General features: G+C 34.8%; 1 protein-coding gene across 1 annotated transcript; it reads right to left on the bottom strand.

Annotated features, from left to right (window-relative positions):
- Window positions 1-2,637: 2,637 nt before the first annotated feature.
- Window positions 2,638-45,197, bottom strand: LOC147398438 (protein MICRORCHIDIA 7-like). The gene is made up of 21 exons (XM_086447630.1): window positions 44,683-45,197; window positions 40,714-40,788; window positions 40,566-40,600; window positions 40,398-40,476; window positions 32,450-32,542; window positions 32,259-32,343; window positions 23,239-23,314; window positions 21,692-21,820; window positions 14,306-14,404; window positions 12,440-12,541; window positions 11,871-12,032; window positions 11,678-11,773; window positions 11,474-11,525; window positions 11,275-11,386; window positions 8,518-8,585; window positions 7,978-8,381; window positions 7,467-7,564; window positions 7,229-7,381; window positions 7,057-7,132; window positions 3,273-3,395; window positions 2,638-3,165 (listed from the first exon to the last, which is right to left on the bottom strand). Exons 1-21 carry the CDS (start codon window positions 45,098-45,100, stop codon window positions 3,082-3,084), a joined length of 2,619 nt encoding a protein of 872 aa, XP_086303756.1. The 5' UTR covers window positions 45,101-45,197; the 3' UTR covers window positions 2,638-3,081.
- Between the last annotated feature and the right edge of the window lie 26,892 nt (window positions 45,198-72,089).

Raw genomic sequence — 72,089 nt, forward strand, 5'->3', positions numbered from 1 at the left:
TGGTATGTCTTAATTACCCCAAAACCCGGAACACATTGCATGAAAGGGAGGGGGTTGTTTAGTCATTTACAAAAAGCAACTATAACTTATCGGGAAATGTGTTGTTGACCTATGAAAATAGAGTGTTAGACGCTTTCCCACGTGTGAATGTGTGTCCAATCAAAACCGTCATCTTTTATATCGTATGGGTAGGTACAAACATGATTTGACAGGAAAATAGCTGAAAGTTGTGTGGACCCACCTTCCATGACCAGACGATAATTTTGTTACAAACATTAACAGCGAAAAACACTATTACGGCCTGTAAAGCAGACACGTGTCTTGTCTACTGTGGGTCCAACACGGAATTTACTCCCCTTGTGCATATTAATAAAAAAAAAAAAAAATGTCTTGCCTTGTCCATTGAGTCAACTCTTATGACACTAAGGATAAAAATATTGGCCTGATTAGTGACTTTAGTGGTTTTAAAACTCTTTTAACGTCACGTCTCGTTTCATTCATGTCAAATATCGAGTTGTTTCAGATAAGTTTTACGATACGTTTGAAATGTTTTGTCCCAAATTTTTAAAAAATAAACTCGTTCTAAAAGTTAAATTGTACGCCCATCTTGTTCATGCCTGATATCGAGATGACTCGGGCGATATCTCTCGATCTCGAACGAGTTTTGAAACCATGATTGCTACTCGTTAGATTTGAATACCTCCTTTCATTTAAGTTCATTTTCATAAAAAGAAAGAATTGGTGTTGGTACCCAATTTTTACTTAGTACATGACAATTTCTTAAATTATTGAGTACACCTTATTTAAAGATTAAAATACACCATTTCTAGCATTACAAAAGTTAGATTCAAGTTATATTTCCTCAATGTTACAAAGAACTATTAAGTCTATAACACATTCAAACAACACTTGTTTACAATTAGGATTAGTCTAATTTAAAATCTTAAATCTAACAAATATAAATCTAAGAGAGTTTTTATTGGCGGCACTAGAACTTCTATTATTTCTCAATTATTGACTCTTTTTTTTGTTTGTTTAATGGAGGTGTAATGACTAAAAGTTGGGGTGCCAATAGCAGCTATAAAAAAAGCCAATTGTCATGTTGTCGTCAACCGATCCAATTTTGTGATTTTATACAGACTACAATTTTAAATTATAAAAGAAGAAAATCAAGGTGGGTTTGAAAGTGCTTTGCATCGGAAGATACATTTGAACTTCGCACTTTATTGTTTACATTTCGCACCCACTCTAGTCCCTAAATTTTTGAAGGGCGTGCTACTTGCACTCATTTTTTTTTGCTCGTCTCACCCACTTAAAAACTATTTTCTAACAAGTAGTACTTACCAGACCCACATAAAATTTTTTGTTAAGAAGATACTGATAATTTTCATTGAGACTCAATAGATTTCTACTTAATTATTTGAAAGGACTCGATAGAAACCTATCAATTGAGATAATGTAGGACCTTACTGAGTCCTGTAAGGTAGTTTTGATAGAATCCTACTGAATCTATGTTGGATAATTTGATACTCAATTGGTATCAATTTTTATTTTCCTCAACCGAAATTTTCTAACAACTCTGAAATTTGGAATTGAGCTTTTCTCGATCATTGCTAACTTATTATGCAACCTCTAAGGGTATTACTTCTTGTCCCACAGATTCTTCATTGAAATCATAGTTGAAATTTACGTAGATGTGAAGAAGAACGAGAACAAAGGAGAGGGGAATGAGAAAGAGTGGGAGAAGAAGAATAGTAGGAAGAGACAATGACATTCGGTTGCACTGGTGGGTGTATGAGTAAAAGTGGTATTGTAGACAACAATTACTTTTTTATGGGTGAAAGCAATAAAATGGGTGAGCTGAGCAAAATGGTGGGTACAAATAACGCCCCCCCTCCCCTCCCCTTTTCTAAACATGTTTTGGTCAATATTTGACATACTACGTGTGTTCAAATTGATCCTTTTCAGTTTAGTAATCTCTTCCACAAATTAACAAATGACCTAAATACCCTCAACTTCAAACTCTAAACTAGAAACCTTTCTTTTTTTTTCTTTAAAAATAAATAAATAAACAAAACAAAAAAATCTATCATCGTCAAACTCTACGATAACTTAATAAATCTATTTGACTCAAAATTCAACCCCTTGCCAAAAACCCTTGATTTTCATAAGTCAAAAATTCGATCTCATTCTTGAGGATGGAGGGGTTGATGGAGACAAAATCTTTGATGTTTACTAAAGATGATTTTTTTACTGGAGATTGAATAAGTGATTACAGATAAACTTTAAAAGTAGGGACCAAAGGGTGAAACATTGAAAGGAACCGACTACCTGCAGATGACAAGTAATTGCCAATTGCATCCTTACCTTAAAAAAATACATTTCTTTTTTTCCTTATAAAATCTCAATCTTAATCCTACTAAATACTCCTCATGGGAGCAATCTTAAAGATCTCTTTCAACAAGATAAGTCTTACAATTTCAACTCACTTCATCTTTCCTCTCTAATTCTCTTGATGATCATATGAAGTGCGAATTAGTTGAACATGATGAAAAAGAAAAACAAAGAAGATGGGAGTGTAATCCTCTCTTCTTTAATGGAGATGGGAAAGGCGACAACCACAAACAATCACAGGGCTTTGGTAAAAGAAGATTAAAGTGAGTACAATCTTTTAATTTTTGGAATGCAACGATACATAACAGACTACAAGTGCTCCTGAATAATATTAAGATTGAAATTTTTTCCTAAAGGGCCTGGAGACATGGAATGTGTAATCTAGTGTTCTGATACAAGAACAATAAAGCAAAACAATAGTCATCTTACATAATACAAAGATATAAACAACTCAGCTAAAGCTTCCACTGCTTCTAGATAATATCTCCATCACTTCCAAGATATTAATAAACAGGTGGGGGTAAACAGAGGTAAGTGTTGACTGAGCATTCAAAGAACGAGATTTCCCAATTTGGAGATTCTGAGATTGGGTCGAATCATCGCCAAATTGAATCAGTAACAAAAGCATCTCCGAGGGTTACGAAACCAACCATCATCATAGAAAGCTACATTGAGACTAAAAAGTCATCATTCTAGTTTGCCATTAAGGGACTTCATATTCTCCAGTAGCCTCAGCTTATCTAGCAACTCTTGTATGGTGTTAGAAGCAACCTTCAAGAAAAACAAAAGATTTTCCTGATGAACTTAAACCACAGAGAAATAGAGTGAACAGCAGAAGAAAAATGAGACTTAACAAATGGATTAAACTGCTTCCACACCTTCAACTTCTTCCTTAGATTCTCCTCCTCAGTGCATCGCCGGTCCCTTTCCTCCGAAAATATATCAATCAGTGCTTCTTGTTCTTTGTTCATCACTTCAATCTTTAGCTCTAATTCCTTAAGCTATTAATACAGAGAGAAACAGAAAACACCACATTAATTGACATTGGTTGGGCAAAGGCCACTCACAAAATAAATCCTATCAAAGGACATGATCATCTTCAAATAAAAAGGACTACAAGTGTCCTCGGGACTCCAATCCATGCCCATGTACGAGACATGCCTCTAACCACCCTACCGAAATGGTATTGACCAGATAAAATCATGTTAGTCTGCAGTATCCATTGTGGGACTAATTCAATTAAGGGGATGGGTGGCTCCCATGTGACAGTGAAATGAAATCATCCACAAACTACATTCTGCCCCACGACCCCCTTTTTATTTAGATAGAAGAGCAACTGCAGTTGCCGATATAACCTGAAGGTTTAAAAAATTCAAACTGCAAACCAAGTGGATGGAGCAACTTCGAGTGCCACTGAAGCCCATCTACATTTTCAATCCACAGATTGAATGAGAGAACAAGTCTATTATTTCCCATTAATCATCATTTCTAACTCCAACTCTTAACCCTATAGAAGACATCCCTAGCTACCTTTATTTATAGGATTCTCTCCTAAACCTAAATCACACATTTACTTAATTACATTCAACAAAAATAAATACCCTACCTACCCATACTTATTATAAAGCTTAACAACTAAGAAAACTAAAAGAAAAATTAATCTAAGCCTAAAGTGACTAGAAAATTGTAATCATAATTGTGGGACATAATTATCATGTCTACCCAACCTCCAAGTACTCATCTCCAAGGTGTGGGACAACCCCCCCTATTTATCTCTCTATCTTATCTAAAAGATCAATGAAACTTAGATTTTTTGTCAAGTAAAGCAAGTGCCAAAAATCCTTGATTTATTCAACAATGATAACAACAAAGCCTTAACACAAAAAAAGATTTGGAAAGGATCGAGATGGACACACATGGCATTATTTGAATCGGGAGCTGATGAACCAACATGGTAGGAAGGTCAGGGAGCAATCTCAACTGGGGTTATACATTGTTCTGACTTGTTAAGGACACTCTGAGCTTAGAGGTTTGAGGAGGTCAGCATAGAGCTCGAGGTAAAGGAAGGATGGAAACAAGAAGACAAAATCGAGAGAATTAAGAGCTTGGTACTAGAAGACATGAGGTTGGGACCAGAAGATGCAAGGTCAGGGATGGTACTAGAAGACATAAGGTCGAGGGGATTCTCTCTCGAATGGTGTACCATGACAGATCACGCCAAATCTCTTATTTAGCGGAATTTCATTATTAGAATGTTACCAAAGCAAGATTTCTTAATGGGGATAGGGAAAAATGTGGAAAGGGTATTCTAATTACGGTCAATTATTATTATTTTTACCTATTTAAAATGCTAAAGGCAATTGCAAAAGGGGAGGAGAGAAGAGAATATGTAATGGAGAGATTCATTATAGTGGAATGACTCTCCGAGGCCATAAACGTAGGCATGTTTGCCAAACCATGTAAAAACCTCTCGTGTTCTCTATTTTCTTTGCCTTTTCTATTATTTTGTGGGTTTAATGGTGTGATCTTGACCCAAATTATGACCTCGAGGTGTAATACAAAAAAACACCTCTACAATTGGTGTCATCCGTGGGAAACGAATATAGAAGCACTAGAAACCATGCAGAATGGTCGAGGTTAGGGACTACACAAAGATCAACCCTCGACAAGTTTAGGGTTTCGATCTAGTTTCATCCAAGGATGACAGTTTGTTAGTCAGATTCTATTAGCAAGTTGGGTGAGTACTGCGATAAAATAATCAGATTTGTTCTTTGATGAACAAGATTTTTGGTGAGGAGACCCAGATCTGAAGAAAAGGACAATACGTTATTTTTCAAGGAAAGAAAAAACTGATTTCGATACGTTAAGAAGTCAATGGCCGCGATTGAATCAATGTCTTCTGTAATGGTTGCTGCAGAAAAAATAAAGAAGAGTGAGACATGGTAACGCGTGGGTTACACTGTCACGTGGTGTGTGGTAGCATATAGAAGAAGGAACATGTGTGGGTATGCACATGCCGTAGCATGAAGAAAAAGTTGTTACTGTCAACAACACTATCATCTTCAAGGTTTTCTCCACACAACAAGGGTATACCACATGAATATGGTAGGAGTACAACACCATAAGGAGTGCATCATAGGCTCAGTTAGGAACACGTCAAAAAGCTCATGTCACAACATTCCCCAATTCCTATAGACGGCGCCAATTCTAAAGGTGCTTTTTGTGACAGACCTCGAAATTATGATTTGGATTAAGATCACACCATTAAACTCACATAATAATAGAAAAAAACAAAGAAAATAGAGAACACGGAAGGTTTTTACGTCATTCAAAAAATGTGACTATGTCCATGGGCTCGGAGAACCATTCCACTATGATGAATCTCCTCATTACATGATTTCTTCTCCTCCCTCTTTTTTCCTCTCCTCTCCTTTTACAATGGTCTTTAGAACTTTAAACAGAAAAAACCCTAACCCTAGAAAAGAAACTCTAATTAAATTACCCTTTCCACATTTTTCCTATCCTCGTTAAGAAACCTTGCTTAATTAGAGCCATTTCTGATTTGGTGACATTCTAACAATGAAATCCTTCCAAAATCACACTCATATCCTGCCAAATAAGAGATTTGGCATGGTATGTCATGGCATACCATTTGAGAGAGAATCCCCCTGACCTTATGCCTTTTGGTACCGACTTTGACCTTGTGTCTTCTGCTCCCGACCTCAACAAATCTTGCTCTTATATTCCACCATGTCTAGAGTCAAGTCTTTTGTTATCAAAAGTGAATTCATATACGCTTTCACCAATTCCACCCATGTTCTTTTGGGTTCTCTGCAACTCGAATATTTCTTCTAATTGTAGTCATAATTGGTCTTCGTCGAACACGCCCCAATCGTTTCAATCGACTTTCTCTTAGTTTCAATTGTTTCAACGCATTTTGTCAAATGCATTCATTTCTAATATTTTCACTCATCCATCTCAACATCCTCTCTACAATGCTTTGATTAACAGATGCTACATATATTGATCACAAAAACTTAAATTCTTAAACATAGTTTATATTTGTATATCGATTACAAAATTTCATTTTATATTGATAACAAACAATTAATATTCATAAACATCGTAACAATCAACTCAGAAGAGTTTTTCAAAATGTACCCGAGTTAAACCGGTTTTTGACAAGTCATTAAGATGGTGAAATTCCCAAAGGCAAAAATCATTTAGAGGCCTCTGAGTCCAAGACGAATAGCTCAAGTCAACCTATACTCATCCGTTTTTTCGAAACAATGTCCAATGCCCAATGTCAACTTCAATGTCAACTTCAATTTGATCACAAGATGGTTACCACACTTGTTCTCTAGATCTTAGTCTAATATGTTCCACGAATGGCCAAAAGAATGCACAATATTGAATGATTATGATCATCCATATGGCCTCATGACTCTGGCCCAGATTTCTTAGTTGGAACTTATCAAATGGCCGTCTTTACTCTCCATGTGCATAGACAGATAACCCATGACTGTCTTCCGTGAAGCAGTGCAGGATCTTTGAAATTATGTTCAGACAAGTGAAATATAAAAAATGAAGCAAAAAATCTGAACAGATGGAAGGGGGAAATATTGGCCTAATATGTTGGTAAAGGGTACCAAGCACACTTACTTGAGCTTCTAGTGCTTTACACTTATCTTTTTCAAACTGTAAATCAGACAAGAACACCTCCTCCCTTTTCTTTAACCTACAAAACAGAGCATGTTTGGATGGTTGGGCTTGGAACTCAAAATATATGATCAAAGAAACATAAAATGAAAGAACATGGAGACAGAATAACCACCTCTCCTTAAGTTCATGGTTCTCAATTTTCAACTGATCTAGACTATGCGCATCTGAGTTAGAAGGATGTCCATTTAATAGGGACTCCAGTGATTTTCTCCGATCTCTTTCAAACTCTAACTCACGCTTGAATGACTCCTCCATTTTCTTTAGTCTATGGAGTGTAAACATTGTAAGAATTAGGTCCGGAGGTATTATAGCAAGCAAACAGAAGTTCAATAAGGGAGGAACATATCCACCTGTCCTTTAATTTGCGATTCTCTACATTCAACTGATTTAGACCAGGTGCATCCGAGTTAGGAACACATCCATCTCCAATATGTGTAACAACAGATGCCTGTGGAACAAAGAAACAATTAAAAAATGTTAATGTGCAAACCCTGAAACATAATGAATTATGGCCACTTCACATTAGGACTCGGTCAACAATCGGTCAAATTTCCGATAGAGTAGAATACTATTCAAACACTAAAGCCCGTTGCCTCACTTCCATGGCAGTACTCAGAATATACAATCAAATTCATCAGAAAGATAACAGGGATGCTTAGACTCGCTTTTTGAGGCCCAAAAGATTAATATTGTGATATTGCTGACAAAAGCCGTTAATATCGAAGAGAATACTGTAAATGGAAAAATCATGGCATAGTAACAAGAAATGAAAGCTCAAAAAATTAGGTTATCAATTGGCAATATGGCTTTACCTGAAACATAACTCATGTACAATAACAGGCACTAAAGAGTCGAAATTACCATTGGCTGCAAACATGTAGCAGTTTGAACATTTCTTCCACTTGATGCATGATCTAACTCCATTCCACTATTTTCTGAATTCTGAGAAAAGGATCGAGTAAAACGAGAGCTCTCTTTCTTTAAAGATTTCTGAGTATCAGTTGGTTCTCTGCTGGGAGGGATGGTTTGCATCTCACAATCACTATCATTGTCTGCAAAAGGTGATGCTGGTTCAGAAGAACTTGAATTGCCTCCATCTTTAGTGTTTCCATGTTTGGGATCCCATGTTTTAGTAGATTCTATGGGATGTTTTCTTCCTATCTTCTTGTGATTTAGACTGGCATGACACTTGTCTCTATTTGGAAGGGAATTAGATTTCTTTGAATGTCTAGATGATTGTCGCAGAAGATACTCAGGTGAATTCTCTGTAGTATTATCATATATCAAATTATCAAAAAAAAGTTTATCATATATCAACTAAAAAAGGCAAGGATATGATGAAAACAAGATTATCTTCACAATCCAAATTTGAACAAAATAAATAAGTACTGCATAAGATACCTGCAGACTCATTTAGAAGCTTTTTATTACGCCGGGGAGCATAGCCAATTTTATGGCATAAAGTGGACCTGAATAAAACAGTGGACATAAATTAATACACTGATGAAACCTCTGATGCAGTGCATAAGGTTTTCGTCTTCTACACTTAGTGTTGTGTGTTAGTTTTCATTTGTTTGTTATTTCTGTTATAGTTGGTTGTTGGAGCGAGTTAGTTAATTTTTTGTTACTTTTGTTAGTAACAACCTGAAATAGTTAGTTGTTTGTTGGAATTTAGTATTGTTAGTTTCTCTTTAGTTTTACTTTGTTGGTTTAAGTGTTCGTGTAAGGGTAGTGTAGTCATTTCACTTGGGCTGTTATGTTTCTGTTTTACTTATGAATAGGCTATCAAATGTAGTTGTAAATCAGTTTTTAGTTGAATGAAATATATTCAGGAGAGAGTTTTTTCTTTCAACTTAACTTCTCTTGAAGTTTTCACACAAATTAGTCCAAATTTCCAGATCTAATTGCATCATTTGGTATCAGAGAGAAGGGAATTCAATCTAATTTCAGATCTGCTGACGATTGTAGATTTTCAGATCTTTTTCCAATTTCAAAGTTGTTGAACATTGAAGATTTTCACAACTGTTTTCAATTTCACATATGTAGAAGTTGTAGATTTTTCAGATCAGTTTCAAATTACAGACTTGTTGAAATTGCAAATTTTCAGATCTGTTTCCAATTTCAGATATGTTGAAATTGCAGATTTTCAGATCTGTTGAAGTTGGTGATTCGATTCAGAAGTTGTGTCATCAGATGTTCAAAATGAATCGACAACCACGAGGATGAAATCAACGTGGTCGGGGACGCGCCAATGTCGCCATTAATTGGGAAGGAAACATGGCAGCACAACATCTTAATCCACAAGATGAGATGGAACACCTTCGAAGACAAGTTGAGGCTTTAACTAAAATGGTTCAGTGCCTTCAACCTCCAATGAAGCAACCTCGAAGGCTTCAAACTCCTCGTTCTACATCTGAAGACGATGATACTTCTAACTCAAGCTCCACCAGCTTCGAAGATCCTTTGGGGATGAATGAAAGTAGTAATTTCCAATTGGAGAATAGTAGATCTACCAGAATTTCAAGGTAGACTCAATCCGAAGGAATTGTTGCTTGAATTAATATTCTTGAATGAGTTTTGGAGTATATTGAGGTTTCTAAGCAACGAAAGGTGAAATTAGTTTCCATCAAACTCAAGGGAAGAGCCTCCGCATGATAGAAACAATTGTGACTGAGTCAAGTTCAAAGAGTCAAATGGAATATCAAGGATTGGTGCAAGATGAACAAGAAGCTCAGGATCAATTTCTTCCTTGCAATTACATGCAAACCATGTATAAAGCCTTGCACAATCTTCGACAACATAGGAGTATGGCTGAATACATCGAGGAGTTCTATCAATTCTTAGAAAGAATTGATTTGAACGAAACCGAAAAACAAATGACTGCAATGTATCTTAATAGCTTGAGGCCTTCTATTCAAGATATCCTTACTCAGTCTACAAAATTTGTGGACAGTTTCGGAGGCTCATAATCGAACTTTGTTGGTGGAAAAGCAGCAAAGTAAAAGTATACCAAGGTATGGACAACAACCTCAAGGTAACTCTATGGCAAGACAACCATTTCGTGTTGATATCATGGTTGGCAACTCGTCGAGTATGAATAAAAGTGATATTGCCGGGGTTGGACAACAAGAACAATCTATTCCTATTGTCCCTAATTAGTCTAATAAAAATCGATTTGGGGCTGGAAATTAGTTCCAAGGTAGCAAACTTCAAGTGTTACAAATGTGGGGAGTCTGGGCACAAGTCTTCAGACTATAAGGAAGATAAATGGTCATCACAATAAAGCACTTTTATTGAAGGAAATAGTGGAATCAGAACCAAATGAAGAGCTACTCATCTATGATGAACCTCCCAGTGAGGACATTGGTAGAGATCTTGATTAAGAAGAGGGACTAGCACTCATGATAAGGAAAACTCTCATTGCTCATAAGCATCAAAGTGAGGAAATTGTGGAAACAAAACCAATAAAAGAGCTACTCATCTATGACCAGCCCCTAAATAAAGAAATTGAAGATTTTAAAGAAGAAGAAGCGTTAGCACTCAAGATGAGGAAAGCTCTCCTTGTTCCTAATCATCAAAGTGAGGGAGATTGGACTTAGCTACCAATGATTGGACATTTCAATATTTCTAATTTCTTTAATATGAAGCATCTTGTTGCTTATTATGCCGTTGACATGGGCGATATTGATGCTCCTCCAACTTGAGGACAGGTTTTTCTTTAGAGGGGGAGTCTGATGTAGTGCATAAGTTTGTTGTCTTCTACATATAGTGTTGTGTTTGTTCCCATTTGTTTGTTATTTCTGTTATAGTTAGTTAATTGTTTATTACTTCTGTTAGTAACAACCTGAAATAGTTAGTTATTGGAGTTACTTAGTATTTTTGTTTTCTCTTTAGTTTTCTTTTGTTGTTGCAAGTGTTCATGTAAAGGTAGTGTAGTCATTTCACTTGGGCTGTTATGTTTATGTTTTACCTATAAATAGGTCATCAAATGTAGTTGTAAATCAATTTTTAGTTGAATGAAATAGATTCAAGAGAGTTTTCTCTTCCAACTTAACTTTTCTACTTCTCTTGAAATTTTCACAAAAATTAGTCGAAATTTTCAGATCTGATTACATCAACTTCCTTGCATCCCAATCCAAAGTAAAGATGAAAACAAACCAATATGTCTTTTGCATCTGTATTAATCGTGCTTCAAGTCTTGAAAGCACTGTTGTACGCTCGAATCCTTGCTTATCATGAGCTGGCTCAACAAAATTAGCCTCTAATACACCTGGGGAATGGAAAGAAATTGCATTTGAAATGAGTATGACATTAGCTAGTCGATGTAAAATCAAGATTACAAACACAGAACTAATACCTATAACTCCACGTCCATCACTTCCTGCGGTATTCCAAACTCTCCAGAATGGCTAACAAAATAATAACACTTTCAGGTAAGAACAGTTCATGAAATGGCTCCCCATCCTCATAAGAATGTATGTGCTACCAAATAAAACAATGGGAACAAGCCAAATATTAATCATATTGACTAAGATCCTGATCAAGCATGGGAAAGACAAACCTTAATAAGCCGATTCTTGTGATAAACATTAAATCCTTGAACATCAAGATGATTTTTCGCATCCTTTACAAACCCAATTGTCACGACAGCAACCATCTAATATCCAGGAAGTACGCAATCAAGGTTTAGTTGGAATTAATGCCAAAAGCATTCAAGGAAATCAAATGAAATGTTCACTATGAAAATAAATTACATTTGGATTCTTTGGAACACCATCAGCACCCGCCTGCGGCTTGTATGTAATCTTTTGAATTATCATCATATCATTCACTAAGTTATGGTGCTCAACATCTTTTCCACGCAAAACAATCCGGAAGCCAGGTGGAAGTCTGAGATAGATAATTGATGCATAGCTCTGTAAACATTGAGATGAAAATATATGTTCAGAGAGAGAGAGAGAGAGACTGTAAACATTGGTATAAAAATATATGTTGAGCGAGAGAGAGAATAACCATGATTAGAGGACTAAACAGAAGCAAGAAAGATGCATGAAGGTACTCAATTATTAGCTATTCAAATCAGGTAAGAAGTTGAGAGAATTTCAACCACAGAGAATATTAAGAAGAATAATGATTTTCTGACGTCTCCCTCTGACATACGCCCCAATCACAAAACTGTAGATCATGTGCCTCGGGATACACAGAACCATAAATCTTTTTCTTATGTATCCCGAGGCAAATGATCTACGGTTCTGTGACGGGGGCATATGTCAAAGGGGGGCATCAGATTACCACAACTCTATTAAGAATAGCAGAAAGATACCCTCAATGAATTTCGATAAGTAAGGAAATGTCTGGAGTTGGGGAATTGCTTTGCCAATTCTATCTTCTTCTCATCTCGATTGACACCTCTAATTTGAATGTCCTGTCATTTCAATTACATCATTAATGTCATGAGTAACCTATGCCAGTTAAGAGTAATTCCATTCAAATATCATAAGTGCCAACTTTTATCGATAAAAAAAAAATAAGTGCCAACTTTCACTCAGAAGAACTGCCAATCAATTCACTAAAAAATAAAATAAAATAAAAGACCAATCATTATGTAATTCATGAAATTATCAAGGGTTTAAATCGGTAAGGGAAAACTTTGGAAAAAAACAGGAAAAAAAATGGGAAGAAACAAGAACAAAATGGGAAAAAATAATTATTATAAATTATAAAAAAAAAAACTATTATATATATATATAGAATAATGCTGAAGTGACCTCAAGATTGTACCTCATATCGCACATCCTAACGTGAAAGTGTATAGGAGCCATAGAAGCTTTTCATCAAGATATGAGTGAAAAAGTATCTAAGGTTCCCACACACTTTCACGGCAGGATGTGCCATATGAGGTACAATCCTGAGGTCACTCCAGCAAAACTCATATATATATATATATGGGAAATGTTCAGCACCAAACATTTTTCAAAACATGGGTTAGAAGTTTTGGAATGGGCTGATTTTTGGTGAGGATGATCTCTACGGTGAGGAGATCATCATCACCAAAAATCAGCCCATTCCAAAACTTCTAACCCCATCAAAAATGGTATACAAAAAATGGACAGTCCACGATTTTTCAACTTGTAAACATGGGGCTAGAAGTTTTGGAATGGGCTGATTTTTGGTGAGGATGATCTCCTCACCGTAGAGATCATCCTCACCAAAAATCAGCCCATTCCAAAACTTCTAACCCATGTAGGACAAAAATGGTTGGCCAAAATGTTTGGTGCTGAATGGGACCCTATATATATATATATGGGTCCCATTTGGCAGCCAACATTAGGGAGCCAGCACCTTTGCCCTATATGGGTTTGAAGTTTCGGAATAGGCTGATATTTTGTGAGTATGATCTCTATGGTGAGGAGATTATCCTCACAAAATATCGGCACAATCTGAAACTTCTAACCCCATCAAAAGTGGTTTACAAATTAATGGCAAAAAATTGATGGTCCACAATTCTAAACAGCTTTTGATGGGGTTAGAAGTTTCAGATTGGGCCGATTTTTTGTGAGGATCTCCTCACCATAAAAATCATCCTCACAAAAAATCAGCCCAATCAGAAACTTTTAAACCATGTGAGACAAATTTTGGCTCCCTAACGTTGGCTGTTGAACACTACCCTATATATATGTATATATATATATATATATTAGACATTTTTTCTAAGTTTTCAATATATTTTTTAGCATAATAATACTATTTAACACCTATGCATGTTTCCACACGCTTATACATATTATGATGCTAAAAAAGTCTAACCATGAACGCATCTTTTGAGAAAAATAACACACTATTGAAAAAGAAAAAACATAACATCAAGACCTTATCATCAATTCCCACACTAAACAACATTTATGAACTAAATCATGAACCACCATAAGGCCATAGAAATTAACCATATACCTAAAAAACATGGACTATTATTATTATTATTATTATTATTATCATTATTAAAAAAATTGTTTTTATAACATGTTTAAAACGTAAATAAAATGCATTTTTATTTTAAAGAAAATTAAGTTCCCTTTATTTATTGTTTTAACCGTTGAGGTACAAAACGTGTTCTAGACTTTTTCAAAAACAGAAAAAATGGAATTTTTTGTAACTAGGCAAATAAGTGCAAGGGGTAGAGAAGACATACATATCGATCAGTATCAAAATCAAGTTCCAGTTCTCCTTGATCATCCTCCCAGAGATTGTAAATGATTATACGTGTACCTTGATCATTCATCAAATTGAACTGCAAAAGTAATACAACAATTTAATTGAATATATTTTTTTAAAATAAAGTTAATTAAGATTGAAGATAATTTTTAACACAAGGATTAATTAAGCCACACTGGTATAATTCAATTTAGCTTATTTTACTCCCAGACAGTAATCTCATAAAATCATAGTTTCCCATGGTGTTAACAAATTCCACAATTGAGGAAGAGAAGGGGTGGGGACAAGTGCATCAAACAAGAAAAAGTAGAAGAATTGGTTTAAGAAGGCTAACATAAGATACGTTCTTGCATGAAAATAGCTGAGAAAATATGCCATCACACATAGACAAAAGGAAAATGCTGAAGTAACATTAGAAACCATAAATGCTTTTCCTCGAGATATGAGTGAAGAGCATCTATGGTTATGTGTGCACCACCACAACAGCAATGTGAGAATCGATGTACATTTCAATGTTACTCCAACACGACTCTAGAGAAAATTAGCATGATCTGAAAGCATACATGGTGAATAGAGTGTACATCGAAGACCAAATCATTTAGAATATCTCTGTTACAACTGGTGTGACTATGACAATCTTTTGCTTGAGTAGACAATGACAATCACGAGCATACCATTCAGAGTGTTCCAGAAGAGAAAAAGACATTCAAAGTCATTGTGAATGGATGGAGTGTGCACGTGAAATTTATGGATGAGCACCATTACATGGACCCTTCCCATTGGATCATTAGATTTCATGTTTTTTATTTAGTTTATGTTAAGAGAGTATTTTAATGTTTAGGATGAGTATTTGGGGTTATTTTCATATATTATTAACCTATGGTGTTAGTACAAGTATTTATGGGCAATTTGGTAATTTTATAATATTTCTTAGTGAGTTTTCATTGGCTGAAAATTCAAGGGAAATAAAGTTATGGGATTCGGACATAAATGGTATTTTTATTTTGTTTTATTTAAGTTGTTTAAATATTATTTACAACCATTGGATCTCATTATTTTAGTTGAATGGTTGAGATTAGATTTAGGGTCTAGAGAAAATTATAAGTACATAATTTTCTCTAATGATGAATAAAAATAGAATTTGAGCTTTGATCTTCCCAGCAATGGGTGTGATGTGAGGCCATTTTGGAATGAGTCGAAAATAATATTCGTTTTCTCTATCAAGATAGGTATTTACTGTTTTCTTAACATCTTTTTTCTTACATTCTTTTTAATTTTCTATTTTGACCACTTCAAAACCATTCATAAACCCTAACCAATCCATTCTATAACCCAAAACCCCATCAAAATTCCTTCATCCATTGAAACTTAAACCTAAAACCCATAAAAACCCAACCTAACCCTTCCCTACTCGAATCGAATCGTTCCGAACCACCTTAAGCCTTTATTTTTCAAGCCCTACTTGATGTCCAACACCATGACAACCAACCAAAACCTAACCACCTTCCGTTTTTTTAGCCTAAAACTTCTCCAAACCTTTTGAACTTCTTGTCCAAAATATCAGCACTACTTATTTGGTTATTTTTGCATTGAAATTGAACTTAGAAATCCAACTTTGAGGTCGTGGGTTCAAGTCCAGCTTCCCCATTTAAAAAAAAACTAAGAAATCTATTTTGAATCTAATTGAAATCCGAGGCTTGAATTGCTATTACTGTGGGATTGTGACCAACCTTGGATTCTCTTGCATATCTATGAATGTATGAGCTCACGATATGTTTACATTGCTTATAGTAATTAAGTCTGATCTCAAATTGATCATCCTAGGGTAACATCCACGGTCTTACATCAACTTTGATATCAAAGCCTAGCTTTAACTTAGGGTTATTGTTGTCACACATTTAGATTAGGATTCATACAGATTACCTTGTGCGTTGCATTAACTTTTAGGAAACCATAATATTAGGTTGCATATGTTCACTCATAGTGTTAAGGGTGACCACCCTGAGATGGATCTCGTTAAACTTACCCGAGTAGTGGCAGCACTTTCAAACTGTGTGGCTCAAAATACGACCGAGATCAATACCTGTTTGACAGCTTTGGAGTTTGCCTTACAAAAGAGCCCTAATGCCTTAAATGACACTGAGCTCCATATTGGAGGTCAAGGTAGAGGTCCAAGTTTAGGTCAAAGCGAAGGACGAGGTAGATTGACTCCACCACGGTGTGTTGAGGTTCGGTATCCTTATGATCCCAATGATAGAGTTACGCATAACGTCAAGATTGAGGCCCCAAACTTTGATGGACAACTTGACCTAAAGGCCTTTCTTGATTGGTTATCAGACATGTACCATTTTTTTTACTGGCATGAGATGTTTGAAGGTTGTATAGTGAGGTTTGCCAAGATGAAATTAGTGGGCCAAGCCAAACTCTATTGGACTAATGTTGAATGGAGAATTGAGAGAGTTGATGAATATCCCATTGTCAATTGGACTGAGATGAAAGAGAAGCTCAAGGAGAAATATCTTCCCTTATCCTATCAAGAGAGACTTCTAGACCAATGGAAAATCCATTGTTAGGGATCTATGACTACCAATGAATACATCACGAAATTTGATGAGTACATGATGCGATGTGATGTGATGCGATGTCAATGAAAATCCCCGTGTGACCTTAGATTTAGGATGGGTTACGTCCTGAGCTTTACAGAGAGCTCATTCCCCATGATGTTAACACCTTAGATCATGCATATCAGATGGTGCAAGAGTTAGAGAGGTATTTGAAACCGCAACTACTCAATCGATTTGATCCTTGTGGTCAAGAGTTTCAACCTATTGCTCCTGGAGCCAAACATAACCCAAGAAATCTGCCACCCAAGATTTAGATAGGCACTACTTCCAATGTCAATGATGACAAAGGAAAAGCCATAGTTGGTGAGCGTCAACAAGGGGACGACAAAGAAAAATGTTACAAGTACCATGGTTATGGATACCATGCATATCAATGCCCCTTTAGAGACCTCAACAAAACATTGTTGATAGATTAAGCAGAAAAGGGTGAAGATGATCAGATTAGACTTGATGAGGAAGTCTATAATCTTGAGGTTGGTGCTAGTGACAAGGAGGGTTATGATGACCCTGATAGTTACTTGGGTTGTGTTAGGCATGCCCCGTACCTTAATGAGGTCACAAGAGTCTAAGTAGTTAGGTGTGCCCTAGAACAGGAGAAGAAAACAGATGACTGGCGCAAGACTTCTATCTTCCATACTTATACTAAGTGTGGGGAGAAGAAATGTAAAGTCATTATAGATAGCGGGAGTTGCATGTACATTGTATCAACTCATACCATATCTTGCTTTTGGTGTAACTCATGTATCCCACCCCTAGCCTTACAGAGTCGCATGGGTAGATACATCATCTATCCCAATTTCCCAAAGGTGTCAGGTCCTCATTCAGTTTTCATCTTACAAAGAGACCTTGTGGTGTGATGTCTTACCCTTAGTAACCCAAACTATGATGGAGGGTAGGCATACTCGCTCTCAAGTTACGGTTTCACAGATTGTAAGTGGATATGTTTGAAATCTACACTTTACACATTTGAAAACGCATTTTCACTGGACGGTTTTAACACAAGTACTCATCCCCTGTTTACACGTCTACCTATTTACTATGCAGATTTATCTAGTGGGTCTTCCGATAGACATGGGGATCATTCAGACTTTCAATGTTGAGGACTTAGTTCATTTTCATGGCTCAATGATTGTACCTAGTAATCCTCACCCGAGTCGTACCCTTGATCCTATCCAAACAATCCCAATTTCACCTGATCATGTAGACCTACTACTGATTTAGCCATTAAGACCTCATCTGACCCACAATACATACCATCCTAGTTTTCTCAACCTTAACCTCCAGTACCTACTTTACCCACATTAGTGAAAAAATAAAGAATATCATGGATCACCCAGTGGTCTCCACTAGCATGGAGATTATCAAAAATATCTCGTGAAGTGAAGAAACAGACCAAATTCAAATAACACATGGATTATAGAGACAGTTACAGCGGATTGATCCAGACATATTGGAGAGGTAACACAATTTCATCTCACCAAAAGCGAGCTCTTCTCAGTCAAAGAGAGGTGATGAGGATGTCACGAGCATTCCCTTCAAAATATTCTAGAGGAAAAGACATTCAGAGTTGCAGATGGACGAAGTGTGGACATGAAATTTATGGACTAGCACCATTGGACCCTTCTCATTGGGTCATTATATTTCATATTTTTATTTAGTTTATGTTACGAAAATATTTTAGTGTTTTAAGGATGGGTATTGAGGGTTATTTTCAGGTATTATGAGCCTATGGTATTAGTATAGGTGTTTGGAGGCAATTTGATAACTTTATAATGATTTTTTAATGAGCTTTCATAGGCAGGAAATTCAAAAGAAATAAAATTACAGGATTGAGACATATATAGTATTTTTTTTTATTTTTTTTATTTAAGTTGTTTAAGTTTTATTTACAACCATTGGATCTTATTATATTAGTTGGATGGTCGAGATTAGATTTAGGGTTTAGAGAACATTATAAATACATGTTCATGGTTGTAATTTTCTAAAACAGGACGATGAGGGAAGAAAAGAAAATATGGGATTTAGGGAATTTGGTTTAGAATTTTGGGTAAGGATTTGGGCGACAATAAGAGAAGGGTTTCCAAAATCCCAATTGGCTATATGTTGAAATGTAAAATACAATTTTCCAATTACAACATTTTGAAATTACGAATAAAGAAGATTTAGGGTATTTAGTTGGAGTTAAGTGACATGGTATAGGATAGGTTAGAAAAAGAGATTAATAAAAAAGGATTAAAGAAAATGGAAAAATACTAAAGGATAAAATAAAATGGGTTTCAAGAATAAAAAATCAAGAATCAAGAATTCACGAGTCAAAAACCAAGAATTCAAGAAAGTTAAGAGAAAATAATAAAAAGAAAAAAAAAATAAAGATTAGAAGAGAAAAGAGAAGGGATAGAATAGAACCTTAGAATTACACTAAGGGTTTCTTAAAATCATATCAAGAATGATGGAGAACTCACTTCACTCAATGAAAGAAACTTGTTCTTTATTCATCAAAATCTTCATTAAAAAAAAAAAACCTAATACAATCTATATAAAGAAAATAAAGTCAAGAATCTTAATCAAACTAAAATACCAAATAAATAACCTATTTTTGTAATTCTTTCATAATTTTCAAATCTTAATAAACTTAAATAAAAAAAACAAACGAAAATTACTAAAATGCCCCTAAATATTATACTAAGGCCATAGCCAATAAAACATGAAAATAAGCCCAAAAAACATTATAAAAAAAAATCTTAAAACAATTCAAAACTAAAAAAAAAAACTAAATCTAAAATAATCCTGAATGATAAATCTAAGCCCAATTAAGTGAACCTAAATAATTACAAATTTTTTGTTGGAACCCTTGACCGTTGACTTGATTTGTGTTCCACATTATTTTCTCTAATGATGAATAAAAATAGAATTTGAATTTTGGTCTTCCCAACAATGGGTGTGGTGTGAGGCCATTTTGAAGTGAGTCCAAAATACCATTATTTTTCTCTATCAAGGTAGGTATCTACTGTTTTTTTAACTTCTTCTTTCTCACTTTCTTTTTAATTTTCTATTTTGACCCCTTTAAACCATCCATAAACCCTAGCAAATCCATTTTATAATCCAAGACCTCATCGTAATTCCTTCATCCATTGAAAGCTAACCCTAATACCCATAAAAACCCAACCTAACCTTCCTTACTCAAACCGAATTGTTCCAAACCACCTTAAACATTTATTTTTCAAGCCTTACTAGTTTTCCAATACCTTAACAACCAACCAAAATCTAATCACCTTATGTTTTTTATAGCCTACAACAACTCCAAATCTTTTTAACTTATTCTCCAATAAATCAACACCACTTATTTGGTTATATTTGCATTGAAATTGAATAGAAATCTATTTTGAGCATCTAATCGAAACCCTAGGCTAGAAGAAGACTTGTATTCCATTGAAACCCATTGTTAGTACTTGAATTGCTATTACTACAAGATTCTGACCAACTTTAGGAATTTTTTATTATCGCTTAGATTCTCTTGCATATCTATGAATGTTTGAACTCACAATTTATGTTTACATTGCTTATAGTAATTAAGTTTGATCTCAGATTCATCATCATAGGGTAACATTCACGGTCCTGCATCACATTCATGCTAAAAGAAGGTTGATAATGCCTTATGATCGACTCACGGGTATGTCATTCCCAATTTCCAACAACCTATTGGCAAGACCTGTGAGTCTTCTTCTAGAGGTTTCCACATCCATATAATTAGGCATGCAAAAGACCACAAGGTCCAGTCCCATAGACATATTCCTTTGTCTCGTGTGTTAAACTCAACATATAAAATCCTTTGAATACTTCTCGAACATATTTAATTCACCCTCCTTTCATGCTATTGTGAACATACTTCAATAACAACATCATGGTTAAATAATCTCTGTTTTGGTTAACGATCCACAACAAAAACTAAAAGATTCCATACTCCTAACAAGCAACAACACTAGACATTGAGTACAATACTATGTAAAAAAGAAAAAAGAAAAAAAAGTCTTCCCATTTCAAAGATGTTTGACATGAAAAAAGATGCATAAATGAAATGACTAATACACAAGGGACAGAGATTTAATCTCGCTTTGAATCTCAAGGAAAACTTTTAAATTTATTACCTTACCTCTTCTATTACTTTCCAAAAGTACCCTTTCAACTTATTTTCTTTCCTCTTCTAACCCCTTTCCAAGAATACTCCTCCAACTTTATTTTCTTTCTTTACTACTCATTTTTCAATATCACCCCTCCAAATTTATGTGTAACTTATAAATAAATAAAAAAACACGGTCCCGATCATATAAACACGAAATCCTGGTTGATATTTACTGATGTATTGATGGTACCATATGTCATTGATGCTAAACCTAAGGACATGTCTCGATCATGGGATTTTGTATTTACACAACTGGGATCATCTGTTTTTTGATGAGTTGCAGGTCATGATTCATAATATAATGACTATGCATATATCACACCATTTACTTAAGGTTGGACAATTTTGAGTAATCCCTTCAAGTTTTGGTGAAAATTGGATAAAACCATCATATTTTCAAGTTGATTACATACCTTGACTTCAGTCTAGTTTTATAGTGATTAACACAAAATGATTAAAATGATATCACCTTCAACATTCACCAAAAATATCGAGTTTTTCCTAAAAGCCTAAGCATTGCAAAAAGTAAATATTATCAAAGTAGAAAAAGAAGAATCACCTGGTGAAAAAGATCTGCTTCACTTGAATAAGGAGACCACTGCACTATCATTTCTACATTTCTATCCCAATCACCAGGAGATGACCTCACCAACTTGTTCCAGACTTTTCCTCCTTTCTCGTAGTCAAGCTTATGTGTTCAACATACATGGCAGCCACATGCAGAAAAAAATAAGACTTTAGAAGTAGGGCTACAGTAGCTTTATCCCACACACACACACAAAAATAATAATCAATTTTCTTGATTTACATTCTCAAATAAGACTTTTTGACTAGTGCAGGATGCAAGGAGATCAAGACAACAACCAATATTTTTTCTAAATTATTTTTATCTGTTCATTTTTTTCTATTTCGAAAAACTATTCCCTAAAACTTCATTATATAACTTTTTCTTTTTTTCCAGAAGTAACAGCCTGGCATTGACCCACAACCTTGTGGATTAGAGAAAATCATCATTAATCAAACTAGAGGATAAACCCAAAAGCAATCTCATTTAAGTTTCCGTGACACACAAATCACTTAAAACGTCAAAAGTTTTCTTAAACATAGAAAGTTTCTTCTTTAATTGAGCAGCCAAAGAATGACACAGAGCAAACACAGCATGAATCGAGAGAAACATTTTTATTTCTTTTGCTTCGGCTTAATTTATCAATCAGTGAGACCTAGCATATCATTATATTTTGTGCATCGATCTGCTGTATGTGGCGATATCTTGTGGAAATACATAGTGCATTGTGGGACCTTATAGATTGTGTTGTGATTGACAATTAGATCTCGTACAACACTTGATATTGTATTGCATGGTGAGAACATACCATTAGATATGATCAATCAAGCGTCTTAGTGCATTGGTCGTTTCTGCTAAAATGCCTTGAAAATCCTAACAAAAGTAATATTTAAGTGGAAATTCATTGAAAATTTTCCAGGTGACACATGCTGTGGGAAGAGATGGGTAGAAGAATAAGAAATAAAGATTAACAAATGGGATGCAATAACTAGACAAGTGAAAGATTATAGTGCTGCTAATGGTCTAAGGTTTGCACTTTAAAGCTACAGAAATATATAATCATTTGTCTTCACAAGAAAATATTTGAACAAAGAAATAAGGTAATACTCAAGGTCTAAAATCTCATCTCGAAGCACTGTTTCTATCAGGAAATAGACATAAGGTAGTGATCAATGTTTTGACCGAAATGAGTATGTCTCTATCGAATTGATCCAACACGGTACAAAACTATAAACCAAGGTAGTAATTACCAAAGTTTATTTGTTTATTTCGACATAGAGATTTCTAATGTAAGCATTAAAAAAGTGATGCAAGCATGGTCCAAAACATCAATACAAAAAGGTTACTATAAGTCGTTTTTCAAAGGTAAGATAACGTATGATAAAGAATATTTATCAAAATTATTGCAACTTGTCATGTGATATGGTTTTTGTAACTACATGTTATTTTTGGGGTAATAAATATGTGCAATGATGTCATTTAATATCATGGAAGTAACAATAATAAAAGGAAAAAAGAAAGAAAAAGGAAAAAACTCTCACAATAGGAACTACAATATCTTGCTTGCCAGTGCTCCTCAAAAATGTGTAAGACAGCAACCCAATGCTCTGTGTGTGGCTAACAAACAGGTTCCACAAAGTAACAATTAGTTCTCTCTAGGAAATGGATAAATTATGACAGTTCATGTGAGAATAACTATGAACTCCCAACAAAATAACATACATAAAAAAAAGCTAAACAATATAAACATAGCAATGAGCATAAGGGCCAGGATCCATAGACAACATTCTAGACAACGTGTTTTGTCTTATATTGGCAAAAAGGTTCGGAATGGGCTTATTTTTTTGTGAGGGTAATCTCTATGGCGAGGGGATCATCCTTGCAAAAAATCAGACCATTCTGAAATTGCTAGCCCCAGTTTACAAGTTAAAGAATTGTGTACCGTTCATTTTAACTGTTAGTTTGTAACCACTTTTCATAGGGTTACAAGTTTTAGAATTAGCTGATTTTTTGTGAGGATGATCTACTCACCACAGAGATCATCCTCACAAAAAATCAGCCCATTCCGAAACTATTTTGCCATTTAGGACAAAACATTGTCTAGAATGTTGTCTACGGATCCTAACCCTGAGTATAATGCCACTTTTTTGCTAGGCAAGCATGGGTTAGAGTTCAGCAGAGAGGGTGGGTTAAATGGGATTTTAACCTAGGTCATGCGATCAATACTCCTCAAGCCTTACCAACATTGATACGTAGGCAACTTCATGAGAACAATGCCATTCATTGTCATAAATAATTTTTAAAAGTGTATTATCTAAAAACAGTTTTTTTCCTAAAATAATTTTTGGCTTCTATGAATGAAACTAAGAATATAGGAGAGGAATTGATAACACAGCATGTGTATGTGATTGCATGTGTGTGTGTGTGTGTGTGTGTGTGTGCATGTCTGTCTTTTTGGCTATAAGATGCAAACAGAAATTTGATGCTCTTGCACCGCAAACAGAAATTGTTGTTTGCATTTGCACACCAACACACCAATTGGCAAGAGAAACTGGCTGCAAAACCGGTTTTATTGATAAGGCAGCTAGGTTGCAACTCAGTCCTCGGGCTCACACAAAAAAATTCTTAAGATGTCCAAGGATAGCCTACCCTAGCCATCAATCCCATAACCATACACATAGATGGTTTTTACATCACACAAAACAAAACAAAAACAAAGAGAATACCTAGGAAATTGGTAAAATATTTAAGCATAATTAAGTTCCAACAAAATGTGCCCTTTCCCAATGTTAGTCCATTTCTTGGTGACAAAGTTAAGGGCATGTTTGGAAAGTTGCACGGAGTTGGAGTTGTAACTCCTACATCTGAACTTCATACAAGTGTTTGGATAAAAAAATTCTAGGAGTTGCAACACCAAGAACTGCTTCAACGCCTTATTTGAAGGTAGTTGTAATTCCCACCTCAATAGGTCGGAGTTGCAACTCCACACAAAAATAAATTAAACCCGACACCTATATGGTTCTTTCTCTCTCTCAACCCCAAACCAAGTAGTTTTCTCTCTCTTCTATGAGCCCTAGACCAGGTAGCAATCTCTCTTTCTTGGATCTTTGCACATCAAACCAAGGTTTCAAACCCTAAAGTAGGGTTTCAATTTGTACACATTTAATTACAAATTCTTCAATTTTACCATGTAGAACTTTCCTTGAAGAAAATAATCTTTTACACATCAACAATGGGAATGAATTGGAGAACGATGTGCTTGTTCTGGAACCATGAAGGAATTTTTCTTTAAGAATTACTTTCCTTAGTAACTTAATAAGATTGCAAATCTTACCAAGGGTCATTCAGCTCAAATGGATTACCAAATCGGCAATCCAACACCCAAGTCTTCTAGATTGCTTGGAAAAAATCTAATCCAAATTATTTTTTTAAAATTTGGCTTGATCCAAGGTTTTGAAAATGGATAGCTACTGAACTCCCAAATTTAATATTAAAATTTAACTGTGAAAATAACCTTTTTAAGTTTATTTTTATAAAAAAAAGTTAATAGAATTTTGACATCTACATCCCAGTGGCATCGAATCATGTTTATGGATGCGACAAGGTGAGCTCAACGACCCTTAGTTGAAATCAAAAGCATCCATTGTCTAATGAATAGGACAGAGGTCTTCCTTCTTCCTATCCCTTCAAGGTCGAACATGAACTCACTTATTAAAGTCAAGCATGTCTTTAATAAGCTCCCTTAAAGTCGAGCTAAGCTTTCTCTTGCAAATCCTCGTGATTAAGTTACTACTTAAAAAGGGCGGGTGGGAATCTCTCGATCCGTTTTCGGGCTATTTTCATTTGGGGATATAGTTTTTTGTAATCCCCTTCAAAAATTCGAAGCTTTATACCATAACACTTCTACGAATGGCTCGTAATGCTACATCTCTTCCGATACCAAGACCTGTTATCTTGACTTATGCTTGTTGTATACCTTGATACACTACTATACAAATAGCAATTCCTACTACCGTTTGAGTAACAAATGACATCCCTCTTCCTGTGCCCCTGAATCCACAAGTACCAGCGAAGGACCACGAAACCACCCGACTTTGTCCATTTGTAACTGTCACAATAGTATTGTTGAAACTTGCTTGAACATGAATAACTCCCTTTGGTATTCTATGTCCATTCTTACGTAAACCAATATGTCTAGGGCTTAAAATGGTACGAATTTTATCCGAAATTCAAGTGATCCAAATCCCAATTTGGCAGGTTTGGTTTCATCAAGTATATCCGAATTAAAATATGATTTAGATATGGGTTGATGTCCCTTGACCCGAGTCGAATTTAGGTCAGATACGGTTCCATCCCTATATCCACCAAGATCCGAATGATATATAACTTTGCAAATTGTATTGTTATATTTTTTAAGTCATCTTTCATCAACGAACAACAATTGGGTTTAGTGGTCAAGGCCTGTCTCCAAAATGGAGAGGTCTTGAGTTCAAGTCACCATTTAGTCACATTTTAGCAATTTTATTTGAAATAGTCTTCAACAATTTGACATTATTCGAGTCAACCGACCCAAGTCAATTAATTCAATTGGATCGAATCCAGATATGGTTTTAATTAAAATAAAATGGTTCGAATATGGTCTTAGCTAGTATGATTCGAGTTGGATTCGAATCTAGATAAAAAAATTAGATATGGATATCGACGTACTCATATCCAGCCCAAACCCAATCCGTTTTAAGCCCTAAATATCTCTATTCCTACATGAACCAATTCTTGATATGGGTTTTGCCATCGTTTATCATCTCATAAATATGAGTCAGGGATAATCACAATAAATTTTTAGTAAAAGCTATGTCTTGGTTCGAGTGGGGATAACATTTGTTTTCTGCATGTCCATAGAGCTTTGAAAAATCCAAACATCTTAAACATAGATATAAAGGTAGGAATTTATCAAACAAACCACACTCCTTCGTATACATCAGGAGTCCATTGTTGAGAAAGGGTTGGAGAAAGCTTGAACCCAATTCCAACAGTGATGAATATAAGCGCAATTGAAATTCCTTGGGAGTAATACATTTGTGTATTGATAAGACCATTCACTATTCCTTGAAGCTCGATCTCTCCTTTGGATGAACCATATAGCCAATAGAAACCATGAACCAGATCCAACATTGATTCCTTCAGACGTGTCAATTGGGCAAATACGCCCATAGTGACTAGGATGGATATCTCGTATCCGAAAACTAGCAGTTCGCCCTGTCAATCCTCCAGGGCCCAAATAACTCGATTTTCGCCCATGAACTATTTGTGTCAATGGATTAGTTCGATCCAAAACTTGAGATAAGGGGTGTAGACCGAAAAATGATTCATAAGTGGTTGTTAATGGAGTTGAAGTTACCAAATTATGAGGAGTAGGTATCAATTTATGCCTAATTGCCCCAGATATAGTTCCTCGAACCGCATTTTCTAAACGAACCAGAGCCAATCCGAATTGATCTTGTAACAGATCCGCTACAGAACGAATACGTTTATTTTTCAAGTGATTCATATCATCAAGTGTACCCATTCCAAATTTCATTCCGATCAAATGATCCGAAGCTGCCAATATATCTCGTGGTAACAAAAATGTATTGTTCTGAGGTATATCAAGATTCAGTCTCCGGTTCATATTTCGTCGACCAATCCTTCCTAATTCACATCTTTGTTGAAAAAATTTCTTTTGTAATTCCTTACATAAGGACTCAGAAAATACCGGATCCCCGCCTACACAAGCAAATTGTTGATAAAACTCTAAAATGGCATTTTCTTTTGACCCAATCTTTTTTTTCTCCTTATCATTCGGGAAAGACAAGAAAATCTCAGGATAGCAAACATTATCTATAATTTCTCTTAGATTCGAACCCATAGCTGATGATGTTTGCTATCTTACTCATTCACTCTGAAACTCCGCGAAGGTCCCAGATTTTTGGCCCTCGTAATCTACTGAAGGCTTTTGCTAACAAGTTGAACAAGTGCAAGAACAAGGGATCTCCCTGACGAAGCCCTTTGGAGCCTTTGAAGAATTCCATGGCATTCCCATTAACCAATACTAAAAAAGAGGCGAACGAGATACACTTTCAAATCCAACAAATCGACCTAACCCCGAACCCCATACGATGCATAAGGTAACCTAAGAACTCCCAATTAACACAATCATACGCTTTTTCAATATCCACCTTATAAACAAGGCCTGGGATTCCATCTTGAGTCTAGAATCAATGCATTCATTCGCAATCAAAACCCCATCCAAAATTTCCTACCTTTGATGAAAGCTCCTTGCTCTTGCTCTTGCTCTTGCCCTTGCCCTTGCCCTTGCCCTTGCCTTATGACTTGAATGATCAAAACCATTGACCTAGAAGCTAAAACCTTTGAGAAAATCTTGTAAACCAAGCTTACCAGGCTAATGGGTCTGAAATCCTTCATCTCTTCGGCTCCTTCAATCTTGGGGATCAAAGTTAAGAAGGTAGGGTTAAGAGGAATAATCGAAGAAACCCCAATCAAAGAAATCTTGAAAAGCAAGCATAAGATCCACTTTAACAATGTCCCAACTGAACTTGAAAAAAAGCCATCGAAAAATCGTCTGGGCCTAGGTCCTTATAACCACTCATAACCCTAATGGCTTGGTACACCTCATCCTCCCCAAAAGGTCTCTCTAGCTAATCATTCAAGTCAAGCGAAATGGAATCATCCAACAAAGGCCTCTCCTCATAATCCTTGGCATACTTCTCATAAAAATCCACGATAGCCTCCCTAATATCTTCCTCATCCTCAATCAACACCCCTCATGACTAGAAGTTTTCATTATTCGACGGGAATTTGTCACCTAATGGAAGAATTTAATATTGTTATCACCCTCCTTCAACCATCTAACCTTGGATTTCTATCTCCAGCTAATTTCTTCAAGCAGAGAAACTTTCTGAAATTCGACCCTACGATTAACCCTTTGCACCCTTTCCTCTGCTAGAATTGCCCATTCCTCTTCCTCCTTTTATGTCTAATCTTTCTATCCTCTCCAATAACTCACGCTTCTTTTGGTCAACCCTATCGAACACTTCTCTAGTCCATCTTTCCAAATTCTTTTTGAGAGCCTTGAGCTTTAATCTAAACCTAGCACCAGGCCTCCCACCCACTGTAAAAGAATTCCACCACCAACGCACCAAATCATGGAAACTCTCATGTTTCAGCCGCATATTCTTGAAGTGGAACGAGGTCCTTCTATTAAGATTAATTCCACCTTTCAATTGAATAGGGGTATGATCAAAAACCAAATTAGGGATTGTCGACTGGATGACCGATTCAAAAAGTTCTTTCCAACAAGGAGAAATAAAATAAAATAACCTATCCAAACGAGACAAAAATGGAATCTAGTGATTATTAGACCATGTGAACCTTTTACTCCCAAGTGGCAAATCCAAAAAAGCATTCTTGGATACAAAGCTTTCGACCCCTTTCATTCCTAGAGACAAACTTGCGCCTTCGCTTTTTTCACACAAAATCTGATAGTATTAAAATCCCCACCAACACACCAAGGTATCCCAATACCACCGACCATCTTCCAACTTGCTCAAGAATTGATCCCTTTCCCACACTCTTGTGGGCCCATTTACCCTGGTAAAAATCCAAGAAGAACTAGACCACTCGCAAGTAGAAAGCACGAACACAGAAAAGCCACCAACCAGACTGTTTCAAACATTCACCATCCTCAATGGATCATGTATCATTTCTTTTGACCTGAGATCGAATGGTTAGATATATTTGTATTTTATATATGTGCCATTAGGGCATGTGTAGTTTCATTTGTTTTCTAGTTTTATATATATACCACGGTTCACAGTGAGAGAGTCAAGTTCGACTCCTCCCACTTTCTCTATTCTTTTCTTCTTTAAACCCTAATCTAATCTTCTACATGATATCCAAGCTTCTTTAGTGATCAGATTTTGGTTATCTCTTCTTCCGTATTTTTCTTCTTTTCCTCTTAGTATAAACCAGATTTTTATCATCTAATTTGTACCTATTTTCCCTATGGTGGTCAAAATCTTATGTTTGGAGGAATTTTTCTATGGTTGAAAAATATCCCTAATGTGATCATAGATCAAAGGATTTTTGTCAATTATTAGTGGTTGGTTGTGGTACGGTGTAGTGGTTAGGTTTCAGATTGTGTTTCTAGCCTTCAAGATACCCTACTACTTTATCTTGATAGGTATTGGAGATTTGCGATTTTATCTCGAAAGGGTTTTGGAACCTTGCCGATTTTATCTGAAGGAGTTTTAGAACTCTGCGACCTAACTAGAATAGATTTCGCTATGTTTTTAGAGGTTTTCGCAGATCTAATTTATAAGGATTCATGTCAAGGAGATTTTTCGGTAATAGAAAATCATTCACGAAAATATCTAAAATTTTATTGATTCTTGGGCAATCAATTGTTTCACCATGGAGCAGAAGACTATCTTGGGTATATCTACTGATTTGGTTGGAACTCAAATGACTTCTATTCGCTTAAATGGAAGTAAGTACATATAATGGTCAAAGGCCGTGGAGATATTTTTGAAAGCCAAGGGTAAGAAAGCTCATCTAACCAAAACGAAGTCCGAATCTCTTGATAAAAAACCATGAAGGTATGGGAATAGGAAGATGCTCAGATTGTAGCTTGGTTGTGGAACGGTATGAAACCGCGGGCCAGTGCTAACTTTATGTTTTTGGATGCTGTAAAGGAGATTTGTAAACGCGTAAAGCACATGTATTCAGGATTCAACAATATAATCTGAATTTATGAGATCACTCAATAGTATTTCTACTTACAGCAAAATGATAAAACTCTGGATCAGACCTTCGCTTCATTGATGTGTATGCGTGGAGAACTGAATCAATATCAACTTATTTCTAGTGATATCCTTCAAATGCAGAAACAAAGAGAGGATATAGATGTTATTCATCTTTTTTCATCCCTCCAATCAAAGTATGACGCTGTCAAGTCTCAGATTTAAGGAAGTCTTGATCTTCCTTGACGGATGTTTTATCCAAACTAAAGAAAGCCACTTTATCAGATAGTGGCCAAGCTATGAGTGATTGCTCTGTTTTAGTTACTCTTGGAGATTGTGGTCACAATGGTAGTCGTGGGGAAGTGGTGGTGGTCATGGAGGTAGAGGTGGTAATAAAGATTCAGGGGGAGGCTGTGGAGGTCGTGAAATTTGAAAGTGTACCCATTGTGATAAGGATGAGCACACTATTGACTTTGTTGAGATCTTCATGGGAGACCAGTTGTCCCCCAAACATCATTATCTTCAACTCAGGATGTTGTGCAACCTAGTATTTCATCTGATTAGAGTATTAAGAAGGAATCCATTGTCCTTTCTCGAGTGTCTTAGCCCAAATAGGTAAGGTATCCACTTGTGTTAATAGACATCATATCTCTAATTTTATTTCTTGTGCTTCGTTGTTTTCTTTAATGTCTTCTTTTATTTCCACTGTCTCTTCTGTTTCTATTCCTAAGAATCTCTAGGAAGTATTATCTCACTCGAGATGAAAGACAGCTATGGTTGATGAGATGGATGCTCTACATCATAATGATACTTGATCTTTGGTTTCTCTTCGCCCTGGTAAGCATGTTGTTGGTTGTAAGTGGGTCTACGTTGTTAAATTTCAAATGTTTTAAGTTTGCTAGTAAATTGAACATGAAGTGTTCATACTTCATAGGTTATGTCCATATCTTTTATCTATGCAACAAGACTCCCATCAAATCTACATTGAACTCCAAGGTACTAAAACTAAAGGCTTTTTTTAAATTCAAAGGAAAAAAGGCATTGATTTTACAATGTCCCATAGTAGAGGACATATTTTCCATGGAAGATCATAATCCTAAGGGAGGTCGAAAATTTCCTTTTGTGCCCTCTTCTAAAATTGGATCAAAACAATTCCCTATCATATGAATGTAATAGAAATATCAAAATTGGGAACCCTTCATGATCCTCGTAAGGCACAATACAACAAGGGTAAGGCTATAGAACCATCCTCATACTTCTTGATTGTCTAAAGCTCCTTGCTTGTCAATCTTTTATCGTTCATTAGGTATTTCGTCAGCTTCTCTAGGTTTATCAAATCTTCCTCATAAGCAACAACTTCTAATAAAGTAATTTGATCAACTATCATCAAAACCACTACAATTTTGAGGACTTAATACTCCATGTTCATCCAAGATGATGGTAGTATCCCCCCTCCTCCAAAAATAAATAAATAATGGAAACAATCTTGAGATATCATTGAAGTAGATCTATGTACTGAATTATAAATTGTGCATTCTTCTCCCATCAATCAGAAATGGCAATTTTGAAGAACCTCAAACATGCATGCATAGGATAAACTTGTTCTTTCTACAAAAAGATTAAACCAACATGAAATTTTGTAAAAAAAAAACTCATTAATTCTGAACAATTCATTAATTGTAAAAGCAATATGAGAGCATATAGCCTTGGAGACCAACATTTAAGATATGTGGTAACATTTTCGATAGGGACAAAATTCAAACCTTTTCCCATCTTTTCCATAACAACGTGAGAACACAATAACATCTGCTCCAAGTCTCATGGTACTTGTCTTAAAACCATTTCCATCTGGGGAAAATACGTAGGGAAAGGATAGTTGATTATGATCACTAAAACAACTTCCTCAACAACCAAATATTGAACTTAGGGACAAGGAAATAGAGAGATGGCTCACATTGTCCAATAGTATTAGCTAATTTGCTTTTCTCTGAATACCCGAGAGACATGCACTGTCGCATTTTATCTGGATCCATTCCACCACCATTATCTGCAAAAGAGAAAGCACGCAAACATAATACGTCATAAAAATTTTACAATGTAAGTACTGGGGCAACAAAGGTAAATACTTTCAATGAGGGTGTCATCATAATCACCAAGTTGGGGTTTGAAAATAAGTCTACAAGGCTAAAATTTGGTAAAATCAAGAAAAAAATCGAGGTAAGGTTAAAATACGCGAGTGTTCCCTCTAACTGGTGTTCCCATATTCTATCATCAAAACTTATTAAACTACAATTATAAACCATCAAACCCCATATTGGTATTATCCATGCATCTGCAACAAGTAACCAAAGGTATTCAACACATTCAAAGATTAGATTGTTCAAAATTTTAAATGATTACAATCATGAGTCCAAGTTAGGATTCATCAAACGGTAAAAATCATCAAAATGAATGTCATCCTCATTCGCATATTCATTATCTAATGCTTCATTGGTAAAATGGTCACCATCACCTTCCATAAAGGACATCTTCTATTACTAGAGTATCAAAGTCATCTTTCTTTTTTTCCAAATTAATCTAAAAGATTGTGATTTAATCGTGAAATTCACGATTTAATTGTGAAATTCGTAAAAGTCACAAAAAATTAAATCAATGTAGGAAAAAATATGACTTATCCAGACTAATTCAATAAGATGACTCCAAGATACAAACTAGGCTCTGCTAGGTAAGTGTCTTTGGAAGTTTGGAGAAGAGGAGATAACCTTGAGAAGGGTTGTTGAAACCAAGTTTGGGGTTGATGTTTTTGGGTGGGAGAGTAGGTGTTCCCAATATCTATATGGTGTGGTGTTTGGAAAGGAAGCCTCAAGGTGTTTCTTGTGTTTCGTAAAAGGATCAGATTCAAGGTGGCGTGTGGGAGGAAAGACCGGATCTGGGAGGATATTTGGTGCGGGGAGTCTTCATTCATGGATAGGTTCCCGGAGCTTTTCTTGTTGTCCTCTAAGAAGGGGATCTCAGTTGCTTCTTTCTCTACTAGGGTAGGGGGGAAAGTTGGATCAGGACCTTGGTTTTAGAAGAAACTTTAATAATTGGGAGGTGGATGGGGTGGTAGAGTTGTTAGCTTCTCTTAAAGGTGTCTCACTAACAGAGGAGATAAGAGATGGTCGCACGTGAGTTGATAGCCATTCAGGGGTGTTCTCGATCAAGTCCTTCCACGACTCGTTGATGGCCTCTGATGGTGGTTTGTTCCATGTAAAACCTATGTCGGCTCAAAAGGTTTTGTCAAAAGTTGTTTTCTTCAATTGTGTGCTTCTTTGAAGAAGATTTTGTCAATTAACCAACTTATGAGGCGTGGATTTCGTGGCCTTAGTATCTGCTCCCTGTGCATAAGAGATGTTCAGACGATAAAACACTTGATCTTGCATTGTAATTTCTCTTGGCAAGTTTGGGGTTTCCTTTAGGGCTTGTTTGGAACAGAGGGTTGTCTTCCAGACTCTACTATCTATCTCATCCAATCCTAGGTGGAATGAGGCTCGTCATTTTTAGGTGCAAAGAAATTATTGTGGAATTTAACCCCTTCTACAATTTGTTAGGGGATTTGGAAGGAGCGAAACAGTCGGTGTTTTGAAAGGAAGGTTGAGATTGCTCCAAATTTGTCTTTGTCTATCCTTTCTCGTCTTTTTTTTTCTAGAGTAAGCTCCACTTAAGAGTTCAAGGGGTTTTCCTTTGCGACTTTATGGGTAGATGGGAGTTGGTCTGTAGCATCTCTGTTGATTAGTGTCATCTCAACCACCTCACAAATAAAATTCTTTTACTTACCAAATTCAATAAACCGCAAAATTTGGCGACCATGGATGTCATAGAATACAAATTCAATAGATAGTATTGCAAACAATTAACAAAGTAAAATATATGATATCAATAAAATAATCTTCGAAAGGAAGATGGTTAATGAGATTAGCGCTTATACACCCCAAGTAGGATTAGAGAAGCACTAATTTGGGAAGTGGCAAACAGATTGGATTATCATCATATATGATAGGATGGTTTTAAAACTTATTTGATGCATAGTGGACTCACCATGATTATTTTTTTAGTTGACTTGCCATGATCAACTTGGCATCATCAAGGATTAGGTCACGATCCCAACATGATCCCAATCGGTCTTGACTCAATTATGACTCAACCCTAACAAGGTCTTTGTCTCCTTTTTTATTCACGTTGACCTATGTCAAATCATTTGAGTTGACTCAATAGCGGCACTAGACAAGCTGGATTTTCAAGACCTCTAAGTACATTAATACTATAATAAAAACACAAGGAAAGTATAAATAGAAAAGAAAATGCAAGATGTAAGTATATGATTTTCGATAAGGGAAATTCCACGCTACTTCAAAATCTGGAATCACCACCATTCATTTATTCTAGGGTGTGAATGGTCACCCAAAATAGATTTTTCTTTTGAAAATCATTTTTCAAATAAAAATGACACCTATGGTCAAATCATAGAGATTTTGGTAATGGCATTTGGTTAAAGAGTGAGGAAGGTGTTAGACACCCTACTCTCCCCACCATTAAGATGATTACCTGTGAATTAGTCATTTTAAAAACTTTGAAAACTTAAGATGCGTGTGGAGATGGAGTGAAGGCAAAATGTAGGTTCTACATGGGAACCACATCAATTTTAAAAAATGCATAGAAATTAATTTTGAATGCAAAAGCAAATTATGACATGCTTGAACCTAAATGCATGAAAATTATAGTAATCTGAATTGTTGACATTTAGGTAAAAATCATTGTCAAACTCAACCAAATCAAGTCCAATTGGAGAGATTTTTTATTAGATGAAATAGACATCAAAATTGTCCTATCAAAAAAGAACCAAGCCATTTTGAATCCTGGTTTGGGAGTTCTAGCTAGGGCTGGCAATTGATTAGTTCTATATCATATCAACACCAATCCAAAATCTTTACCACATGATCTAGATCTGATCCAATCCGATCCAACAGCAATCACTTCTAATACTCCATGTCTCATCCACCGCCATTTATCCTTATCACTCTCCCCTTCATATTCATCTTTTTCCTATTGTTTATCAATTCAACTACAACAACTCACATGTGAGCTTCACCATTAACACACAGGTCTTCATCTTCGTTTTAGTGTCCTCCTTTCAGCTCTCTTCCTTCGTTCCCCTTCAGTTCCTCTCTTGGTTGTGATCACCCATTTTCCAGATCCCCTACTCCTCACCCCACTCAACCATTTCCGTTACAACTTCACATTCTCCATCATCTGCCATGAACCCAATTCCACATCTCCCTCTCCCCCAAATTCTCTCCTCGTTACTCCTCCAACCCTTCTTCATTCTCTCTTCCCACTCTCTCTCTCGAGCTTTCCAAGTCCCCATTTCAATTATTTTCATACGAAACCCTAACATACACACAAGCGATAGAAAAAAAGAAAGAAAGAGGCGTACCTGGATGGATAGAAAGAGAGAAAGGTAGAGATCTCACTGTCCAACCATCGTCGTGATCCCGCTCCATGGAGAAGGTCAAAAATGGTTTTGGAGGAGCCCTAGGGTTTTGGGATGGTTCTCCGTTGATAAAGATGAGTTTTAGAGGAGGCAAAAAAGTTTTTTTTTTTAAAGAGAGAAAATGAATGGGTTTTGTATGAAGAAATCGGATCGGGTTTTAATCGAATTGGATTGAGGTTAATCCAAGGACAGTCCGAGATTTTATCGAATTTTTATATTTCAATATGAATCTGATCCAAAAGCCCAAATTCTATATTAGCATCCTATTTTTTCAGATCGGATCGGATACCAGATAAAAATCAAATCATTGCCAATCCTAGTTATAGCCTTGGGAAGTTGTTGTCCACAACTTTTTTTCGACACAAACACATGCCACTTCTTTGGGCTATAACTCTTAAACTACTTAGAATATTGTTGAGCCCTTTCATGGACAAAAAGTTGACTTAAAGAGAGTTCTTCAAATGAAATCAGCTCAAATGCTTTTCTCGAGAGGGTGAACCATTTGTCCCAATTCATCCCACAAAATCAACTCTACCACTGTTTTAGTAGCATTTTTCCATTAAGTGAAAAATGCTCTAAGGAGTGAAAATTTATGAATTGGTGCATGAATTGTGTCCTTCATGGAGACTTTGATTTGGCATAAGAACCGAGGGAAATGATCTCATGAGAGAGTCCCCCTCTTTTACTCTGGCCATATGCAAGTTACACTACATGAATACAACATTTTCCCAACAGTGGGATTTGGATCTAGACAAGGACAAAGGGCTTGACTCTAAGAAGAGCCCCCCAATATGTTCATATTGCCATTTTTATTTACATGTATATAGTGATTAAAATAGGACTTTAAATCTAGGGTATCCCTCCTCCATCCTCTTTTGAGCCCATTGTTTGGAGGTCTTTCCCAAACAAAGCCTAACGGGTTGATTTGAATAGAGTTGAGGGTAATTTGATACAAAATAAAACTGAGGGTTAGAAGGAGAAATACCTAGAAAAGGATTTACACTATTCCACTCCTACCTTGATTGCCTTCTTGGTTTTTTTTTTTTTTTTTTCTTTTTGATATTCAAGCTTACAAGAAATAGAGGGTTTGAGAGGGAAAGAAGGTGAGATGGGATTTAGGAAGAGTTCCTAGTCTAAGGATTTGATGATAGGAGCCATGAGACCCCCTTCATTTATAGATTTCTAGGGAGCTCTTGGGGTAGAATGGTCCAAATTCTTAAAAAATGTTTATTTGCAAAAATACCACGAGAGTGGACCTCATTTACCCTTTTTGATTAAATAGGTACTTGACGCCTCTTACCAATCATAATTATCTAGGATAGTAAATTATCATCAAGACTTCTAGAGAAATCTTTAGAGGGTAGGATGGTCCATGCCCCCACCAAGTTTTGAATAATTGCAAATGATACCTTAGTGGTGGCATGGACTTCCTTAACAAAGAGGTCTTAGTAGTAACTTACCAGCCCATGTGCCACAACAAACCAAGGTTAATGCGGTATTTTACCACCAATATCCTTCAAGAGATCCTTTGAGGGCATAGGAGTCCATTCATCCATATTCCCCAATTAGTCTAGGGACAATATTGTCCAACTCCTAAGCACCCTTTTTACTAACACTAAAAACCTTAGGATTTACTGAAATCATTTTAATGCATGTGGGAAAGAATAAATGAAAAACACATGAGCTCGGGTGTTTTAGAAATTAAAAATGCACGAGGGTTAGGGTCGTAAAACAACCCTTAAGATATTTTAATTTGTTGATGAAAAACGAATGAAATCAACAAATTAAAATTAGACAAGTGTCTCAAGTTGTACAAACCCATGTTTAATGAGCCATGTGGCAAGTGGGCACCACGAGCTCTAACAGAAATCTGTCTAGTCTGACCCAGAGGGTCAACTTAGGCTTGATCCACTGAGTGAGACCTAAGTCTGACCCCCTACGACAGACCTAGATGAATTTTTCACTGGGCCCTGGCCACGGTGACCCACTGATCTTTGAATGCTTAGATTTTTGCTATTGTTTTGGATTTGGACAATTTAGGGTGTCTACACATCACATCCCACTCCTCAAAGCATAGATTTAGGCTTTTTCAACAGATATTTGAGTAAGAAGTAAATCTTAGAAGGAAAAAAAAAAAGGATTTCCTAAATAGCCTTGAAGATCTTCTTCAGTGGTTGTGGCTCCTCATAAGCCTCCAAGCCATTGAAACATTGATGTGAACAATCATCAAGAATACAAGACTACGTAAATATATTCTTAAATGAAGCATATGTTATAAAGTATTAGCAATTATGCTCATGCATTTTGATATGTTCTCTACTTTATCATTAATCGGTCAGTAAAATACTAATATTTTCAACTATTTAGAATAAAAGTAATAATGAATGTTATGTCTTGTGTACACCTCACATATATTCATTTGATCAATATTGAATTTCAACATATTTTCACAAATAGTTCCAATGCTCGGCACAATATTTCATTTTGTGATACATTCGGTGAATATGGAAGTGGATGGAAATATTTCAAAATCAACTTAAATGTTCTTTTGAAATAATAATCTTAAAATATTGATAAAATTTAAAAATAATAAAAAATACAAATTACTCGTAGAAAAGGATTGTAAGTTATACATAATATTCATTCATTAGTAGAAAGGAATTATGTTTAGTTAATTCTGTGTGTTTATCATTTTATTTTGATGTATTCTAAGTAATCGTCCATATTATAATTAGTTTTTTTTATAGATATATTCTAACTAGTTATAGATAATTTATTCACACGCATTCAAAAAAGAATATAAATAATAGGAGAATGTAGGACTTACTAGTTCATTGACTTAAGCAAATGTTTTACTTAATAAGAGGTGTATGTAGTTAATATGAAAATATTATCTACTTTTGCATAGAATATAGTCATTTTGGTTGTAGGGAACTCAAGTACATAAACCAACTCATCTTGAAATGGGAATGATCGTCATTTCCACACTCCATACGGTTATTATTGTAGTTTAGTAACTAATGAGTATGCTTTCATATTTGTCTTATCATTTCTTACGATGTCAATGAAATTTCCTCAATACTTCCATCATTTCCACAACATTTCAATCATTTCCATCAATTGCATAAATTCCACACTGATGAAATATTTCCATGCTGACAGAAATCAAAATATGGCACTTGTATTCGATTGAGATTTCTTTTCGACTTTATATTAATATCATTATTTTAATAACAAAACTTGCAATACTATTGAAAACAATAATGATCATGCAATAAGATTAAGTGAAGCTATATAACGTATAATTCGTTCAGACACAACCATGGACGATAGAGCAAAAGTAAAGGAAATTGAAATTTGACGACTTTTGGAATTGTCAACCCAAAAAATATTTGGATCCATTCCATTGTAAATGCATCGTAGACCTGGTGCATTTACACCTCTAAAGCCTATGCATAAGAAACTGGAAAAAAATCAAGGTCTTATTGAGATATTTCATCATTACCATAAAATGATGAAATAAAAAGTGAAAACCAAATTCATTTCGATCAATTGATTAAAATACATGTAGGGGATTATAAATTCAAGAGTCAGTCAGTTGAAATATTTCAAATTTATAATGTTACATTTTAAAAGTGGACAATGCAACAATACATTAAAAGTTCAGCTTTTGCCAAAAGATGTCAAAATAAATAGTGATTTCACAAAATAAACATAAAATTAAATTGTAAGTGATACTATTGGTCTTATTGAGATATTTCATCATTACCATAGAATGATGAAATAAAAAGTGAAAACCAAATTCATTTCGATCAATTGATTAAAATACATGTAGGGGATTATAAATTCAAGAGTCAGTCAGTTGAAATATTTCAAATTTATAATGTTACATTTTAAAAGTGGACAATGCAACAATACATTAAAAGTTCAGCTTTTGCCAAAAGATGTCAAAATAAATAGTGATTTCACAAAATAAACATAAAATTAAATTGTAAGTGATACTATTGGTCCCTTAGGAAATGGAAATATGTCATTTTAAGAAAAAAAGTTTCAATGAGTATTAAAGAAGTTCACAACAACAACCACATCACTTCACTCACTACAGACTAAAGCTTCCAATCTAGTCCATACTCACGCTTGTTTAGCTCTAATTAATTTAAGACATTTGAAAATCACAAATCCTCAAAGATGATTTACCTCAACTCAGGATGCATCCTCAGATAGATAGATATAAAATACCATTAGCATGCAAGCATATGTACTTCGGCTAAAACTAAGGAGAAGACCTCCACGTCAACTGTGGGGTGTGGACACAACACTAGCATTAAAGACATCAACAAGGAAGAAAACATGAAGAAACAAAGCTTTATACCTTCAATCAGCAACATCCTGCTCCCATCTTTCTTATTTTCCAGCATATCTATGTTAACGAATGTAGCTCCATGGCAGGCCTGACATGAAAGTGTATATTTTAGGGGTAAAAATATGAAGAAGAAAGGGCATACATAGCAGATTCAGGGAAATAAGAAACAGCAAATACCTCATCTAAAGAATTGTCTAGAAGCTCCGCAAAAGCTGTCGAAGTAAATTGTTAGATATCAAATTAACTAAAAAAGATAGATACCTTTTGACTATCTCCAAGGATGTAGAGCTCAAGTAGTCAAGTTAGACGGTAAACACAAGCTTACCTCCAAGAGCCCACTTATGGCTGGTTGCATTTGAATGTAGAAACTTAGGATGGACCCTAACATGATCCATCCCAACTGCAGATATGAAAGAAAATACAAATTCAGCTGTGTTGGAAATTATAGAATGCAAATGTCATATGTGTGACCACTGGACACACTCAATAATTGCTCTTTAACATTGCTTACCAATAATATAAAAAAATCTTATTATTCCATCTCATTGCCAAAAACTGATTTGACTCACCCAGGTCATCTTGTATATAAATAATTTAAGTCACTACATTATTTATTAGACGAAATTTATATTTAAATAATTATTAGTTTTAATAAAATAAGATGATTAGAAGATGTTTACTCACAGAACAATATTTATTTAAGATAATACATATTTAATTTAAGAAAACCCAGTTGACTCAATCGAGTCTTATTGACTGGGACGATATTTGTAAAGTAACGGATGAGTCATATTAGATCTCAACAAAATATGAGGGTTGAAGTTGTATACAACTCCTTCATTGAATTCCTACATGAAACCAAACATTGGAGTTTAATTGAGGAGTTAGACATAACTCCAACTCCAAATCTTACCAACTACCGCTTCCAAACACAACCCAAATGTAATCCTAACTTAACCTAATCTTATCTTAATCATCATGAGAAGATATTGTGTGCATCTCAATGTATCTTATTATAATGCATCCTATTATACCTTAATACCCTCCTGCAATCGTGTGTTCCTTTGAATAAGAAACGTGTGGTTGTTTACATTTAAAATCAACCATTGGTCTCATTATTAACTAGTTGGCATTGCCGAATAATACCCATCATACTATTGGTGGTCATTGCCTATCTGTGAAAGCCATCACTGCCACATCTTGCTCAACCTGGAGTTTGTTAGAGCAAGTGGTACAATAGATCAAGTTGTTATGATATCTCCCAGGCGCATTCGATTGGATCGGGCTTGAGTTTTCACAGCAGAGATAATGAATGATGACACATAGATATCATATGGGAAAGGTGTATGGCGCCTCAAATCAATCCCAATCTCTAAAAGGATGGGAGTACTATCATACGTAGGATTTGGGATTGATGATTGAATAATAGACCCAAACTAATTTTCCCAGCTCGGAGAAATGAGAAATCTATCTAGACAAGACAAAATTGAATTTTCCTTAATATTTGACTAGGTGAAGCATCTCCTTCCCAACGACAAGTCCAAAAGCTCATTCCTATTGACAAAATCGGTAAACCCCTTCTACCTTCAGAATGATTCAGACCCCCCCCCCCCTCTCTTTTCAAAAGCAAGTCTAATAGAGTTGCAATCACTTCCCAAGCACCAAAGTTTGTTCCAATAGGAAGAGACATCATCTAATAATTCTTCCCAAAAATGTTCATGCTTCCACTCCCTAAAGGAACCATAAGCTCCGGAGAATACCCACGACAAGTTTGAGCCCACACAACTACACAAGATCGCAACTAAAAAGGGCCCAATAAATTGATCATGCACCATCACTGAGTTCGAGTTTCCCATGACAATTACCCCTCCAGAAGAACCAAAATCTAGCAAAGCAATCCAATATACAAATCCAACCCCAAAGCTCTGAGACTAATAAGACATTCACTAAACCCAATGATGTAGGACATCTATAAATCCAGTTAGAATTTGAAGTAGTTTCCTAGTTTTCGTTATCTTGTTAGGAAGAAAGGACAATTTGGGCACGATTCTATTGTGAAGAGACCGTCCTTTTCCCTGAACAGCTATTTAATGATCTCATACAGGTATGTCTAAATTTGGTTGAAAGGGATGTCCCCCAGTAGGATTTGTTTTTATTTTCTAATTCTAGTACGATTTGTTTCTATTTTCTAATTTTAGTAGGATTTATATTTTCTAGTTCAAGTAGATTTTATATTTCATAATTAGTTTAGGAATAAAATTCCTTATTAGTTTCTAATTTGTTTTAAAATTCGTTTTTAGAATTTAAACTATAATTAGAAGTGCTTAGAAATATCAAAATTGAGTTACAATACGATTAGAAAGTTGCTATTATGTTATAGATAGGTTAGGAACGTTAATTTTTAGTATTTTAGACGGTTTCTAAGTTGTTATGATGAAGTGTTCTATATAAGAAGCTTCACATACGAATTTTGAGATAATATTCATTCAATAAATTTTGAATTTAACTATTTCTCTTATTTCAATTTATTTTTTCTAGTTTTCCCTTCTTTTCCAAGCTTGAATCTATTGATTCAAACTGGTTTTGTGTGTTCCATTGAACACAATATCTTAATTCCTTTTAAATCTATTGATTGACATGCTTCCGCCAATTATCTAATTTCGTTTCTTGCAAGACCACAATGTGAGCCTTCCGGAATCTGATTGTTTCCTTCACAGTGGCCCTCTTTTGTCGATCACCAAGGTCCCTCGCATTCCAAGACGGAATCCTAACAATCATTGAGAACCTTTAGGCCCCTTCCTTTGCTCTCATATCTTTGAGGAAATTCATTAACATCGTTTTCAAGATCTTTCACTTCCTTAAACAACCTGATTTTCCCTTTCTTCCTCTTATGGTCCCCTCTCCGTCCCCTAATATCACTGGTTCTTGCTTACTCCTAGCTCCTGGAGAAATTCCTTCAGTTTCAAAGCCAACTCTTCCTTGCCTAAAATGACTAACTGCCTCCTTTATTCTTGTCTCAAAGGTAATGTTAATCCTGATCTGATCAACTTTTCTAGAAAAACAGCCCCAATTCTCTATTTTCCCAAGTGCAAATTTAACCATAAACCCCACCCCCATGTACTCGTCTGTTCTGGAGATACCCACAGCCACCCGTATGTCCAAGATATGATTTAGAAACCAACTCGCCATCTCCTCCACTAGTTTCCTCTTCCTAAAATTTACTGTGGCCATCACCTCACCTTTCGCAGCCTCTCTACCATAATTCACAATTACCTTTCTGTAATAAGCATCAGTATGCACTCTCTCATCCAGAAATGTATATCTCAAAACCATATTGGCTCTGCGGTTGAAGACAATCAGGTTTGGGAAGGTAGTAAGGATAATGTATTTTGTTTTAAAGTCTTCGTACAAGTCCAATGTTCTCACTCAACATTTCCTAACATTGCTATTCGGAGGCCAAAAGTTCAATCAATTATCTCTTTCTTTATTTGATTAGTTGTATTAGGAAAAACTCTTACTATGGACAACATTATAACAAGAGAACTTACTATTTTCAACTTCTACTTTCTTTTAAATTAAGTGGGTAATTGATCAACCTTTTACTTATGCATTGTTAGCTCTGCCTCAAAGTCAGCAGCTCAAAGAAATCTCTCGTAGAAAAAAGAATCATTTAATCCTTAACCCTATTTGCTATGTGCAGGGGAATCTGAATGGAATGGAACAATAGGGCTTTTCTAGGAAAAGAGCATTCATTGCTCTTCTGTCCATAGTGGGAATAATAATCTTCTAAAGGAAATCTTTAAGGAATTTAGATGGGTCTTCTTCAACGAATTATATTTTTAAGCGGGATCTATTACGTTCAAATTGAGTGAATTATTGCAGGTTGTTCTCATTTTTCTTATTTTCTATTTTGATTTATTAAGACTTGTAGAGAGGCCATCCTCTTCTTTGTTAGTTTTAATGGAATTTTACCTATAAAAAAAAAAAAAAACAGTTCAATGAAGAGAAAATGCAATTTCTTGTTTCTCAATAACTTGAGATTGTCAGTTAAATTCTCTTCACTTAACAGTGATTTATTAGTATAAAGACGAAATCTCCGGAGACAAATTTATGATTTAATAAACACATGATTCTAATTCAGGAAAAAAAAAAACTAATAATTATGAAAAACAAACCAGTTGAAGTACCACGAAACTGCACCCGCATTGGATTATAAGCATTCAAATAAAATCAAGAAATCCAACAAAATTGATAATAAAGAAAATAAATTTAAAAAACAACCTATAAAAATTACCAGAAGATGATGAAGATGGATCGATTGAAAGGCCAACATCGTAATCCCCAGCTTTCCAAAAATGTTTGCAACTCGAAACCACCGCTGGAGATCGCGAATGCAGAATCGGTTCCGGCAAAAGCAACGGTTCCTCCGGCGGAAGGGGGTCGAGGAATCCGAGAGGCAAAATGATTCCCAAATCATCATATTTTCGCTTCTTCGTCTTCGAACCTCCATTAACAACACCATTTGAAGAATTAAACCTCTTTCCATGAGGATTGAGAGCGGAATTGTCATCTGAATCGTACGAGTAATCCGAATCAGAGTCGCTACTACTGAGATCGATTACCGCAACTGGTTTCGAAGTATCCAAAGAACGAGTTTCTATGGGCGCGATTTCTTTGGTTTCGATTATTTCATCTTTAACAACTGCTTCCATGGCTTTCGAATTCGAGAGATCTTAGGGTTTGTGAGGAAGAAAAATGGAGAAACAGAGAGTTGTCAGATAAACGTGGCGGTTTTATTACGACTTACGAAACAGGTTTCAAAGTGCCACGTGCACCAAAGTTCGGGTCCAATGGATTTGAACTCACAAGATATGCGAACGGATTCGGGAGATTATTTGTTAAAATACATCAGGAGTATTAGATCAAAACTCTTGTTCACGATCGAAAAGTCGAAAATTACGGGTCCGCAAAGGCCTCTACGGCTCTAGGATATGTTTCCAGATTTAACGACAGTTGGCGGGAAGGGTTTTTAAAAATTGAGAAATAAGAAATTTATACATTACCGCCCTCGCTTTTGTATATTTGGGATTGGGATACTATTTGGTTTTCAAGTTGATGTGTGCTTCCTTTGACTAAGGAGGTTTGCATAAAATAAACGAAATACCCTCCATAGAAAGGACCGAAATACCCCTTATGAAGAAAATCCTTTATGTTATTCTTACCCAAAAAAAATTTTGATTTTTGGTGAGAAAGATCCTTAATAAATGTATGTGCGATTTGATTTACTATTCTTGGTTGTTTCTTCTTTCAATCAATGAAAAGAAATCTTTCCAAATAAATCAATGGTTGAAGATGATAATTTTGGAAAGTAAATTCAAGGATTGTCCAAATTAATCAATACTGAAAGACTACTACATTTTTGGAGGGAAATTATATGTTGATTTAGCCTACAATCCCTCTTCTTCATTCATAACTATGAGTTCCAAATATGAAAATTAGATAGTTTGAAAGAAAAAATTAGAGAACAACCATCTCAAAAATTCAAATTGAAATTTGTTCGACTTTCATTAAGTTTTTTCTTTTCCATAGTCGTGTTATGTAGTATGCATAATAAAAAATAACTAGAATCATAAAAATATTATGGTTCTGATTCTAAGTACCCTAAGAACCGATTCATTGACATCCCTATCCACATGGAGCAATGCGATGCCTATCAATAAAATACAAGGCCAAAGTCAAGTTTTGTCTTGTCTTGGCTTAGCTTAGCTTACACAACGTTACATAAAAATAAATAAGTAAATAAAAGTAAGACAAAATTTTAGTACTTATATGCTTGCACATTTCTTTCTGATTGCTAGACATATGGTTGTGTCATTGATTTGTTTACTGGTTTTAAGAAAACATGATCTCATGCTCACAATCTCCAACATCCATTACGAAGTTAAGATGATCCTAAACCTTTCATTCGCTACATCTCTTAATTTCTCTTTCACTTTGCAAGGATCTACTTGCTAGAATCGATTTTCTCCCATCAAACTTTAAGTACGATTTACCGTGTCTTCAAGCCAGAAAATGGGAGTAGACCTATGGTAACCCATAAAAGGATATCTCTCATCTTAGTGATTGGAAAGATCATGAGATTGCCTTAGTTAAAATCTTTGGACACTATTTTGGATAACTCTAATGCATTTCCAATTATTAACCACACAATTATCAATGGGGGTATATCATAAGTTTGAAAATAGAAGAGGTAATTTTAGTGCTTCTAAGGGAAAGATTGTGTCTAAAACTTCATTTTGTGGGTGTGGCTATGTAGCTTTCAATTAGGAAATCTTTATGCTACATAACATTCGAAGATGCCACCAAATCAAGGATGAGCTAAAGACTGAATCTCTCGAGTTTGTATGGAGGAAGGACTTACTTATAGTGCGTTTGGAAAAGTCGTGTGAAGGCAAAATTCACGTCGAACACGCTGCTGTTTTGGAACTTCAATGTTTGGCACCGATAGTAACTCTTTTTAGTTGTCGATTCGTCCGAAAAAATTAACTGAATCTCTTAACTACCAATACTTCAACAAGCATCATCAAAATCACATGGTTCTTACACAAGTCTCCGCAAAAACAAAGTACCGAAGTTGGCGCCATCTCTCTCTCTCTCTCTTTTTCTGATTTTACAAAGGAAGCTCAAGAAGTTTTTTTTTTGCCATCTTCATCTCTGCAATCTCTCTCTCTCTCTCTCTCCTCTCTCTCTCTAATCTTACAAAGGAAGCTCTAGAAGCCCTCTTTCCATCTTCATTTCTGCAACTCTGTTAGGTAAGTAACCATTATTCTCTTTAATTTTTTTTATTTTTTGTTATGAATTTCCGTATCAAGGAAGAGATTGATTGGTTAGTCAATTGTTAATTTGATTGGAGAAATTTTGATTGAAATTTTATCGATTCCACTACTTGATTAAGTATATATCAGCAATTTCAGTTCCAATGTTTTATTTTTAATTTATAGTTTTTTATTTGGGTTTCTGATATTGTTACCGGCTTACACGAATTTTAATTTGACTTCTTTTGATGATTTCATAGTTCTTGGATTCTTAATTTGGTGTTTTTCGTTGAGAGATTCGAATCAGGCATTGCCAATCAATTTGTTGGTTTCTTCAAAAAATTAAGGCATTGAAGTCTTCTAGTACTTTATAAACATAAATAGCTTTTAATTCTTGATATCTACTTTAGCTTGTAGTTTTGAACTGTTGTTGGTTAATTGTTTTACATTTATTAACTTATTTCCATCCTTGCTGATCTTATTTGCATGGTTTCAATATCGAATGCTAAGTAAGTAATCTATAAAGATCAGTATATTAGTTTCAATGTGAAAACGTATATCTAATGGGAATTTGATCATATTTAGCATTGGCAATTTTCTTGTGTAGTAGCACTTATGATAACTAGTTTTGATTGATTTATTTTGAAGGAATTTTTGGTTGACTACGATCATGTATTTGTGGGGCTTTAGTTACTCATTTATTTTGAAGAGGAAGTAGAATCTAATTTACTTCTTGCACAAATTTTAGATATTGCCATTCATGGAAAATTGAAGGACCATAATCCCAAGTGATGTTAAGGTAGTAGCAAACCAAATGATGAATTTTCGTAATTCAAAATGTATTTAGCCGAATATGTTGAATTACACTTAGTAATGAATACACATGCCTTCCAATTGAATAATTAGCAAGATTATCTACATTGGTGGATCAACTAATTTGAGTTTGGATGAACCAAAGCTTAAGTGATGCAACGACAGGCAAGAGACATTCCTCTGCTGCTAAATATTATGTCACCATTGTAGAATTTGACTAGTTGAAGGCAATAAAAACAACTCTATTGAGAGAAACATTTATGTTTTCTAGTGTCTACAATGACAGCGTTGACACATTATATTCGAGTAAGCCAAGGTCTTAGCTTCCTCTCCAACTCTACTAATTGAGAGTCGTAGTATCCCTTGTGGTCAAATAAAGCCCTTTCTTATCCAAAAAGGTTTGAAAATGGGATTTATCGTATAGTTAGGATTGTCCAACTGAACATTTGTAAATTAGAATATTATGTGTATGCAGTTCAATATATTAAGAGACGACTAATATGTGCTTGGATAGAAAGAGGTCTGCCACACCTCATATAGTTAAATGTGGTGGTCATATGATGTGTGTATAGATATAGAAACTGTGAGCACATACCAACAAACTTTTTGAGCAAGTCTGTCTTTATTCAAAACTTAGTGGAAGAAGGGGTTGGATCTATGTGTTTGACACTATAGGTTTATGATACTGACACACTTATGTCCTTGTTACTTACTATAGGAGGATCAAACTTCTACTATCTAGACCTACCAATGATATTAAAATTAGACAAATTGTTAGTGAACTTAACCAAATGTTGGTTGTTTATTTGTAACTTACTGAAGGAAATTTACATGTAAATCTATAATATTTTGACAATGTATAGTTCACAACCTAATTTTAAAATAGATGAGAATTGTGCAAAAACATTGTGTCCTTGTTTTTCCTCATTTACGGGCTCTGGGGTGGTTGTTAAGTGAAAATGATGATTAAATTAAGAGGTTTTGAATCAAGAAACTTAGCAGGGTTAAAATCAACATCAATTTTCTATATAATTTCACATTTTTGTACATTTAAGATAACATTAGTAATATAGATGTGTAAATGACGTTGTTTAATAGATCTATGATACATTAAAAAGAGTTATGTGTCATATTTCAGATTTTTAGACAAATTAACTTTAAATCTCGCCTCTACAATTTCAGTCTTATTTTGATATTTTAGTCAAAATGCATGTCTCCCCATTCAACTTGTATATATTGAATCCTGATAATAATGATTATTATTATCTTCCTTTTTTTCTTTTTGTGTGTACTTATGTTATTGTGTTTTCTTTTCCTATCATTTCCTTTAACATTAATGTGTTTTCCCAATGTTTCGACAATAATCTTCCATTTTTTGATGAGTTTTTAGATAATTTCTCCACATAAAGTTCAACACCCTCAATTAATTTCAATTTTGACATAACGTGTTTAATGAGAATTCAAAGTTCAGTAGCATAGTCTCACTGGACTCATAGGACTAAATGATCATAATTTCCCACCTTTCCATTTCATATCTTTCTATTGGGAGCTTTTTTCATGCTGTCTAGAGAATGTACAAAGTAGTGGATGATTTGCGTTGGTCCTCCCATCATGTTCCATGTTTGTGACATTATTCATTGAGTTTAATTGCAACAGATATATGTCAAATTCTAATATATATCACTATATTCATCTTTGATTTTCTTTTTCCAAGATTAAAACTCTTATGAGGATTTGTATCATTGGGTCCCGTAATGGATGAGTTGGTTAAAGCAATATGTGACATGGCAAAGGAGAATGCTCATATTCCCATGTTTTCACGAACTCATGGGCAGGTAAGCGTTTGTTAGGGAATATTTTTTTTACTTTTATATTGAGAGAAAGAGAAGTAGAAGTGGTTCGACACCAAAATTTGGATTTCAAAAATGCCCCCACCTTTACATTTAAACCAAGAAAATTACAACCGACAATTGTATAATGACGTTGGTTAGTTTTGAGAATTACAAAAATATTTTTTTTTTTTACTATGTAATATTCAATAACCATTTAATCAATATTTTAAATTATGCTAGAAAGTGTAATTTATATTGTTTGAAGAAAATCTGCACTGACTTTGACCATGATTTTTTGAATCCTTCAGTGTTATATTTCTTCTTGCAAATATGTAAAACTCGGTGTAGTAAGGATTAGAAATGGCTATTTAAAACTTAAGATATTGAATTTGAAATTGAGAATCACTTGATCTCTGACATTGTTATTAGTAATTAAATACAAATTTGCATTCCATCTTGTGAAATCCATCCAAACGCAGATATTTGAGAGACTTCTTGTGTTTTGCGTGCGTGTGTGTCCTAAAAGACATTTGTGATATTTTCTATTTTTTTAGTTTTTTAATTTTCTAATTTGAACTACTCTTGCAGCTAGTGTGTGTGTTGCCTGAAATGCATCTGTGATTGTTTTCTATTTATTTATTTAGTTTTTTTATTTGAAATACTCTTGCAGTTAACTTCTCCTACCACTGTGGGAAAGGAAATGACAATTTTTACTGCCAATCACCGACAACAATGTTGCTATTTTTTTCAAAATTTTGTTACAAAGAAGAAATCTTTTTGTTGCTTGATTATTTTCAAGCGGTGAATTCATTGCTTAATTATTTCAAAGTAATGAATCACCTTGTGGATTGATTGTTTAAAAATGATATTAATTTGTTAGTTTATTTATTTTAAAAGTGTTGAATTCTCTTCTTGTTTGTTATAATTGTAGGGGGCAATTGGTTGAAAAAAGTTAAGTTATTGGATTATTAAATTATCACCAAAATTATGTGGCATTTAGTGAAAGAATTCAAATCAAGCATTGCCAATCAATTTATTGGTTTATTAAAAAAAATTAAAGGCAATGAAGTTTTTTGCTAATTTATACACATAAATAACTTTATATTCTTAATATCTACTTTTACTTGTAGTTTTGAACTACTGTTGGTTAATTTTTTTTTACATTTATTGACTTATGTCTACAAGTAAATCGAACAAGAACTTAGTCAGTTTGATGCATAGACAAATTTGTGTGTGGATTAATTTACTACTTTCTTTTTCTTAATTTTTTTTTTAAAATTTAAATTTTATTTTTGTAGTTTTTATCAAAGATAATGTCTAATTAACTATCAATAAAGGCATATTGGGATTCAACGATACATAAAATTTGGGTGAAATGTTATGTTGAAGTAGTTCAAAAATATGGTAAAAGAGGAGGGGGTCTAACCTTAAAAGGACATGATTTGAAGAAAAGTTAAAAAAACCTTACACGAAAGTTTAATACAAGCATCGCTGGGATTACGTGAATGATAGATAGAAAGCATGGAAAAATCTTAGGATAAAATCTGAATTAGAATGTGATGTAAATACAGGATCCTTTGAAACAACTGATGAACAATGAAAGAAGTCATATGTTTTAGTAATTTTTTTAATTTTCATATGGTAATTGAAGTTAAATGAGTTAATCAAATTTTTTTCTGATTATGTTTTATATCTTTTATCAGTTAAATAAACTTTTCAATTAATTTCGATATAAGGCATTAGAGTACGAAGATGAACTAGACCAAATATTTGGTGGAACCGTTGCAACTGTTTTTACCACAAGTGTGAATGCGAAAAGGAATGCAAAAATAGGTGACGTTGAAGTTCATAAAATGCTTTGTGTAGTGACTGACAGTACAGAGGCGGATTTAAAAAAATAAGAAATAACATAGAACGCAAATAAAGACACTTCTATTATCTCATGCATCGACTTGTTGAATATTTTCCATGAGATGGAACGGTGTGAACTAATATGGATGCTTTTAGTTGACAAATTATTCAAAGAGTCTTCTAATAGGGAGATTTTTGTTGGATTGATAGATTTTGATCGCATGTCTACATCAGAGTGGATTAAAATAAAGTTTGAAGAGGCTCATGGGATCTTGTGATGAACAATTTTTTCAGGATAGGGTAGATTTATGATTAAAAATTCTATTAAATACTATAATAGAATAGTGCTATTATTTATTATTTATTATTTTTTTATTATCATAGTTGTTAGAAGGTATTATTTTAATTTATTAAATTTTTACATGTATTTTTTACTTAATAGTTTTACGTTATGGTTAGGAAAAATGCTTGTGTTTAACCTTTTTTTTTTATTTTTTATTTAAACCCTATGTAATTGGATGATTATGAATGTTATATGTTTATAATCATATGATTTGCGTATATGCAATAATAGATAGATGATAGCACAAATAAGAGTTTTTTTTTTATTTTACTGTGGCATTACTACCGTACAAGGAATTGACATGTGAAGCAACCATGTTGAACTTCATTAATTTTTAGTGATTCGTATGTTAGAGAAATACTTGATTCAGACAATCCAGTGCTTTATTATGATAATTTTCATATAGATAAGTATGTCATCAATAGATTATGTTATTTTATGAGAAATAAAGGATTACTTCAAGATAGTAGAGCGGTGAGAGTTGAAGAACAAATTGTAATTTTTTTATATACACTTGGGCATAATGTTAGGAATAAAAATAATCAGAATAGATTCCAACATTCTGGTGAAACGATAAGTTGATATTTTCATTACATGTTGCAGGTATTATTTAGTTTTGCCCATGACTTAATAAAAGGACTTGACTTGAGTGTCACACCACAAAAAATATTAACAAATCGACGATATTTTCCATGGTTGAAGATAATTAATTATTTAATATTTGAATTAATATAATCAATAACATAATAATTGTTTAATATTTACTTTTAAATGAAATAGGATTACGTGGGTGCAATTGACAGAATTCATATACCTGTAGTTATACCATTTGCCAAATAAATATTATTTCAATCAAGAAGAAATATCAAATGTACACAATATCTTAGATATTTGTTCATTTGACATATAGTTCACTTTTGTTTTAGTTGGATGGGAATGTTCGACACACAATTAGCGAGGTTTTCAATCTGTACTTAATGATCCGAGTTTGAATTTCCCATATCCTCCTATTGTTAATGAAACGTTATTTTATTTTTATATTTTTTATATCCATTAAAGTAATTTAAATTTATTAAAAAAAAATATCTTTATTGTCTTAAGAAAATATTACATGATTGATGCGGGTTACCAAAATATGCGAGGATATCTTGCACCATATCGTAATACACAGTATCACATTTATGATTATCGTAGAGGAAATAAGTCAAGAACGAAGAAGGAGTAGTTCAATTATTATCACTCTTCGTGTAGAAACGTTATTGAGTGTTGTTTCGATGTATTGAAGAAATGATTCCAGATTTTGAAACGGATGGCTTCATACTCTTTTATGACTCAGATGTGTATTGTATGTGTGAGCATGGCTTTACATAATTTCATCCGATAACAATAAATTACTGATAGTTGATTTACAAAATATGAAGATGAAAATGTTGACATTGATAGAGGAGACGCATCTAATACTACACCAAATGAAATTAATGATGAATTGGTTGCTGATATGAATATTGTACGAGATGAGATTGTTCAACAAATTTATAATGCCATATATACATGATGTAAAATTTTATTTAATTATTTGTTATTCATTTGATTGACATTAAGTATGTTAGTATCGAAAATATGAAATTGAATATTTATTTTTATTTTTTAATATTAAATCCTATGTTTATACTTATTGTTAATATATTAGTACTTATATCAGATAAATAATATCTTTTGTTAATATTATTTTTAATTTCATCCTGTAATTTCTAGACAATAGGTTACCAAACAATTCAACATCTTAACAGCACAATTAGACATCATATTACCAAACAATATATTTAATTTAACAACAGCAACAATAACTTTCTCTCAGCTTCATCAACTTAATTCAGCATCAGCAACTTTACATATAACTTTTCCAAACAGAACATTAGAACTGGTTACTCAAAAACATATTTTCATTTGAAATACATTTTTCAAATGAAAGTGACTAATGGGTCAAACAATTGAGATTTTAGCAAGGGGATGCAATTGAAGATTTGGGAAGATGTTAGGCACCCTTATTCTCATAACTAGGATGGTTACCTATTAAACTTGGCCACTTTAAGATATTTGAAATTTTTTGAGTGATATGTGGAGCTATGATTGAAGGCAAAATAAATGGATGCAAATTTCAGTAATTTGAAATTTTGACATAAGTAGAAATCATTGGCAAAACTCAATCAAATCAACTTTGATTGAAGAGATTACTTATTAACAATGGACTAGACTTCATGATGATTTTAACAGAAAAAGAACCAACTCATTTGGAATCCTGATTTTGGAGTTATAGCCTTGGGAAGCTATTGTCCTCAACTTTTTGTCGACACAAATACATATATTTTCTTTAGGCTATAGCTCTTAAATTATTCAAAGTAATGTCGACCCATTTGGTGGACATGAATTTTAACTTCAAGATGATTCTTCTCAATTGGAATCAACTCAAAATCTTTTCTTAGTAGGGATAATCATCTATTCCAAGTTAGCATACTGTTCCAAATGTATCCACTTTTTAAAGACATTATCCCATTAGTTTGGGAAATACTTTAAAATGTGAGGAATACAAGGAAATTATGCATATGATATTTTTCATTAAAAGTATTATTTTGTTCAATGGGAAAGATGAGAGATCCCAGAAGCGAACCTCCTTTTTGCTTTAGTCATATGCAAGTTAGACTACATGAATGTAAATATATAAAAATATTCAATGGTGAGACTTTGATATTGGTAAAGAAAAATGTGTCTATATCTAGAAAGAGATCATTGATCTGTTTATCTTGACTATAATGCGTGAATTTGATGAAAAATATATTCTAAATCTAAGGTACCCCTCTTCTATCCTCTTCCGAGGGTCCATTAATCAGAGGCCTTCCCCAAGCAAGTAGAGTTTTAAATGGGATGGGTTTTATCCGAAATCTGAATTTAGTGGGTTTAGTTCCTTCAAGTATATTTGAATTAAAATACGGTTTGGATATTGGTTGATGTCCCTTGATCCGAATCAGATACGGATCCATCCATATATCCGTTGATATTTGAATGATATATTACTTTATAATTTGTATTTTTATATTTTTCAAGCTAACTTTCATCAACCAACAATGGTTGGGTATAATAGGCAATGTTTCTTTTTGAAATGAAGAGGTCTTGAATTCAAATCACTATTTGACCACATATTTATAATTTTATTTGAAATAACCTTGAACGGTTTGACATTATCTAACCCAAATCAATTAATTTGGTTGGATCAGATCCAGATATGGATATAGACATACTCATATTCGACCTGAATCCGCTCGTTTTAAGCCCTACAAGTAAGGCTTGATTAATTAATTTGAATATAATTTTTTTTTAGGGGTGATTTGCACACAAGGCTTCTAAGTTACCAAAATAAAAAAGAAAATATTATAATGAGAAGTTCTTATAAAATATGCATAAATTACACTACATACTATCTTAGTTACCTTCTTCAAGAGTTTTTCTTGGTATTCTTCTTTAGATGGTTTGAAATAGATGGTGTGTTTGGGAAGATGAGATATAATATTTGGATTTTCGTAGAGTTTCTAAGCTAAGGAATGGGTGTTGGAAGCATTGAGACTCCTTCTATGTATAGACTCTTTGGTGGTTTTTTGAGTATAGTAGTCCACACATAACCAATTCCATTTATTTTTAATAAAATCAAGAGAGTGGACTCCAATTACCTTCCAAAAGTGGTGTATTGATGGTAATTTATCATTCTATGTCTTTTACCAATCAAGATGATAAAGGGATAATATAGTAAATTACTCTAGAGATTTCTAGATAAATCTTTTAAGAATAGAAATGTCCATTCATTACAAGTTTTGAATATTTTCAAGAAATACCTTTGCAATGGCATGGATTTGTCTTAAGCAAAGAGATTTTAATGTTAATTTACCCCTACGCGCCTTTAACAAATTAAAATTAAGGTGATGACTTTCCTTTGAGAATTATCTAGAGAACTTTTGAGGGTGACAGGGGTCTAATAATTATTTTTTAAAACTAGTCCAAGGTTCACTTTTATTTGCTTAAGACAACAAGGGTTTATTTGAAAAAAAATTCATAAAAAAGATAAGGCAAAAATGTAAAATTCTAGCTAATGCACATGGTTGGCTTAATAATTAAATATGAAGGAAGCTTATGGTGGTAACTTTATTCTAAAGATATTTTGATTTGTAAATAGAAACGAATGAGAGAAAGTCAAGTGGAAATGTTGTAACAAACTCTCCTTTAAAAGGTTAAGTGATAAGGCATTTGGGAGCTTGGAGGGGGGTGTGACATGTAGGGTTGCAACTTGGGTAGGCTAATCCGAATTCAACCCGATTGATGGGCGAGCCTTGCTTGGGTTATATGGAAAATGAATTGAGCTTGGGCTAGGAGATCTAAACTCGAATTCAATTCAGGTTGAGGCTTCGGGCAATCCGACTCAACCCAAACTCAATCCGATTTTAGAAGCTCAATTCCGAGTTGAGCTTGGATTAATGTGCTCTAACTCGATGGTTGGGTTGAGCCTAGGTTGACCTTCCAACCCGTTTAGGTTGCGCGGATCCGCTTTTGACCTTTGAGGTTTGGGAGTCGCCACCTAGTTATTGTGGTCTAGGAACCAAACTGACTCTAACATAGATAAAAGGAACTAATCTACCATAAAAAAAATCTGAATTCGGGGATCAAGTTACGGGGTTGGAAGGTGTTAGGCACCAACCCCGCCCGGCCAAAGCCGGTCTCTACTAAAGTCCCAAGTAAATTACATTGCTAAAACCTAGATAAAAAAAAAAATAAATAAAAATTTACCTTTCCGATGGCAAGGACTTGGTTCCCTCAGATCTGACAAAAAGAGCTCCTTGTACCGTGCTCCCTTGCTTCGTTCTGTTTTCGGATTTGACTTCGGATCTCCGAGGCAAGGTATCTCCTTGTTTTTTGAATCTGAACTCTTCAAGTTCGTTGTGGATTTGGGGGTGTTTTTAGAAGGCTTTTGGGTTTTTTCTAGACTAAAATTAAAGGGGAGATGTTAGGTAAGGAGTTGGGGTTCCAAAACTAGGGTTTATGGGGGGCTAGGGGAGCTTCTAGACCTACTTCTCCTAGGGTTTATTATTTGATACGAAAATAGGGTATGAGCACCTCTATTTATAGATTTTTTTAGGAGTTGATTTGGGTAGAGTTAGTATTTAATTAGAGTTCTTTTAATTAGAGTGTTTTAGTTAGAATTGTTTTTAAGTTAGAATTGTGTTTTAATTAGAATTGTTTTAGGTAGAATTTTTTTTAAGTTAGAACTCTATTAGATAGAGTTATTATTTAATTAGAATTCTATTATGACTTTTGGTCTTATTTGATTGACTTTTAATGTTTTGACTTTAGTCTTAATTGATTGACTTTTAATATCTTGACTTCAGTCTTGCTTAATTGACTTTAATTTTGACTTCAGTCTCACTTGATTGACTTTAATACCTTGACCTTAGTCTTGCTTGATTTACTTTGATTTTTGGAGAACCCCTCCTCTAAAATATTTTTAATTCTTTGGACCCCCAAATGGTGAGGTCCTTAAAGAAATATCCCACGAACCCTCAACAATTTTGCCTGAGAGTCCGATTAATCGATTTTTTAGGTTCAAAATTTTAAATTAATTTCATTAATATTTAAATTTAATTATTTAATATTTTATTTATTAATTTCAGAATTTTTTATCATGAAAATTGTGAAATTACCATTTTGCCCCCGAGAGGACTTTTCACGTTTTTAGTCGATTTTTAATGTTCTAGGATGTTTTAGAATCGGTTTTTCGTAAGGAATTCAATGGAAATATTAGTTTTGTTATTTATGAAATTTTTTGTGTGAAATGGTTGTGAACTTTATGAGGGGCATTTTCGTAATTTTGTCAAATTCTGTTAAAATTGATGAAATGATTTATTTGGTTCCGATTTGTCATTTTATGTGTTCGAATGGGTTTTCCTAAGCGTAACGTAGGCTCTAGGGTTGTTTTGAGGTTAGGAGTATTTCGGTAATTTGGTAATTTTTAGTGATTTTTATCGTGAAGCTTCTTTTTGGTCTGCAAGATGATGATTTCTTTCTATGTTTCTGGGGTCGTACTTTCCTAGCGTAGCGTGGTTTCTAAGGTTTTGTCAATTCGAGATACCTCATCTGGATTTTTGAAACAAATCTGGTAACAAAGTAAAGCAATGGAATACACATCCATCATTGGGAATCCTTGCGTTCGGGTTGACGAGTTGATTAATCAGGCGGATGCAAAAATGGGGTGTCTACAGATGCCCCTCTTTGGCAGAGGGTTGAAGCAAACTAGATAGCAAATCTATTTTGGTAGATAGTGCGATATCTGAATGCCAAAGCTAGTGACAGGTTCATTTTGCAGCCTGATTTAGCAATTCGTCAAGGTGTTCGGATCCTTGAGGGTAAAGCTCTCCCCGAATTAAAAGGTTGTCAGGTCCTTGAGCGTAAACTCTCACTGACGGTGTCAGATCCTTGAATTTTAGAGAATTCTCCCTGACTAAAAATTGCAAATGTGCAAGTGTGTGCACTGTGTGAAACTGAGTAAAACCTGAGCATAAATTTAGCATAATCGGAGTATAAACTGAGCATAATTTGAATATAAACTGAGCATAATTTGAATATATCTGGACATAGTTCCTGAGCATAGTCCGAGAAAACCCTCGGCGGTATCTGAGAATAGTTCCGAGAAAACCCTCGGCGGTAACTGAGCATAGTTCCGAGAAAACCCTCGGCGGCATCTGAGCATACTTCCGAGAAAACCCTCGGCGGTATCTGAGCATAGTTCCGAGAAAACCCTCGGCGGTATCTGAGCATAGTTTCGAGAAAACCCTCGGCGGTAACTGAGCATAGTTCCGAGAAAACCCTCGGCGGCATCTGAGCATAGTTCCGAGAAAACCCTCGGCGGTATCTGAGCATAATTCCGAGAAAACCCTCGGCGGTATCTAAGCATAGTTCCGAGAAAACCCTCGGCGGTATCTGAGCATAGTTCCGAGAAAACCCTCGGCGGTAACTGAGCATAGTTCCGAGAAAACCCTCGGCGGTATCTGAGCATAGTTCCGAGAAAACCCTCGGCGGTAACTGAGCATAGTTCCGAGAAAACCCTCGGCGGCATCTGAGCATAGTTCCGAGAAAACCCTCGGCGGTATCTGAGCATAATTCCGAGAAAACCCTCGGCGATATCTGAGCATAGTTCCGAGAAAACCCTCGGCGGTATCTGAGCATAATTTCGAGAAAACCCTCGGCGGTATCTGAGCATAGTTCCGAGAAAACCCTCGACGGTATCTGAGCATAATCCAAGATAACCCTTGGCGGAAACTGAGCAAAATCCAAGATAACCCTTGGCGGCATCTGGGCAAAATCCAAGATAACCCTTGGCGGAGACTGAGCAAAATCCAAGATAACCCTTGGCGGCAACTGAGCAAAATCCAAGATAACCCTTGGCGGAGACTGAGCAAAATCCAAGATAACCCTTGGCGGCAACTGAGCAAAATCCAAGATAACCCTTGGCGGAAACTGAGCAAAATCCAAGATAACCCTTGGTGAAAACTGAGCAAAATCCAAGATGACCCTTGGTGGCAACTGAGCAAAACTGGTAGAGGAATGAATAAATTTTGGAGAAAACTGATTAGAATGAACCGGAGAACGAATAAATAAATCTGGAAGATAATGAATCTGGAAGAGAGAAATGATTGATTCCAAGAATGATTGAATCTGGAAAAGAATCTAGAGACTGAAAGAATGTTATATCTCCTATGTGAGATCCGAAATGCTTTTGTTTGAACCTCAAGGATTTATCAAAAAGTTTTAAAAACCTGAATTTTTATTTCTTTCGAACCTCAAGAGTTTTTGAAAAACTGTTATCAAGAGGGTTACCTTAAATTTGGGGTTCTCATTATTTTTTAGGATTAACATTGCTCAAAAGCAATATGCCTCTAGTTTGACAATGACCATGGCCTTGAAAATAATTGAACACATCATAAAAAAATGCCCCTAGTATAAGGGGGAAAAGTTACATTAAAAAAAGAAAGAAAATGCCCCTTGTATGAAGGTTTGAAATAATTGATTACCACAAGCGCAATAAAGACTCAACTTTTAATTTTGATTAATTTTATTAAAGGTTTTGAGTCAGGCTCAAGAGTACAAAATTATTTCCTTTCGAGACTCATCATAGAATTCACCTTTATCTCCCTTGGTTCACTTGGGGAAGTAAAAATTTTCAGATCGATCATAGACAAGATACTTGTGGCTTCTGAGTCTATGCCTGGCTTAAGCTAAGTATTGAACTTGGTTATTCGGACTTCTAATGTTTCAGCTCGGACCGCTCTCAGCTTGGGATTTTTTCTATTTTTCTTTGTTGCTCTAACTTTTGCCTAGATCGCCTTTTCAGGTTTTCAATCTAGCGAGCTTGCTCTAGCTTTTGCCTAGATCGCCTTTTCAGGTTTTCGATCTAGCGAGCTTTTTTTTTTCTTCTTGGCTCTGATTGTTGCCAAAGTTGTCCTTTCAGATTTTCAACCTTGCGAGCTTGCCTTAATTTTTGCCTAAGTTGCCCTTTTCGGGTTTTCAACTTAGCAGGCTTCATCATTTTTTATCTTTTTATTTTGTCTCTGAACTTTTGGAGTTGCTGCCTGATCATGCTTTGATATCTTCCTTGACTTTTCGCACGGTACTTAGGAGGACTTTTATAGGTAGGCTTAGGACTGGGTATAAAAAGAAAGGAATTTTGAGGCTCAAAAACCCAAATGCCCCTTGTGTGGTATTTCATTTTAAATTATTTCTTTTTCTTTAAATTTTCTTTCCCACTTTGAATTTCTTTTCCTTTTGAATTTTCTTTTTTTGATTTTTTGATTTTTTGTGTGGGAAATACATTTTTTTATTTTGATGTGGTCGGACCTGAAGTAATTTCTCAGGTTGCCTACGTACCCCAGAATTTTGGGATCAGACCAAAACGTAGTTCGAAGTTCCCTCCCCTAGGTTAGGTGATCGGGCTGAGAAAGAAAAAGCATCATTCATTTTTTTGAAAAGGCTACAAAGGGTTGAGAAAGGATATGTTGAACAGGGTAACTGGGTAATATGAGGATTGATTCGACCAAAGATGGCCTCCTTAAATGTAGTACCGTTTGATTTGGTCAAGGTTGGTTGGTTCTGGTAACTCGATTCCATCATGATCTTGAAGTCTGACAGCTTTTCCTGGTAATATTTCTTTGACGATGAACGGACTTCCCCAATTTGGTTTGAACTTTCCCCTGGGATAAAAAATAGGTGCCCTATTCTCTTTGACTACTAAATCTCTGACTTGTAAGTGACGGGCCTTGATCTTTTTGTTACACGCACGAGCAACTCTTCTTTGATAAGCTTGTATGTGATACAAAACTCTTAGTCATTTTTCTTCGATCAAACTTAATTCTTCATACCGTTGACGAACCCAATCTGCTTCTGACAATTGACTTTCCTTGAAGACCTGAGATACGAGATTTACATTTCAACTGGTAAGACTGCTTCCATGCCATACACTAAGAGTAGGGAGTAGCTCCAGTAAAGGATCTAATTGAAGTTCGATATGTCCATAGCGTGAATGATAATTTTTCTGACCAATCTTGATGTGATTGACATTTTCCTGATGATAGTCTTGAGACTCTTAATAACTGCTTCAACCGTTCCATTGATCTGAGGATGGTAGGGGGATGATTTGTGCTTCCGGATCTTCAACTTTAAACATAGAGTAATGATTTATGCTTTGAAGTACGACCCATTATCAGATATCAGTTCAAAAGGTACCCTTATATCGACTGATAATATGTGATTTGAAACTCAAGATGTAGTGCTGATACATTTTATAACATCTTCTTTGATTCCATCGATATAGACGAGTATCTATTCCGTGTTAAACAACACCCAAGCTTGTACCTAACATACCCTCATATGATCACACGAACAAGTCTTTTGAAATTTCTAAGTAAATTCATTATCTCCTCGTGTTCCTTTAGGGATAAGATGGTTTCTATTTGAATCTCTTTAGGAATTATTTTTGTTTCAAGGTCAAAGACCTTTCCTTCTTGATTAAATGTTGAGACCGACTCTTATCTTCTTGTTAAGAAATGAAATCTATCAAATTATTAGTTAATTCGTTAATGCGCTCGAGGTATTCAAAAATTTCCTTTATCCGATTAATTTCAGATGGGACAACAGACACCTCTATAGACTCGATGAACTAACTTGACTCAATAGGAAAGAGTAGACTCAATCTAAGGAAGACATGACCTTGCTGGAAAAAAGGACTCGAGCTAACCCAAATGACTCATGAAAACTCAAGACAAGTACCCACACGAGTGTGATTAGGACTGAGGACTAAGATATTACTTATAACCGGTAGGATTGAAGTACTATGATCTTCAAAGACCAACTGGATGATGTTGAGAAATTTTGAGGTCATTTCTGACTGTTGATTTGATATTGACGTTTACTCTAACTGACCGGATTTACAACCTTAGCTAGACGATGGACGATTGAGCTTAGACACAATGATAACCCTTAAACCTCTTTGAAGGTGAATTTAACCAATTTCAGTGTCACCCCCTTGATAACATTTTAAATGAACCTTGAGATTTTATTGAATTTTGTGCACCAATCCATTAAACAATTCATTAATATAATGATTATTCAGAAAAATAATTTTATTGCACTCTTGAAAAATATTGACAAATAATGTTTTCATTGAATAACAACTTCAAACATATTTCAATAATTTTTCATGCAAATATATATCTTTTGTAAATCATTTTTCCTTCATTTTCTTTTCTTTTGGAAAATATTTTCTTCTGGAAAACATTTTTTCTTTGAAAAATAGTTTTTATTTGGAAAACATTTTCTCTTGAAAAATCTTGTTCTTATGGAAAATATTTTCTGGAAAATGTTTCTTCTAAAGGACACTTCTTTTGGAAAATAATCTTTTTCGAAAAATATTTTCTTTTTCTTCTTTGAAAACTCGATTTCCATTTTGATTTAAATGGCCCGGTCCATCAGGACTGTTGGATCGGGATGGACTGGGTCATTATTATAAAAGAATGGATTCTTCATTGGGTCGGTGCACCCATTTTGATTTTCAAAAAATAATTTTGATCCTTGAGGACAATCATACACTTTGATCTCATCATTCACATCACTCACATACATTCATCCAACAACAGACATTCATTCAATAAACAACCCGGGAACACCCACGATAAGTTCGAGTCGTGACCTATGGGGAAGGTTTATAGACTCTAGGCTTATTACGTGCCATGCATTTTTATCTGGCCACCCTTGCCCAAGCACACCTATATACCTTTCGATACGTGGTGACTTGGTTTGATATACCGTATAGGTGATAATCTAAAACCTCAATTCACTTCTCTGAAGCCAAAAACAGCCAGTTCGATCTCCAGTTGAGAGGTGGCGCACAATGCTGAGCAAGGGCCCACTTAAATACCTCTCGTCTAGAATAGACGTAGTCTATCCCCCTCGTACAGTAGGGTACAGCGGGGCAAGATCTTGCTTAGGCACCGGTTTTGACCAAGAAGTGCAATTGATATACTTAGATTACCTTTTATACCTACGGGTACGAGTCAAGAGTTGTAGCTTTCATAAATGGTTTGGCATCCCACGAGGGGACCGACCACGTACTAGTACTACGTTGGCAATCGGGACATGTGACTGTGTGGCTTACAATAGGACAAAGGCTCAGGTCACCCCAGCATGGGTGCATCAATATGTCTCTCAGAATCACCTGATCAGACGGTATTGATGCCCCAGTTCGATATACCCTAAGGTACGTGACTGGAGTTGTGGGTTTCATGAATGACGTCGCATCTCCGAAGAGACCGGGCCACGCACTAGTGCCACGTTGGCTAAATGGGACGTGTAAGTGAGTAAAGCAGTAAACGTGCATGTGGTGTGTGCAAAACAAGGTGGGGTGTGCCCGGGGCCTTTTTCAAATAAATGGGCCCATAGGCCAAATCAAACCATCAAAATATGGATTAAAATGTGTCCACAAAACATAACAATATCCATAACATCAATCGAGATCCATTTATGCATATCAAAGATACATATCAATTAAGATCATGGCATATGAGACAGGCAATCAATCAAGATAACACAAAAGGGAGCCAAGATGATCGATCAACCAGGATAATACCAAATAATATCAACCACCAATCAAACAAGGGGACAAGAACAACCAACAACTTCTTTTCTTTTGGAATTTTGGAATTTTTTTTGCATTTTTGAATTTATGACTCAATAAATTTCTCAAAGAGAACTTGGGTTATCTCGACTAACACATTAAGATTTCAAAAAATTACTAAGGGTCATTAGGCCACGTGGTTCCCTCATTGATAATCTAATTTCATGACCTTTACAATTTTGATTGGAAAAGATTTGAATCCAAAAAATCAATTTTAAAATGAGAAATTTAAGTCCAAGATTTTGAAAATTAGTGATTATGAAATTTCAAATCAAAATTTAAGATGAAATTTAATTTTTTTTTAAAAATTGAAAATTTCCTTTAAAAGTTCATGGAATTTTGTTCGTCACCAACACGTGGCATTAGAGCACCTTTTAAGATGCCACGTGGCGAGATTGATAACCCTTAGTAAGGAAGAAACCTTACTAAATTAGTAAGACTAGCCAACTTTTTTTTTCAAATTATACGCCACAAATTTTTATGTTGCTGCTAGGATACCCACAATCTAACTTTCTTTGATTGTTGCCAACACACACACATAGACCACCATCTTCTTGCTGCCACCACACAACAAAACTCTTTTTTTTTTTTTTTTTTTAAATAAAATTGCTGTCACGTGGAGAGGTCAATGATCCTTAATAAGGAAGAAAACCTTACTAAACTTGTGAGGCTAGCCTTAGACTTTTGTATATATTTTTTTTTTACCTACAACCACACACATCTCACGCAACCAACTCACAACTTATTTTTATTTATGTTGCTGCCAGCAACATTCACAAATCATATGCTGCCAACACACAACCTTTTTTTGTTTTTGTTTTTGTGTTTTGGGTAAACTAGCATTAAAGCATTAAATAATTAAAAAGTCCCCACTCTCTGTTAAGCAATTGTTTTTCATGTTAGGGGATGGTGAACGCATCCACTCTTAGCATCACAAGGCAATGAAAGATACACTCATTTGGCAAGCAAACAAATTTCAACAAAATGGCAAATCTATGAACGGAGCATAAACATTATCCATTTCGAATGATTCTCATCTCTTATCCAACCACCACTTCATGGTAGTAAGCAAGCACTAAAAAATCCATGAGCATTAAAAGGACCAAACAGAGCTCTTAACTTGTGACAGTAAGGCTACATTGCTGCGGTTCCTTCAACAACTTCGATTAAACGTTTTTTTTGCCATTTTTCAATTTTTTTTGTTTGTTGGTGCGAATGAGGCGACAAATCAACGATATTCAATTTCAGGTCAGACGAAACAGATTCGCTGGTTTGTTGTTTGACTTCTCGAAGTCTCCCAAAACATTTTTTTTTTTACAAATAAAAATACCCAAATACCTGAAAATCGAAGGTGATCAACATATCTACTTTCCGAGTTCAACAAGAACAAACGAAACAATCCAAGACGATTCACAACTCCAAACAAGATCGAAAAAGAAACCTGAAACAATGCGCCAAACAAAGTGAACAACAAGATCCTGACCAGATACAGATCCAATTCCGCCATCATCAACCCTGCAAGACCTTAATTTCGTGACTCACATGCCAAAGCAATGATCATCAGCGCAACCACACACTATCGACGCCACAGACCAAATCGGGTTGACATAAGTTAATGGGGCAAGAAGAAGGATCTGATCAAGGGCAGAGATCATCTTGTGTTGATAAGCGAACTGTTTGTAGGTGGTTTCTACAAGCTGAGTTGATTGGGGAGGGGAGGTGTGAGAGTAGAGGAGATTTGAAGAGATTGTGGGTTTTGTAGTGGAAGAATTAGTTATAGATCTAGAGAGAGAATGGGAGAATAGATCTTGAAATCGTTAGAGCAAGTGAATGAGGAGTGAATGAAATCGTTAGAGAAGTGAAAATTAGTAATAGCAGATCTTGAGATATGTAGAGAGAGAGAGAGAGAGAGAGAGAGAGACGTCCTCTCTCTTTGCTGCCATTTTCAGCACGTATAGAGAAGAAGATAAAAGTGAATAAAAATCAATCTTTTGCTAGAGGCACACGACCTTAAATCCAATTCAAAACAAGTAGTGCTGTCGCCTAACAGAACCCTTAAAAAAAAAACTTTTTTTTTTTTTGCATCATTTTTTCTTGCTGTTAGCATAACTTGCCTACTTAAAAGAACTGAACACATAAAAAAAAATAAATTAAAAAGAAAATTTGTTGCTAACCCAAAAACAGATAGACATACATCTAAAAAAAACAAATAAGAAGATAAAAGATCCCCTTTGTTTTTTTAACAATGTCCATGATCCAATAATCATTATTCCATCCTCAACTAGACCATCCATACTGAAATCCTTCATTATTTAGGATCACCCTAAATGAACTTGATTAAATCACAAGAATAATATGCCACATCAAAGTGTTCAAAATCAAAACAAATGATGTTAATAGAGGTCAATAAAGATATCCCAAATAAAAATGGGCTATCAACCATTCTCATTTTCATATTTTTAACCTCCCAATATCCTGCATTATTTAGGGTAATCCTGTATTATTTAGGGTCATCCCAAATGACTCTAAATTGAATAATATTCCACAATAACATGCTCAAAACTTAATCCAAATCATGCTAATATAATGCAATCCCAAAAATAAACAAATCAAACAACTAGAAAATAAACGAAAAAGAGAAAAAATAAAAAAATAAAAAAAATAAAAAATAAAATAAAAAAGAACTAGGTCTAAATGGCAATGTTCCCATACTTGAGGCTTTTCAAGTTTGATCCTCAATAGTCCCTAGTGGAGTCGCCACTGAAAGCGCCCTCGATCCGCGGGGTGCGCGGATCCGCTTTTGACCCTTGAGGTTTGGGAGTCGCCACCTAGTTATTGTGGTCTAGGAACCAAACTGACTCTAACATAGATAAAAGGAACTAATCTACCATAAAAAAAATCTGAATTCGGGGATCAAGTTACGGGGTTGGAAGGTGTTAGGCACCAACCCCGCCCGGCCAAAGCCGGTCTCTACTAAAGTCCCAAGTAAATTACATTGCTAAAACCTAGATAAAAAAAATAAATAAAAATAAAAATTTACCTTTTCGATGGCAAGGACTTGGTTCCCTCAGATCTGACAAAAAGAGCTCCTTGTACCGTGCTCCCTTGTTTCGTTCTGTTTCCGGATTTGACTTCGGATCTCCAAGGCAAGGTATCTCCTTGTTTTTTGAATCTGAACTCTTCAAGTTCGTTGCGGATTTGGGGGTGTTTTTAGAAGGCTTTTGGGTTTTTTCTAGACTAAAATTAAAGGGGGGATGTTAGGTAAGGAGTTGGGGCTCCAAAACTAGGGTTTATGGGGGGCTAGGGGAGCTTCTAGACCTACTTCTCCTAGGGTTTATTATTTGATACGAAAATAGGGTGTGAGCACCTCTATTTATAGATTTTTTTAGGAGTTGATTTGGGTAGAGTTAGTATTTAATTAGAGTTCTTTTAATTAGAGTGTTTTAGTTAGAATTGTTTTAAGTAGAATTGTGTTTTAATTAGAATTGTTTTAGGTAGAATTGTTTTTAAGTTAGAACTCTATTAGATAGAGTTATTATTTAATTAGAATTCTATTATGACTTTTGGTCTTATTTGATTGACTTTTAATGTTTTGACTTTAGTCTTAATTGATTGACTTTTAATATCTTGACTTCAGTCTTGCTTAATTGACTTTAATTTTGACTTCAGTCTCACTTGATTGACTTTAATACCTTGACCTTAGTCTTGCTTGATTTACTTTGATTTTTGGAGAACCCCTCCTCTAAAATATTTTTAATTCTTTAGACCCCCAAATGGAGGGGTCCTTAAAGAAATATCCCACGAACCCTCAACAATTTTGCCTGAGAGTCCGATTAATCGATTTTTTAGGTTCAAAATTTTAAATTAATTTCATTAATGTTTAAATTTAATTATTTAATGTTTTATTTATTAATTTCGAAATTTTTATCATGAAAATTGTGAAATTACCATTTTACCCCCGGAGAGGACTTTTCACGTTTTAAGTCGGTTTTTAATGTTCTAGGATGTTTTAGAATCGGTTTTTCGTAAGGAATTCAATGGAAATATTAGTTTTTGTTATTTATGAAATTTTTTGTGTGAAATGGTTGTGAACTTTATGAGGGGCATTTTCGTAATTTTATCAAATTCTGTTAAAATTGGTGAAATGATTTATTTGGTTCCGATTTGTCATTTTATGTGTTCGAATGGGTTTTCCTAAGCGTAACGTAGGCTCTAGGGTTGTTTTGAAGTTAGGGGTATTTCGGTAATTTGGTAATTTTTAGTGATTTTTATCGTGAAGCTTCTTTTTGGTCTGCAAGATGATGATTTCTATGTTTCTGGGGTCGTACTTTCCTAGCATAGCGTGGTTTCTAAGGTTTTGTCAATTCGAGATACCTCATCTGAATTTCTGAAACAAATCTGGTAACAAAGTAAAGCAATGGAATACACATCCATCATTGGGAATCCTTGCGATCGGGTTGACGAGTTGATTAATCAGGCGGATGCAAAAATGGGGTGTCTACAGAGGGGTTCTCCAAAAATTTAAAGCCAATCAAGCAAGACTGAAGTCAAGGTATTAAAGTCAATCAAGTAAGACTAAAGTCAAAATTAAAGTCAATTAAGCAATACTGAAGTCAAGATATTAAAAATCAATCAATTAAGACTAAAGTCAAAATATTAAAAGTCAATCAAATAAGACCAAAAATCAAAACCCTAATAGAGTTCTAATTAAAAAATAACTCTATCTAATAGAGTTCTAACTAAAACACAACTCTACCTAAAACAATTCTAATTAAAACACAACTCTACCTAAAACAAGTCTAACTAAAACACAACTCTAATTAAAAGAACTCTAATTAAATACTAACTCTATCAAAATCAACCCCTAAAAATCTATAAATAGAGGTCCCCACACCCTATTTTCGTATCAAATCTTAAATCCTAAGAGAAGTAGGTCTAAAAGCCCCCTAGCCTCCCATAAACCCTAGTTTTGGAACCCCAACTCCTTACCTAACATCCCTCCTTCAATTTTAGCCTAAGAAACGCCTAAAAGCCTTCCAAAAACATCCCAAAATCCACAACAAACTTGAAGAATTCAAATACAAAAATAAGGAGATACCTTACCTCGGAGATCCGAAATCAAATCCGGAGACAGAACGAAGCAAGGGAGTACAGTACAATGAGCTATTTTTGTCAGATCTGAGGGAACAAAGTCCTTGCTATCAGAAAGGTATAAATTTTTTTTATTTATTTTTATCTAGGTTTTTAGCAATGTAATTTATTTGGGAAGTTAGTAGAGACCGACTTTGGCCGGGCGGGGTTGGTGCCTAACACCTTCCAACCCCGTAACATGATCCCCGAATTCAACTTTTCTGTTCTAGATTAGTTCTTATCTATTTAGAGTCATTGATCGGTTCCTAGACCGTAATAACTAGGTGACGACTCCCAAACCTCAAGGGTCAAAAGTGGATCCGCGCACCCCGCGGATCGAGGGCGCTTTCACCTACATGGACATGTAGTCAAAAGACACCACTTTTACTTTTATTTTTAGACATTTGAGGTTAAAATGGTCTAAGCCCCTAATTTTCTACCTATTTGCATGGGCTATATATCACACTAACTTTAATTCTTATACCAAATGAAAAGGTAATATGGAAAGTTTACCACTCTCTATCTCTTGGCTTTTTGGGTGATTAAGATATTCATAATTTTACACCAAGATATTTCTTTTAAGCCTTTAAAACCTAGTCAAGTGTCAAAGATTTGAGAAAGATGGTAAGAGCATGTCATGTGTCAAAGTGGGACTTGGTTCTCATGTAATTATTAAAAAAGCAAGGTTGAAGTGGTTATTTGTTCATATGAACATCTTTTGCAAAAGTAAAGCCAATTGAACAGAGACACATGGCACGAGAACAAAATGCCTAAGTATTTTAAATATTTTGATCGATGTAGCCTATATATACCACATTTCTTTGTATTTGGTGGCCCCTAGAACCATGGTCATTGATCTTTTATCCATATGCATTTGACCATTTTATGGATGACACTGAAACTTTGGATTTTTCAAATTTTATTGGATTTTGGGTATCATTAGTGCAATTTAAGGTGTCTACAATGGGATTCACTAATAAAATATCATTAAAACCAAAATTATAGATACAAATTGAGATAAATATAACATAATGTAGACACCCTAGATTCAGCAAACCCAATAAAAAAAGAGGCGACCTTAAATAAGGCCCGTCATCTAAGAGAAAGGCCCAAAGAGAAGAATTGGCTTGAAGTCCATGTTTTCGGCGCAAATTTAACAAAAAAAATTGCATTAAGCTTGGACCTTAAACAAATCAACTTGGCCTAAAGGTCAAATATGAACTTAAATGTCTTTCTTTGAAGATTATGCTAATATGGGCCAAAACATGGGAAAAGGAAGAAAAAAAAGCTTAAAATTTTGCCCTTGTGCCATGACATTGGACTTGCTTTTGTAAAAGGGGTCCACAGAAAACAAAGAACCTCTGCAACCTTACTTTTGTGGATAATTACAAGAAGACTAAGGAGACCAAGGATACGTGGCATCCTCTCCCTCACCCTCCCAAAATTCATGTTATATTACAATGTATTAAAAGCTCAAAAGCCCTTAAAAAAGATGTATTGGTGGAGAATTGTCACTTAAGCCCATGGGTGGGTCAACACAAAAAAACATTACTTGACAAATCCCCATGCTACAACTAGGGTTGCAACTTGGGTGGTCTAATCGAACATAACCCCAACTCAACTTGATTGATGGGCGAGTTTGGGCTGAGTTATGTAGAAGATGAGTTAAGCCTATGTTAGGATATCTCAACCCAAACTCAATTCGGATTGAGGGTTCAAGCAAACTCAACTCAACCCAAACCTGATGCTATATATTAACATATAAATATTTTTATTTACTTTTAAACTATTTTTTTAGTTATCTCTTCCTAAATATATTTGTAAAACTAGAGGGAAAAAAATCATTTTGTTGACTTTTGTTTCTATTTAAATCTATTGTTATATATGCTTACGTATAGTAGTATAGATTTTTGAAGATGAAGAGTCATTTTCACATAAACTTTGAAGAGAGAAAATAAAAATAAAAAAAGACTCCAAGAGTAACAACTCACAACTATGAGGGAAGAATTTTGCTTACTATTTCCCTTTTCTTATTATTATTATTATTATTTTTTTCTCTTTACTTATACTATTTTCATTTTCTCATAAACTCCTACTATCAACTTCAAGGAATTTTTACATAAGTCTTCTTCTTTTTTTTTTTTTCTTTATTGTGTATCTTTTGTAGTTGTTGTGGTTGGAATTTTGTATACGTCATAATAATTTTGCTAGTGTAGAAGATGAAAAACAAATAAATAAAAAAAAGAGAAAGGCTTCTATCTCAATAGTTCTAAAACTCATTATTTTATAGAAGATATAAAAAAAGGTATAGAGGGAAATAATTGCACAGTAATCATAACCGTACACGTGTCCAAACCAGTTAAATGGTACTAAACACAAGTTAACATATAGGCGTTGTCCTTCAAATAGGGCAGGTTAAAGCAAAGACCTCCCTAACCTGGCTAGAAGGGTAACATAACATTAAGTGAGATTAGGTCATGGAGTAATTGTAAGCCTGATGTGTTCAAGTCAATCCTAGAGATCTCAGAGGAGATCTCTGCAGAATAAATACGATCAATCCAGAAGATCCTCGTTAGGTGAACAACCGCGTAGAGTCAAGGGATACCCCAAGATTGTCGCCTGAGAAGGAAGAAACCCTGATTCCTAGTTGGGAAT

Source organism: Akebia trifoliata, chromosome 7 (genome assembly GCF_017979445.1).
Source record: "Akebia trifoliata isolate Shusen 1 chromosome 7, ASM1797944v1, whole genome shotgun sequence".
Lineage (NCBI taxonomy): Eukaryota > Viridiplantae > Streptophyta > Magnoliopsida > Ranunculales > Lardizabalaceae > Akebia > Akebia trifoliata.

What these genes read in the sequence shown, in the direction of transcription:
- LOC147398438 (XM_086447630.1), bottom strand. Translation starts at nt 45,100, where the DNA reads ATGGAAGCAGTTGTTAAAGATGAAATAATCGAAACCAAAGAAATCGCG. An exon ending in AAGATATTGTAGTTCCTATT is followed by an intron (nt 21,821 to 23,238) that starts GTGAGAGTTTTT and finishes TGAACACATAAG; the next exon opens with CTTGACTACGAGAAAGGAGG. An exon ending in CTACATGTTTGCAGCCAATG is followed by an intron (nt 7,565 to 7,977) that starts GTAATTTCGACT and finishes TTTGTTCCACAG; the next exon opens with GCATCTGTTGTTACACATAT.